Source organism: Scardinius erythrophthalmus (assembly GCF_964197995.2).
Source record: "Scardinius erythrophthalmus genome assembly, chromosome: 19".
Taxonomy (NCBI): domain Eukaryota; kingdom Metazoa; phylum Chordata; class Actinopteri; order Cypriniformes; family Leuciscidae; genus Scardinius; species Scardinius erythrophthalmus.
The window spans coordinates 30,362,068-30,434,156 of record NC_138239.1 but is presented as its reverse complement, the minus strand read 5'-3'; the positions used below and the strand labels follow the sequence as shown (position 1 = coordinate 30,434,156).

General features: G+C 41.0%; 1 protein-coding gene across 1 annotated transcript; it reads right to left on the bottom strand.

Moving 5' to 3' along the window:
• Positions 1 to 16,539: 16,539 nt before the first annotated feature.
• On the bottom strand, positions 16,540 to 42,968 carry kcnk5a (potassium channel, subfamily K, member 5a). The gene is made up of 5 exons (XM_081347257.1): positions 42,504 to 42,968; positions 28,157 to 28,268; positions 27,793 to 27,959; positions 27,469 to 27,637; positions 16,540 to 19,432 (listed from the first exon to the last, which is right to left on the bottom strand). Exons 1-5 carry the CDS (start codon positions 42,687 to 42,689, stop codon positions 18,510 to 18,512), a joined length of 1,557 nt encoding a protein of 518 aa, XP_081203383.1. The 5' UTR covers positions 42,690 to 42,968; the 3' UTR covers positions 16,540 to 18,509.
• Positions 42,969 to 72,089: the final 29,121 nt, after the last annotated feature.

Here is a 72,089-nt window from a genome sequence, read left to right as displayed (position 1 = left end):
CCCTTAGTAGGTTGGGCAGTGGTTCCAAGGGGCCTAAATGTCGAGCCAAGAGGGGAGGACCCCGCCTCGCCGCCAAGACGTTCCCAACGGGACAACAGAGGACGACCCCCTGCAAGGTATGGAGACTGGGTCTCTGACCCTCGTTCTAGGGACTAGAACGGATTGGTGGGGGAGGATGTCACGGGGTGACGATTAAGTGGAACTGCCCTGCTCTATACTTGTTTCCAGAGGGAGCAAGTTCGATGTAACACCGGAACGGTTCCGGGTCTTCCTGTGTAAACAGTCTGACGGAGCGCGTGATTAGGAAAACGAGTGACAGCTGGGCGATGAGCAGAGATTGAGCCACGAGGGGGATTATAAAAGGATCCGGTTGATGGGCAGGAAGGGTAGTCCTTTTGAAAAGTTCTTTTGTGCAGTTTGGCAGCGACGTCTAAGTTTTGTGCTGGAGTTTTGGGGTAAGAAGTCTTTTGGGCGGACGCAGACTGGAGGAAATCTGTTGTTGTCGATTCACTGATCACATCGGGCAGTACACGAGAGGGCAGAACGATAAAGAACGGAGAGGATTGTGAGTAAAGAAGGAAGAGCTGGAACGCAGCGATATGATTGAACTGTGTGAATTCAACGAACAGACAAGTGTTATCTGCCAGTCCTAATAGGAAGTTATGCCTGTAGCGCTCGCCACCTGCTAGTATGTGGTGAAATTGCCCCGGCGTCCGGTGAGTTCTATTCTGAAACTTTTCAATGCCAGTTGTGTTTCCATAGTCAACCGTCTACACAGCTTGGATGTACAGTTTGCCAGTGGAGCGGAGAGAGTCGGCTGGGACCACGACAAGAGACCCTATTCACTGTGAGTTGATGTGAGTTGCAGTGCCTAATGTGAAGTGAACACGTGTGATCATTTGAAGTGACTGAATTGTGCACTGGTGTGGAAACTGAAGTTTATGTCTGCCTGTTCTCCAGTCGTCTACTCGTGGGTTCTGAAGGCCAAACTGAAATTAACTAACTGCTGTGTGTTGAGCATATGATGTGCAGGAATGCAGCTCGAACTCGTCTGAGTGGAAGAGGATTTATGAGAGATCTATGAATGCTGTTGACGATTGAAACCTGTATTCACTTCTGTGGTTCTGTGAACATAGAGAAACTGCCCTCTATCATCGAATACTGCCATCACTGCTCTGTGGTAAGGAGATTCAGTTGCTGAATGTCAAGTCTTCTATTCATCACGATTGTTCTGTGAACATAGAGAAACTGCCCTCAGCTATTGAATGCTGTTGTCGCTGTCCTGTGGAGAGAAGGCTCAGCTGTGGATGATTGAAATCTGCATTCACTTCTGTGGTTCTGTGAACATAGAGAGACTGCCCTCTGTCATCGAATATTGCCATCGCTGCTCTGTGGTAAGAAGATTCAGTTGCTAAATGTCAAGTCTTCTATCCACCATGATTGTTCTGTGAACATAGAGAAATTGTTCCTCTGCTATTGAATGCTGTTGCTGCTGTGCTGTGGAGAGAAGGCACAGCTGTTGCCGATTGAAACCTGTATTCACCTCTGTGGTTCTGTGAACATAAAGAAACTGCCCTCTGCTATTGAATACTGCCATCGCTGCTCTGGGGTAAGAAGATTCTGTTGTTGAATGCCAAGCTTTCTATTTACCATGATTGTTGTGTGAACACAGAGAAACCGCCCCCCCCCCTCCTGCTATCGAATATTGCCATCGCTGCTCTGTGGTAAGAAGATTCAGTTGCTGAATGCCAAGTCTTCTATCCACCATGATTGTTCTGTGAACATAGAGAAATTGTTCCTCTGCTATTGAATGCTGTTGCTGCTGTCCTGTGGAGAGAAGGCACAGCTGTTGCCGATTGAAACCTGTATTCACCTCTGTGGTTCTGTGAACATAAAGAAACTGCCCTCTGCTATTGAATACTGCCATCGCTGCTCTGGGGTAAGAGGATTCTGTTGTTGAATGCCAAGCTTTCTATTTGCCATGATTGTTCTGTGAACACAGAGAAACCGCCCCCCTGCTATCGAATACTGCCATCGCTGCTCTGAGGATTGCCCTGTTAGTGGAAGTGGCCAACACCGTTCTGTGGGGAAGAGAGCGACTGTTGTTGCGACTCGACGGTTGTGGAGGGGGAGCTAACCCCAGCTAGTGAGTGTGTCCCGTGGAGGGAACGAGAGAGTTCCTCGGTGGTTATCTGCGACGAAGTGCTGGAGCGTGGCTGACGCTTCCCCTGCCCGATCCTCCCCTCTATCCCAAAGAGAGGCGACACCCAAATAATTGATGCTGTCCTGTGAGACGAGTAATCCCCTTCCTTTGCTGTCAATTTCCCACTAGCACGTGCTCCAGTACTTACCTCCAGCCGAAGAGGAGTCGCGGTGTAAACCCCTGCCCGTGCCTGAGCCATTACTTACCTCCAGCCGAAGAGGAGTTGCTGTACAAACCCCTGCCAGTGCCTGAGCCATTACTTACCTGCAGCCGAAGAGGAGTTGCTGTGCAAATCCCTGCCAGTGCCTGAGCCATTACTTACCTCCAGCCGAAGAGGAGTTGCTGTGCAAATCCCTGCCAGTGCCTGAGCCATTACTTATCTCCAGCCGAAGAGGAGTTGCTGTGCAAATCCCTGCCAGTGCCTGAGCCATTACTTACCTCCAGCCGAAGAGGAGTTGCTGTGCAAATCCCTGCCAGTGCCTGAGCCATTACTTACCTCCAGCCGAAGAGGAGTTGCTGTGCAAATCCCTGCCAGTGCCTGAGCCATTACTTACCTCCAGCCGAAGAGGAGTTGCTGTGCAAATCCCTGCCAGTGTCTGAGCCATTACTTGCCTCCAGCCGAAAAGGAGTTGCTGTGTAAACCCTTGCCAGTGCCTGAGCCATTACTTACCTCCAGCCGAAGAGGAGTTGCTGTGCGAAACCTCTACCAGTACCCGCCCCATTACTTACGTCCGGCTGAAGAGGAACCACTGTGCGAAACCCCATCAGTGCTTGCTCCATCGTTTACCTCTGGTCGAGAGGAACTGTTGGGTGAACTACCCACGCGACCTGCTGGATTTAAGTGGAGATTGGACTTGTTTTTAACTAAATAAAATATACGTTTTTGATCAATATCTTGTCTGGTCTGTCGTGTCTCTGGGTAACTCCTCGAGGTGGTACGCTGTGAAGGGGAGGGAAGTCCACCCCGACCTGTGACAATAGCTTAAGGATCAAAGCCTGAGTTGACAGAGAAATTTGATGAGCTGCATCATGGTACCAACAAAGCCTGATTGCATCGGTTTGGTTTTGTCAACTCAAAACTAATCCTGTAACTCCGAGTTTGTTCAGCTACCTTCATGGTACAGGCCCCTGAGGGCTGTTCGATAAACCAAGATTAGAGTATAAGCCAGGCTTATTTCGGTTAGTCAGGCTTATTTTTGGTAGATTCGGTTTCATAAAGCAAACTTAAAATAGTTCAAACTCAGTTACCCTGGCAACTTATGCTGGGAAACTAGCCTGGTCCAGGGCAGGCTAACTGTCAAGCTAAGCCTCAGTTGTTACACAGATCCTCTAACACTGACCGACCCGAACAAAATGATAGTACCACTGACACTCTCTTATACCATTATTGGACTTTATTAACCACTATTAGTCCAAAAATAAATACACAGTATACAGAAAATCAACTTAAAGGTCCCGTATTATGCCCCTTTTCACAAGATGTAAAATAAGTCTCTGATGTCCCCCAGAGTGTGTATGTGAAGTTTCAGCTCAAAATACCCAACAGATTATTTTTTACAGCATGTTTAAATTGTCATTTTTTGGGGCACAGAAAAACGAGCTGTTTTAGTGTGTGCCCTTTAAATGCAAATGAGCTGCTGCTGGACGACACAGGGGGTGGAACTTCATGAGCTCGCGCTCAGTCTGTCAGGACAATTTCATGTCACGGAATGTTGATAATATCAGAAACTCTCAGTAACAGCGTTCATTTCGAGTCGGACAATAATGCCTACAGAGTCAGAGTGCTGTATAGAGATGAAACAGGTATAGTTTAGTAGTTTAATTACGGTTATTATAACGTATTTGTCATCTGCTTGTAGGCTATGTATCCAAGTCTGCTGAATGATGATCAAACATATACTGATGAGTTTAATAAAATTTATTGTACATCACACAAAAGATGAAGCGTCAGTTTTACTTCAGAAAATCACCGTAAGAGCTGAGTAAACAGTAAGTTATAAGAAGTGCGCAAGTAGCCAGTAGAGTTGAGGGAGCATTCCTGTGGGCGGAGGTTAGTCAAAAAACGGTTCTAGTGACATCATTAAAGAAGGAAGTAGAGGGATGTAGTCCAAACGAGTCGTTCACTGTAGTCGACTTCTGTTAAATAAAATATCTTGCTTGGCATTGAACTTTGAGCTCTATAATTTTACAGATATTCTTTATGCTCTAACAGCAACATTACACACTAACTAAAGTTTGAAACATGGGATCACGAAGAACGGGACCTTTAAATAAGGCTACAATGATAAATTAGACATATATATATATATATATATATATATATATATATATATATATATATATATATATATATATATATATATATATATATATATATATATATATGACTGAATGTTTTGTGCCCAAGATTTAATTAGATTGTTTTAAAGATTTATGAATACATTTCTCTCTGGTTTTGTTTGGCAGCTGTAGTACATGTTTATGATTATTAAAAGAACATTAGAACACAATCTAAAAAAAGCTTTTTAAAGCAGAAGTTAAAATCACAAAATTAAAAATAAATAATTACAAAAGCACAGTATAAATTTTAACTGGTAAGATGAATCTGAGCTTAGTAATTGACAGTATATTAGCCTACATTTGATTTACCCCATTACAATAGTCCCTTTACAGTTATTGCTATCATAAAAATACACTTGTAGGTTTAAAATTCTAAATAAGGCACATCTAATGTCCAAATAACAAATATTTTAGCATATATATATATATATGAAGACTTCAGATGCAAAAGCCTCTAAGTGTCATTTGAAATTTTCTTCTAAAATGAGTATTCTTATCAAGCTGAACGTATATTTAAGTTCAGTAATTTCACTTTAATTACAATTAATAGGTAATTTTCATTGCCATTAAAGTGCAATAAGTGAACATAAACATACAAGCTTGATAAAAATGATCATTCTAGAAGGAAATTTCAGATGGCACTTAGAGGCTTTTGCATCTGAAGTCTTCATATATATATATATATATATATATATATATATATATATATATATATATATATATATATATATATATATATATATATATATATATATATATATATATATAATGTACTTTATTGTGTTTTTCAATTCAAACACATTTAACACAATTATACAAATGGACAGTTCCTTTAAAGACATCATATTTTCCCCCAATAAATATTCCTTATTTTTCCTTCTACTTTTTTTCTTTTGTGATAATACCCACCAACACATAGCCTAAAAATAATTAGATACAATAATTACACATAATTAGAACAATAACCAAAAAGTACATAGTTAGACACTTTTACATATGATTTAAGGGGAAAAAGACAAAAAACAATAAATAAATATTAATAAACATTTAACATTCACATATTTATATAAAACTCTTATAATGACACATAATTCCTAATAGTTATTCAAGTAATATTATTTAAATATCAAATATTCAATTTTAAATAAGTCAATAAATAAAATAACAAATAACTAGAAATAAAAGGGAGGGAGGGTTATATAAAAATGTAGTTAACGTAGGCTAATATATATTCCTTTATTTTATGGAATATTCTTTGATTTTAGAGTTGCACATATCTTTTCAAAATGTATACATTTGCTCTTAATTTCATGTTATCCTCTCCATAGTGTAGTTTAGAAACTAAATCTAACCACTCATTTAAAACTGGGGATTCTTGCTTTCTCCAAAAAATTATTGCATTAAAAGCTGTAATTCTCAGCATTCTAAATAAATAGGCCTGTATGCCATCTTTATTAAATAGCATAGGTCCTATACCCAAAACTATATTTTGTATCTTTATATATTTAGCTTCTTAAAAAAAATCTTCCTTGAATTAGGCTATACTTCTGTTATTTTTTATTTTATTTTATTAGAAGTATAAAATATATGAGTGTAATGAGCTAGAAGTTCACTGCAACTTATCCAACATCCTAAAGATAAATTATTATAATTAGAAGATATTTCTGGTGTTATGAAATATCGCATATTAATTTTCCAAGCAAAATTTATATTTTAGTCAGAATTATTGCGCTCCTATATGGCGCGCATGCGCGCAGCAGCGCTCGTTCAATATGAAGATTAGCAGCAAAATGGATATATTTGCATGACTTTCTAACATTTACAGATGGAGAATATAACTGTAAAAATGTAAGTTTTGCACTGAGAAAAAAAAAAACATGTCACAAACACATAAAACAGCACAAAATATACGCTGTTTGATGGTGGATCGATTTGATCTATGATCGACCTCTAGGGCTGCTTCAGAAACGCGTGCACACGCAATTATCTATCTAGACTAGATAAACCAGAATCAAATTAGTGAGATTGCGTGAACTTCGATTACCTTTTATGGAACCACTTTAGCCCCAACTTATTTGTTAGGCTCATTCAAGTCAGGTTTTGGAGTTTAATCCCCGCTTTTCTAAGCGTCTTTTATGGAACAGCCCCCTGGTGGTTGTATAATTACAGATAAAAGAGCAATAAGAAAGTATAAATAAATATCTGTGTAAAGAATTACAAATGTTGTTGTTTGGGAGAAACACTTTAGCCCATAGACCATCACAAAATAGACCATCTTCACAAATTAAAGACAAAGCAAGCCTACATACCCACAGTTGTATTGGGAAATTACAATATAGGCTATATCATTTAAAACATTACATATGGACTATAAATTATGCAAACTAGAATAAATAACTTACAATAGGCCCAAATAAAGTGACATTTTGATTATTTTGCTATTTTGATTATACAATTGGTGAAAGTGTTGTTGAAACTATATTTATATTAATTCATCAGTATATAACAAAATAGATCTAATTTCTAAAATTAGATGGATGTTTTATGTGGGATTAGAAGTTTAGTGGAGTTTTGAATAACCCAGGATCTCTAAAAAAATATCTAGAAATTGAAATAGTTAAGGCCCGTTTACACAGAGGACGATAACTATAACGATACACAGATATAGTTCTAAAAATAGTTCTAAATATAAAAGAATAGCAGAGCCTTCACCACAACAATAAAAATTGAATCACTTTCAGAATGATTTTTTTTTTCAGCTGACGAAAAAAAAACATTGACAGCCAATCAGAATCCATCATTTACTTGTACTGTTACATTTCTCCCAGGTATACTTTTTATCATTCCATGTGAAGTAACCTTTTTTTATCACCCTGTTTGTGAACCTTTATGACTTCTGAGGAGTGTCTTTATGAAGCAAGACTGTTTTACAATTCAGAAGAAACTTTTTATGGCGGCATGGTTAGTAGCAAACTTTACTCTTCTCAGCTGAGAGCAAAGAAACATATAGGTGACGTAACTTATTCCCAGTGTATGTTACAATGACTTCACCTTTTCTTCCAAATCCGGTGGACATCTCAGCGCAAATTGTTTGACGAGCACTTTCGAAGAGAAAGAGTTTTTAGCCAGACAAAATCCCCTTGCCTTTCCTGATAGTTACCTGTATGAAAGATACAGATTTTCCACGGAAGGAATGTCTTATCTTTGCGAACTTCTTGAGCCACACATAAAGAATTTAACACGTCGAATTCATGCACTTACTGTACCGCAAATGGTATTGCGTTGCGTTTTTTTGCAAGTGGTACATAGGCCTACTTGCACGGTGGGTGACACACAGAAGCTAGGGGAAAACACGGTTTGTCGAACCATTCGCAAGGTGGTCTTCGCTCTGCAGGAGTGCATTAATAGTTTCATTAATAGTGTTCCCCGGACATTTATCGACCATGTCCATAAAAGAGGGCTTTTATAAAATTGCCGGTAAGATATATTGATAGGATGACATCACATGAACACTTTTTTTTTTAAAAGCAAATTTCACAAATGTACTATGCAATATAATACATGTTAAGAATTATTTTAAATTTGTATTATTCTGTTAATCTTATGATTCCCTAGAGTCATTGCAACAGGAGAGCACCGAGAGCTCCAGGAAGTACAGAATAGCCTAGGATAAAGAGACCGAATCTTCGGGCCCTTAGATATCCAAACAGATAAAAACTGGGCCAAGGGCCAGTCTTAAGAGTCCCACAACTCAAGATGACAACCAGTGTCTGAGTCAAAAACTAGTCTGGGTCCACATATAGACAACTCATGCCTGCAAGGCAGGTACCATAAGTTATAGAGGTTTAAAGATGCGGACGGAACGGACCAGCCGGCCGCCGCATAAATATCCTACATAGGTATTTCCGTAACTAGTCTGGGTCCATAGAGCCAGGGCCTAGATAGAGAGAATTCGTACCTGCGGAGCAGGGACTTCCGGGTTGTAATGTTTCACAGATGTGGACGAAACGGACTAGCCGGTCATCGCACGAATGTGCCAGAAGGAATGTCAAAACTAGCCTGGGTCCGCAGAGCCAGAGCTTAGATAGAGAGAACTCGTGCCTGCAGAGCAGGAACTTCTAGGTTGTTAAATCTCACAAATGTGGACGGGACGGACCATCCGGCCGCCGCACAAATGTCCTCGATAGGAACGCCACTCGACCAGGCCCACGAGGAGGCGACGCCTCTCGTGGAGTGAGCTCTAACACCTATGGGACATGTAAGGCCCAGTGAGGTGTAGGCCAGAGCAATGGCATCCACTATCCATCTAGACAGCGTGAGCTTCGTGACGGGAAGACCTTTGGTTCGGCCCCCGAAACAAACAAAAAGCTGTTCAGACTGTCTGAAAGAGGCTGAACGCTCTAAATAAATTCTCAAAGCTCTGACAGGGCAGAGTGTGAGAGCATCACTGAACTCTTCTGAAGCGGGAAGAGCTGACAGAGAAATAACCTGGGCTCTGAACGGAGTTGAGAGCACCTTAGGAATATATCCATGTCTTGGCCTAAGGATGACCTTAGAGTCATTGGGGCCGAATTCCAGACAGGAAGCGCTAGTAGAGAGCGCCTGTAAGTCACTTACTCTCTTGACTGACGCCAGTGCCAAAAGCAGGGCGGTTTTCAGGGAGAGAGGTTTTAGGTCGGCTGACTGAAGTGGTTCAAAGGGAGGTCCCTTAAGAGCCCGTAGAACCAAAGAAAGGTCCCAGGCTGGGACAGATGGCGGCCGAGGCGGGTTAAGCCTTCTGGCGCCCTTAAGGAAGCGAACTATAAGGTCGCATTTTCCTAAGGAGGCTCCGGCTTCCAATACATGCTGTGCAGCAATGGCTGCTACATATACCTTGAGAGTGGAGGGGGAACGACCGCATCCAGCATCTCTTGGAGAAAGGATAACACTCTTGGTACTTCACAAGTGTGTGGGTCGAGGTTTCGAGCTAAACACCAGCTGGAAAACACTGACCATTTATGGTGGTAGAGGCGTCTGATAGACGGAGCTCTAGCCTCCTTGATCGTATTCAGGATGCCCTCTGGGAGGTCCTGGGGTACCCGTTGAGTGGCCAAGCGTGTAGGGCCCACAAATCGGGACGGGGATGCCAGATGGTCCTGTTGGCCTGAGCCAGGAGGTCGCGCCTCACTGGGATTGGCCAAGGGTCTGTCACAGACATTTCGTGTCTCTGATCCGTTCGATGACCTGAGGGAGCATCGAGACCGGAGGAAAAGCATAGAGGGGGAGGTTGGGCCAGTCGTGGGCCAACGCATCCTTGTTCTTTGAAAAGAAGATTGGGCAGTGACAATTGTCTTCTGAGGCGAAGAGATCTACTTCTGCCTTCCCGAAGACCTCCCAAAGTAGGAGAACCGTCTGAGGGTGGAGAGACCATTCCTCTGGGGGAACCTTGCCCCGAGAGCATGTCTGCTCCCCTGTTCAACGTGCACGTGAGCTGCCCTGAGCGAGCGCAGATTGGTGTGAGCCCATAACAGTAGCTGGGTGGCTATGGCAAGCAGGATGCGGGACCTGAGGCCGCCCTGGCGATTTATGTAAGATACCACTGACATGTTGTCCGTCCGGACCAATACGTGGTGTCCAGCCAGGTATGGGAGGAAGGTTTTCAGGGCCAGAAAAACTGCCCTCATTTCGAGGCAGTTGATGTGTAGGCGTCTCTCCGAGCTCGACCAGACGGGAGGCAGGCCTGCCCTCGTACAGGGCTCCCCAACCTGAGTTGGAAGCGTCTGTTGAAATCACCCTCCTCTTGGAGACCACCCCCATACTCACGCCCTGCTGAAACCAGCTGGCGTTCGTCCAAGGGGCCAGGGCTTGAACACAGCGCTGATCCACCTTGATAATCAATCGGCCTGAGTGCCAGGTGTGGGGTGGCACCTGAGGTGCTAGCCATAGCTGAAGAGGACGCATGCGCAGTAGGCCTAGTTGGAGTACTGATGATGCTGAAGCCATAAGGCCAAGGATCCACTGAAACGTTCTGAGGGGTGCATGAGAGCCCTCTGTGAACGATGCGGCGAGCCGCTGAATCGATAGAGCACGGGCCGGGGAGGGCCATGCTCTCATAAGAACGGAGTCGAATACTGTCCCCAGGAACATGATACGTTGGCTGGGTGACAGAATACTCTTCGAAAAATTCACCTTGAGCCCTAGACATTCTAGATGGCTGAGGAGCCAGGCTTTGTGAGTATGTTACTCCGCCTCTGACTGAGTCAGAATGAGCCAGTCGTCGAGGTAGTTTAGAATGCGCATTCCCCGCTGTCTCAGGGGGGAGAGAGCTGCATCCATGCACTTCGTGAATGTACGAGGTGCCAGTGCCAGTCCAAACGGTAGAACCGTGTACTGGTATGTCTGCCCCTCGAAGGCGAATCTCAAGAATGGCCTGTGGTGGGGATTCACTTGAATGTGAAAGTAAGCGTCTTTCAGATCTACTGAGAAAAACCAGTCGCCTGGGCGAATTTGCGCCAGTATATGTCTGGTCGTGAGCATCCTGAACGGCTGTGACATGAGAGCCTTGTTCAGATGTCTGAGATCTAAAATGGGCCTCAGGCCGCCGTCTTTCTTCGTAACGATAAAGTAACGGCTGTAAAAGCCTGACTCGCTTAGAGAAGGAGGAACCTTCTCGATAGCCCCTTTTGCTAGCAGACTTAACACTTCGGTGCGGAGGACATGACACAGTGTGCTGCTGACCGAGGTTTGAACCACAGCGCGAAAGCGCGGGGGTCTGCGTGCAAACTGAAGCGAGTAGCCGTGCTTTATGATGTTTATCACCCATTCTGAAACTCCTGGGATAGCCTGCCAGGCTAGAGCCCGAAGAGCCAGAGGCCTCATCATATCTGGAACGCCCAGAGACGGGGGCTCGAACTGATATGAGGTCAGGGGAGAAATTTTGCTCGTTTTGTGCTCTGTGTGGGTCGCTGTTAAAACAGCGTTTGGGTGCAGGGGTGCGTAACATGTGACGGGCCCATTTTCTGCATACACAACTGTTCCAGCCGCCTGAACTGAAGAGGGAGCTGTGAGTAGCACTCGAGCGATCTTCGGGGCTGGTCCGGCCGCGGCGGGACATAGACCCCTTTTTCCGCCAGTTAGGACGGCTTCTTGGGCTCATGGTCGAGCGTGAGCTTCGGTCGAGGGCCCTGGCGCTTGGGAAACGGGAATCGTTTTGCAGGCTTCAGGCGTCGGGTGGTTTCAGCCGCTGGGAGGGGCTGGGGAACCTGAGACGCGGGCTTTTCCGGTCGCGGTGTCCTCTTGGGGCGCCGTTGGACCGAGCTAGAGCGCTTGGGCAGGAAGTGCCTCATAGCACTTGAAGCTTTCTGGGCCTCCGTGAAGCGATCAGCGAAGCCATTGACAGAAGGGCCGAAGAGACCGGATGGAGAGACTGGGGAGTCGAGGAAGGCGGTTTTGTCAGCGTCCCTGATCTCCGTTAAGTTAAGCCACAGGTGGCGCTCTAAGACAACCAGGCTAGACATGTTGCGGCCCAGTGCTTGAGCAGTGGTCTTCGTGGCCCTCAGCGCCAAATCTGTAGCACTCCTGAGGTCTTTGAAGGTGTCTGGGTCCGGGCCAGACTCGTCCATAGTGCGGAGGAGCTTAGCTTGAAACACCTGCAGGGTCGCCATAGCGTGGAGTGCAGAGGCGGCTTGACCGGCGGCAGCATAAGCGCGGCTGGCGAGAGCCGAAGTAGTCCTGCACGGCTTAGAGGGGTGCACGGTTTTAGCCCTCCAACTCCCAGCAGTGGGAGGGCATAAGTGTGCAGCGACCGCTTCCTCTAATGGAGGGAGAGAAACATACCCCTTCTCTTCAGCGCCGTCGACAGTGGAGAGCGTTGAAGAAGCTGAAGAGTGCGTTCGCGCTGAAAAGGGCGCGCGCCAGCTCTTAATGAGCTCATCATGGACCTCGGGCATAAAGGGGGCGGCACGCTGACGAGGGGCCTGTTGGCGCCCCGGCAGGTACCATTCGTCGAGGCGGCTTTTGGTAGGCTCAGCTGGGGAAAGCCAGTCGAGTCCCAGTTCTCCGACAGCGCGAGACATGACACGGAAGAGTTCGGCGTCAATGCTCGCTCGAGTGTCAGTGGGATCCAGCTGAGAGAGAGGGGCGGGGTCCGCGGAGCCCGACCATTCCTCACTTTCAGATGCCGCCATAGAAACAGCGTCGTCCAGTTCTTCTGCTGATAAACCGAAAGAGACGAGACCTGCCGCTTCAGAAGAGGGGCGTTGGTCGCTCTGGGAGAACAGGACTGGAGATGAAGGCGCGGGCGAAGCGTGCGGGGAGAGACCCGGCGTGCATTCGTCAAGATGAGCGCGTTCAGGAGGCCTCTGGTCGCGCCGCTTCTTCCTACGGGGCTCACGGGGCGCCGAAGATGGAAGGTGGGCGGGAACACTCAGCGAGGCGGCGGAAGATCTGGCACGGAGCGTGGCAACAGGCATTCCGTCGCAGTGAAAGCAGCCGCCTTTAGTGAGCGCTGCCTCGGCGTGCTCAGGACCGAGGCAGGCTACACACCGTGAGTGTGTGTCAGAGGCGTGCAGGGAGACCCCGCATGAATCACACACGGTGAGCGGCATTTGCAACAACGCCGCGCGCTGTGAAAACAGCGATTTGCTCTCTTAGAATGCTCTTTTTGAGTTAGAAAAAGGATACTCGTCGGATGCCACAGGGAAACGCTCAGCTGGCAGACGCCGAGATGCAAAGCAGTTCCGCTGGAAGGCTGTTCGACGACGAGCGGCTTCACTCTGGAGAGAATCAGCGACGAGGTGAGTCGAAAGCTGAAGGAGATAAAATCTGTCAAATGGCGGATTCTCTGTATATTTATACTCTTCTGTCACGTGCGGTTTCGCGCGCTTGACTCTGGCAGAGTGCCAAGCGCCCTGATTGGTCCGCGCTCCTCTGCTGATCCGCCATTGGTACGTTTAAAATAAAGGCTTCAATATTCTCGAGAAAAGGAGTTTTCCCACAGCGTTTGCAACGCAGTACGAGAGAACGTTCTCGTAAGGGAACTTTAAATTAATAGTAACATTAACATATATAACAGTGATCTACTAAACATTTCATCTGCAGACGACTTGTGGTCATGAACGTATGATCACAAGTTTGGATGCCAAATGGCCTGGCTCCAGTGCTTGTCTCACAAATTTTCAGTGAGTCTGTGTTGTGTCAGCACAAAACACTGTTAATTTGAACTAAGATAGAAAAACCTACACAATAACCCCCTATCATGACCCTCAGACAGGGCCACAGCACCGCTTCAATGTGACCCTCAGTAAAACCAGAGTGAAGATAGAGATGACCTTTGGCATCCTAAAGGCACATTTCAACTGTGTTGGTCCTTAAGAGTCACCAGAGCGGGCATCACAGATAGTGTCTGTATGTGCCATTCTGCACAATAGCCACCAGTAGAAAGGAGCTAGAAACACCACAAAACCAGCTTCTCCCCGATGAAACTGACCCGATCACACTTGACCACCCAGCTGGTGCAGATGTAGATGCAGTCACCATACAATATTACACTTAAAAGCACATTGAAACTGCAGATAGGTCTCAAACTGTTTTATTGGTTTTGTGGGATGGGAGGGAGAAAGAGAGCAAAAGGAAGTTGCATTAATAAATATTCATACTTAAGTGTTACTTGGTTAAAAAAGTTCACATACTGAGATCAGTTTTATCCAGCTGTTTGATCTCCAATTTTTTTTTTTTTTTTTTTTTTTGAGCCTCCTCAGCTCACAGTCCAGCTAGTGAACAGTCTAGTTCAAGTCTCCTTTAGTGTGCAGTCTAGTTCAAGACTCCTTTTGTACAGGGCCCTGACTGAGTCTGTTTTCACCTGAAACATAATTCCACCACAAACATGATCATTACAAGTTTTCTGGAGGCTCTGGAGGGTTTTAAATCCTTACCGTGTTCACATTTCTTCTGAAGCCCATTGAGGTAGAGGCCTCAGTTTCTGGGGCAGGTTGTGAAAAATCCTACAATAAAAGAGATGTGTAAGGGCCAGTCCCTTTTTTATGCCACACATTCAAATGTTTGCCATAATAAAAAGCCCAGTGCATTCACATCAGCAACTGTCTGAGAACACACAGACAGTGTCTTCATTTCCTCCACCCTAATAAATAAAAATAGGCCAATGTAAAGCATAACTGTTGTAAAGCAGGTTATGTTTGGTGTTCTGTCTGCTGCATACTGACCTCTGTGTGGGAGACTGTGTATGTGTGCTGGCTTCAACAGGGACACTGTATTTCCCTCTACTGCAGAACATACAGTCAGCCATATTTAAAACTTAAAAAAAATAGTAATGTATTGCACACATACCCAGTGTTACTTGCTTAGAGGAGCCAGCACCAGGGTCAGATTGTACAGCACCTGTAATCCCATCCATAATCGGCCATCCCTTATTGCTACTCAGAGCCAACTCCTCCACCAGTGTATTCTGGTTTTCTGAATTTAACTCTTTATTTCTGTTTGCTGAAAACAAGTGTTTGTGATAAAATGTTCACAAAAGTAATAAAAGGTTGTGGTAAATAGGCCTACTCACCACTTTGAATTATATTTTTATATTTTGTCTTTATCTGCTGCCAAGAACATTTGGAGTTGGGGTTGCATCTAAAAATCAATGAATATTAATCTTTCTTAGTACATTCATGCACATTTTTTATATATTATAAAAATAGGATATAGGCTATATTACACATATAGGCTACACATACATACATAATTTTACATAAATAGCCTATAGAACGTATTTGTTTAACTTACACATTAACAATCAGCAATCTTTCTCCAACAGTCTTCTCTTGCTTTGGCAGCAGAGACCGTATTGTTTCGATCTTGAAATACATATTTAAATTAATCGTAATTCTGAATGATTATCTCTTGCTCCTCCGCAGAAAAATATATCGCTCTCATTCTAGCCGCGATTGGTTGTTCAGTATCGACGTCACTCTTTTATGTGCACTCGCGCGTGGAGTAATCATAGCTTAAGGATCAAAGCCTGAGTTGACAGAGAAAGTTGTTGAGCTGCATCATGGTACCAATAAAGCCTGATTGCATCGGTTTGGTTTTGTTAACTCAAAACTAATCCTGTAACCCCGAGTTTGTTCAGCTACCTTCATGGTACAGGCCCCAGGTTCCTAACTGTCACAGTTGTGTTCAGTTTGAGTTTGTTACTATGGTTACTGATTTAATTCGTCATTCTGTTCAGCTGTGTATTATTAATTAACTTGGTCTGTCTTTTGTATTCAGGTTCCTGTTCTTAGTTGTACGGTCTGGTTATTGTTTAACAGTTGTTGCTTTGCCTTCCTTCATCTTTCTCTATGTGGATTATTAATTAAAGACTTATGTCCGGGATCATCGCTGCAGCTACGTTGCAGCCTCTGAAGCCTTTGGAGTCGCCGATTCCATCAGCTCTCTGTCTGCGCCTGTCAGTCAGAGCACAGTTTGGTGCTTGTAGCATTAAAGCTCTAGGGGTAGCAGTCAAAAACATAGTCTTAGGAGAAGAGGGAATACAATTAATCATTTTAAATAGTATGTTGACTTCTTGAACAAACATAACTCTTAATTCGCTCTGTCTATGGGGGTACACTAAATAATTATTTAGTATATCTTGAGTTTACCTCGCAATTCTGACTTTTTTTTTCTCAGAATTGTGAGATATAAATATTTTTTTCCTCAAAATTTTACTTTATAATTCACAAGTGTGAGTTTATATCACGCAATTCTGGGATAAAAAAAAAAAGAAATTTAGAGATAAAAAGTCACAATTACCTTTTTTATTTTGTGGCGGAAATTGGCTTTCATAGTTTTAACAGGGATGTGTAGATGTTTTATGTCCACTGAACAATGTCAGCAAAACAAACAAATGTATTTTTCAATTTAGGCTGGCGTATAATTCATGAAAATACACACAAAATGTTATGCGTTTTTCCACATTTCCTTTCAAAGAAATTTTGCTTCAAATAAGTCCAAGTGTCTTCCTGAAACCACTACTCAAAGATGAGAGAGGGAAAAAGAACAAGGCAGAAATCTATTTATTTATTTCAAATGGAAAATTCTCATTCAGTCCAACATTCAAATCCATACAGAGATAATCTAAACAGAGTAAAGTAGCACCGCCAGGGAAAAATTAAAGTATGGAAATACAGCATTACAAAGTACAGGAAATTCAAAACATAACATAAAAAAAAAAAAAAAAATCTAAAGCACTTTATACTCTCCAAGTTATGTAAATGTTAATGTTTGTACCTTTTCTGTGAAAGAATGGGGCGAACATTTGCATGAACAAAAACCAATACCATGACTTGACAGGTTAATCTGATGTAAATTCTGGTCATCTATTCATGCCATTTAGCTCATAGCCAATTAAACCGAGACTACAGGAGACCAACAGTGATGGTTACTGACAGACCATTTTCCAATGTTTACATAGCAAACACACTGTTCTCTCAAATGAGAGACTGCACATTGAGAATGAAAGATCTCTAGTTAAAGTGTAGCTGGGAAAACAGGGGTGGGCCTATAACACAAGTTTGATAGCAACACCATAAAAGACAACATTAAAGGGCCTCATTAGAAGAAACGCAAATTGGTGCAAAATGTACTTACATGACATACATAGCACTGAATATTAGAAGACATACAGTAGAATGCATATTTCAATGCAAACGGGAAGTAAAAAAAAGAAAAGAAAAGGAGATTAAGAGAGATTGCTCCTATAACACACTTAAAATACAAACAACAATTCCATCTACAAACAGGAAACGGACTCAGGATGCAGCTCAACACACCAGGGGCACTCAGTAGCATGACGCAAGAGGACAGTGTGAGAACACACACATGGCTAGAGCTCAGCAGAGGGAACCACAACCAGGATCTTTCTTTCTTTCTTTTTTGCTTAGTGTATTGTAATGGTTATTTTGTCAGTATGCTGGTTTCATATCAGTACAGAACTAGCATGTCAATAAATGAGTAAGACACCAAAACGGTGGTTATGTCTGTAAAACTAACACTGTAATAACAATTGGTTTCTCAATTCTAATGTTGACGGATTCAACTATCATCTACTTGACAGTGACACATTGAGGGAGGCCGATAGAGTATTTTAGTGCGGATCATCTCGTATTGACAGTATTAACAGTTCAGAAAACCATAAATATTGAGATTATCTTTGAATAGGAGTTCAATAGGAATAGGAATCCACATTTCAGGAACATTAAAACAATGTCTGCATAATCAAAAGACTTGGAATAAAAACACAATGTAAAAAAAAAAAAAAAATCAATTTATGACATACCATTTTAAATAAATCCCAAGTTAAAACAACAGGCCAATATGGTTACCCAAAAACAATATTTCAGGCTAAAATGGAAGACAATAAAAGATTCGGTTTAACATCCAATAAGGATTAAGCTTTTTTTTCCTTTCCATCTTAAAAATAAATCACCAATATGGTGAAAAATGCAAACATCTTAATCTATATCTTACAATCTATCATCTATATTGTCAGTGAACTGGTTCACAATGAATTTGAGACCCCTGCAGTTCAGACAATTTAGGTAGAAACCTAAATGATTTTATGTATTTGCTATCTAATAAATAAAAACCTAATCAAGTCTAGAGCCAATGCAAAAGTCAGCTATTGATATACATCTCTATAAGTCTCTATGCCAACAGCTGCTCATGTTTGTTCATTTATATAATTGGTTTTTTAATTTTAATGCTGTTCCACTTGCAAAATCCTTAAAAAAACAACAGAAATTATAATTTGTAAAATCACATTAAGCTTGTATAAGTCTGCTCACATTGGAAGACAGATGAAAATGGGTTGTGAGAAATAACTTCCATTTTTATAGTTTACACCAATTCAAGTTCATGAAAAAAAAACAAAAAAAACAAAAACAAAAAAAAAAACACCAACTAAGGTTTAAGACAGAAGCCCAAATAATATTATGAGACAGTATCAAATGTCAGTATTGTCCTCTTTGGAATACTCTTCCGCTAGCTGCTCATAGGAGTGATCATAGTCCGACCCATCTGTGGTGAATACAGAGGTCTCAGATTCTGAGCCCTGTTCCTCTCTGCAATCTGTCTCATCTGAAGCTGAGAATTTAGGCATAAAGTCATTATCATCATCCTCCAGGTTGTTGTTTAGCAAATTCTCCTCATCAATGAAGGTGATGTTAGCACTGGGAAACATGAGGATCTGGTTAACTTTGGAGTCCCACGTGATCCGGCCATTACTGCAGCCTGCAGGTTCAAGACCTTCCTGGTTCTCTCCTGCCTCCTTGTCCAACTGATTCTCATACATTCTCATACAGTCTAGGTCAGTGTCTGTCCCTCCTCCCCCATGTATTTCATTCATGAGAAGACATTCCTCTTTGTTAAGAAGGTAACCCTTGGATTTTGAGAGGGCTACAGCAACTCTGTCACTGAAGCTATAGCGGCGCTTCTGTCGAGGGGAGCGGTCTAGACTGAGGATGGAATTTCCTTTTACTGAAAGAGAATCACTGCAGCTCTTCGAGCGGTTTGGTGCTTTATTTTTGCTACCAGTGATGAAGCTGACACGTTGATCTTCTCCCTTCTCGACACCTATCTGCTTGATTGAGTCATTGTAATCTTCTTTTTTCTTGGACAGGAAGCTGAAGATGTTGACTTCATTAGGGGTTGGTGGCAGGTGTAGAGTCTTGTGACTTTTTTTGATGCACTGTAACTCATCCAGAGAAAGTTTGCGCCTTTTACGGCGCTTCTTTAGAGCTTTGTGTGCCTCCACAACCATGCGCACCTTCCAGTTGAAGAAAAGAGAGAGCCATGCCAGACCAAGATATATCCACACCTCCACAAAGTAGCGATATAGTGTAGGGTAGTCAGCATTGGGATCAACACCTAAAAATACAGATAAAGAGAAAAAAGTTTGCAAAATGATATCACAATCACAAAAAAACATTGAAGTGATTTCCTTAATGTTGGAATTTTGATATGTGACCCGTGCTGGCAAAACGAAAAGGAATGCACACGGGCAAATTAAAAGCTACAGGACCAATTTTGGTCCTAAAAATTAGTTCATTAAGCCGTCCTCTAGCGATCCCAATGCTCTAAAAAGCTATTAAACATCTAAAAGTATCTTTTTTGAACGTTTTCTGAGAGGAATACCTTTCCTTTGTCCATGAAAAATTCATTTTTTCTCTGCTCGCTTCTTGACGACTGGCACTCTCAGCACAAGTTTGGCATCGTTTTAAAGTGCAGCATGCCAACTTTGTGAATATTCATAACAAATTCTCAATGGCATGAGTCTGAACTAATGAAATGTGATTTTCAAACTCATGCTGATGTAAACAAAGCGATCTTACTTGCGCGCCGACTGACACATTAGAAGTGTGCACACAAAGGGATACTCGGACAGCGCATGATCCTGATATGATACACATATACACAATTACAGTTTTTCAAAATATCTGCCTTGGCGAGTATTCACGCAAACTATATCTGTTATGTCTTAAGTGAAAGTTTGGTTAGCTGTTGGGGAAAAACATATGTGTATCATGTGATTTTAAGGTATGATTGCTAGGTGATTTTGTTTTGGAACCTTCAGTAAACTTTAACTCGATTTTTCTCAAAACTTTTCTCAACACTTTGCTGACTCTATCGACTTCAAACAGGTGTAACTCAGTCATTTTTATGATTCCAACAAATCATACATCATTTTGAAGTTTTTTTAATGAATACAACAATACATATATTTTTTTTTTTTGTTGAAAATGTGCTCATTCCGACTCATTTTGCCAACAGGGATCATATTTTTTTTTTTACCAATTCCAAACCACAACGATCTTATCTTAATAACTACAACTCATTTAGTATTTAACCATTTATAAGTGCCAAATAATTGTAAAGGAAGGCTAGAAGTGAAAAATGCCTTATATTCAGGTGTACATAATCAAGCAGGTTTTCTTTTACAGGTAAAATGGGCCATATATAGAGAGAGAGAGAGAGAGAGAGAGAGAGAGAGAGAGAGAGAGAGAGAGAGAGAGAGAGAGAGAGAGAGAGAGAGAGAGAGAGAGAGAGAGAGAGAGAGAGAGAGAGAGAGAGAGAGAGAGAGAGAGAGAGAGAGAGAGAGAGAGAGAGAGAGAGAGAGAGAGAGAGAGAGAGAGAGAGAGAGAGAGAGAGAGAGAGAGAGAGAGAGAGAGAGAGAGAGAGAGAGAGAGAGAGAGAGAGAGAGAGAGAGAGAGAGAGAGAGAGAGAGAGAGAGAGAGAGAGAGAGAGAGAGAGAGAGAGAGAGAGAGAGAGAGAGAGAGAGAGAGAGAGAGAGAGAGAGAGAGAGAGAGAGAGAAAATAATATGGCTATTTGTGCATATCTCAAGAACTATAGAATTAAAGTTTCTCAGGACAAACTTTGATGTTGGCTTGACAAACGCTTTTCTGAAAGTTTACATTTACATTTATTCATTAAGCAGACGCTTTTATCCAAAGCGACTTACAAATGAGAACAACAGAAGCAGTTAAACATGCTGCTAACGTGTTTTAACAGATTGCTAACATGTTTCTAGCATTACTTAACATGTTGCTACATATATAGTAAATTAGTTTTTCTAACATTTCTAATTTATGTTGAAACTTGATTGAAGATATTGGACTCTTCTTCACAGGCACATCATCTGAATCGTAACGGTCAGCTGTTACTGTACGCTGAGGTAAACATTTTTTATTTTGTTTGATTACTTATATCTTTAAATTGTAATTTTTACACATTTAATGTAAAATGTAATTTTAGAGTTGAAACGTTTTATATTTTAAAGCATTTAAGAATTTTCTGATTCATAAGTTTGTAACATTGTCATGTTTGCGCACCAGTCCATGCCGCAGCAGGTAAACGATGAGGTATATGTTCGAACTGTTTTAGTTAAGTAAATTGTCAACTTCAACAAACTTATTACTTTATAACTTTCATATTTTTTAAACTGTATGACAATAAGGTAATTTTCGGCTGGAAATGAGTCTAAAAGCAGTTATACATGCCTTTCTCATATGCTCTTGCTCACGTGCAAGGCTGTGAGATTGCTTAATATTAGTATTTGCTTATATGCAAAGTTATTATGGAGATCTTTTAAAAAAAGTAATATCATGACTTTATCATGAATGACCCATGATTTTCTTTTTAGATTTAGGGAAGAACTCCGCAACAGAGACACATCACAGAGCATTGAATGGTAGGGGATTTTCCTGTATGTAACAGTGATTCAAGTTTTCTACCTTTGTATCTAAACAGATGGGGTTTGTAAATACATGGATGTTTTAGGTTTTACATCATAAACATTTTATGAATTACATGTAAAATCAAAACATGACAAAGTCATTGGACTTCTTACAAAATGCCATGATAAGTCAGAAAATTGTGTGCCAATATTATGCCACAAATGTAGTGGATTGAGCTTAACTTTAATTGAACCTGGAATGACACTGTTATACCAGATGTGATACTTTGAAATGGGTCCGACTGTTATTGAACTGTACTATTTTTATTGCAGGTTTTCTGGAAGCTCCAGTTGAAGGCATCAAGAACAGCTGTTGGCCTAAAAGTGTCAGCCTGGACAGACGTCTATTCCAGTCCTACAACACACCAACCTCTCTGCTTTTGCTGACTACTACCATGTTCTTTTAAGGTATTACTGGAACAAAACAACTGAGCACCTGAGACAGTGGAATTTATGGTTGTAGAGAATACCACATGTATTAGTAGATTTGAAGTCACAGAGAATTTTTTTAGGAGTTGCAAAGATCCACAAAAATAGTATCTTTCTCTCTCCCACAAATACAACACAACAGTTACTCGAATTAAATTCTTAATGGCAGACGCAAAAAATCTATTTTATGAATCACAAATTATCTAACCCATAGACTTTTTTTTTTGCTACAGTTGCTGCAGTGAATATGGTGCAAAACATTCACACACCCGTTTCAAAAATGTTAAGCAATGGAAAAATTTTGCGCATCCCCAAATCAGTATGTAACTTTATGCAATGAAAGTTGTGCACATCATCTCAACTCAGCTCAAATTTTATTTATAAAACACTTTCAAAACTATAAGAATGGACCAAACTAAGTGATGTACATAAATTGCGTTGAACTCTAAAATTATTACAAACATAAAAGAACAAATCATAATCAAGTCATCCATCATATAGCAAATCACTCACATTTATCAGACCTAATCAAGCGCCAAAAGCGAAATAAGTCAGTCAGTTAGATCACTTTTGAAAGTGTCCATACTTGAGGATTTTATAGAGAAGGGCAGTTCATTCCAAAGTGCAGGAGCTGCAACAGTAAAGGTGTGATCTCAAATACGCCTCAAATGCGATCATGGGACAGTTAAACATATACACTGAGAGGAACAGAAAAGTATGCTCAGCTTAAATTTTATTTATAAAACACTTTCAAAACTATATATCTTTTATAGACTTTGGAGCCTGATCATGCAGTGCTTTGTAAACAAACATTAACACCTTGCATTTTGTATTATACAGGTAACCAACGAAGAAATATCACCAGGTGTTATATACCTTTTCCTGGTATTAGTTAAACTCAGTCTTATCCTCGTTTAGTTGTAGGATGTAATCACTTGCAAACCACCCCTTCACCCCAGTCAAACACTTATGAAAATTACCAAAGGTTATACAGTCATCAAACTCTAAAAGGAAAGTACAATTGCGTATAAATAATTTTATATTTTCTAAAAATTGACCCCCAGGGGCAGCATATATAAAGAGAACAGTTGGGAGCCCCCAAGAGATAGTTACTGATGCAGAAACATCGTTTCCAATCTTAACTGAGCATGTCCTGTCCTGCAGATAAGAGGAGAACCATTTAAGCGCCACACCCTTGATACCTACATAATCTCTAAGGCTTTCTATTAAAAAAAATTATCTATGGAATCACAGGCTGCGTTCAAATCTAACAACATTAAAGCAACACCTTTCCCGGACAAATACAAAATATCATTAACAACCTTCAATAAAGCTGACTCTGTGGTGTTTAGTCCTTAATCCAGACTGAAAAAATATCCATAGCATTATTTACAGTAAAAAACAAAAAAAACAAAACTTGAACATTGTTTATTAACGTCTTTAAGATTTTATTCATAAAAGGAAGTTTTGAAATAGGCCTGAAGTTTTTAAAATCCTGTGGATCCAGGATCGTCTTCTGTAAACTGGTTCAACAATGGCATTCTTCCCATATGATGGCACAGTGCCATAAAATAAAAGGTTATTAATAATCGATAAAATACTAGGACTAATAATGTCAACGACCCCCTTAAGTAGTCACGAAGAAAGAACTTCATAAAGTGAGGTAGTCGGCTTTAAAAGCAATATATCTTTCAACTGAGCTAAGGAAATGAATTCAAATTTACTCAAGCAATGTGAAGGATTCATTGCTTCAACTACAACATTCCCTACTGGCGAAATATTCAACCTTATAAGATCAACTGTGTTAATGAAAAACTTTTAAAAACCTCAAAGTCCTTGGACAGGGAAGAGAAAATGTTACTACTGTAGATGGACTAATTACCTTATATGGTTGCAATTTGCAAACAATGCCTTTGGGTTATTTACATTTTGTGGTATAATTTGCAAAAAAATATGAAAATCTAGCAGCTTTAACATAATTTTACAAATTTTGAATTCATACGCTTTGTCTAAACCCTAGTGATGGGTAAGTTTAGGGGCAGGGTCAGGGGTAGGTAATTTATGCAGATTCATACGAATTGGGCAACTCGTAAAATATGTACGATTTAGCAAAAATCATATGAATTTGTACGAGTGAGGTCGAAAATTTGTGTTGTATCTGGGAGGCCTAGGGCAGGTCAATCTTCATTAATCTTCATTGAAACTTTCAACATGCAACAACTTGCACTTAATCATATTAAAAATTGCAGCCAGACCTCCACCTCGACGAGTAGTCGTCAAGGTACTTAAAACATTACACCTAGGGGGTAAGAGTTCAGCAAGAGAGCTCAAATCAGCACCAAGTCTCAGTAGTAGAAAGAAAAGTCCAATCCATGTGTTACATAAAAGCCATTTAAAATAAATGTTTTGTTAACAACTGAACTTGCATTTATCAAGGCCATATGCACTGTAGTTGACTCAAGCTGATAAGATGAAATGACACTTAGCTCTATTGACCCAATTCGTCTCACAGAACAGAGATTTGAGTGAACCACTCCATGTTTGGTCCCTCTCAACATTGTCCGAGACAATGGTGACAGGTAAAATGGGTATCGGATAGGAAAGCCATGACTCCGTCGCTGATCTTACTCCACTGGACAGGTTCCTCAGTTTCTTAAGTTTCACCCAGCACATCTGCCTCGTATCCTATGTTGTCTTCTCTTCCAGCACACGCACCCAGATATACGTGACAAACTTTCATCAGCACGGTACAAACATGCACGTCTTTTCTGCAAACAACTTCATATTCAAATCGCGGCTCCATACTGTATGTCCATTGCTGGGGGTCGAATACTAATAACAAGAAAATTTTCTGTGTTACTTCATATTTACGGATACACGTGTGGCTGTTCTCTACGATTACAAATTGACCAGTCACAGGTGCTCAGTTGTTTTGCTCCAATAACACCTTCATATTTTGCATATCCGAATTGGATGTATACAAATATAACAAAGGGACATAACTGAATATTGCAAGAGCAAAGATCTTTACTTCATAAAGAAAAGCTATTTATCTGCTATATTTCTCTGTCCTTTATGTTAAAAGGTAAGAAGAAGGTAAGTGTCTACTGTGAGAGGTATAGTTAAAAAACACACTTTTCTTTTGTTGTGGGACACAAAAGGAGAGAGAGCATTCAATCTCAATCATCAATTTGTTTAATATAAAAAGATGCAATGATAGTTAATGGTGACCAAAACTATCAGTCTCTTAATGTTCTACCGTGCATTTCCTTTTGTGTTCCACTGAAAATAAAGTCATATATTTTTGGTACAAAATATCAGTGTGTATACTTGGGTTATATTCTTGAGTCAACTATTTCTTTTAATTTGTAACTTAGAGACTAGTTATATTAGCGTTTAAATTATTTTGTACATCTACTGAATGCATGAATGTGAATGCCTTAATATTTAGCCATTTAATCTTAAGATTTATATAAAGATTTATTATATAAGATGACCATTTTTTTCAGATGTATTTTCCAACAAACAAACATTGTCTTATATTCAGAACAATATGGTAATTTATCTTAACACTGTTCTTTGTCATTCTAAATTCAAAATAACCAATTCATTTCTTAATATCAATTTCTGATAATCTCAGGTTGCCATGGTCACTGGTTGACACAGGAGGCCATGACTTCACATTGCATGGCCACGACATAAGGATGTTGTTACCACAACAAAATCATCTTGTGGCCATGACTTAACACGTTCTCAAGAGTTACTACTGTATGCCGTGGCCACGACAAATCTAGGTGAACCGAACATGTCCCTTCCTGGTCACCGTATTCATTTTTTTACCTCTGTAGGGGCAATTTTTATAACTACCTTGTATCTGTGTTGTTTTTGTCAAATATTTAATCAGTTAATCCAATCAATCAGAATACTAGTCTTTTACCAATTAAATTTTGATAAACCTCAACAATGTATGCATGCATGTATATACACACATATACAAATATATACACACACTACAGGGCCGTTGAATGCTTGAATCTGATTGGTTGACGAACGTTCTAAGGCGTGCATTATTTTCAGGGAAACGCACGGCTAAAGTAGTTCCAGGCAGGTCTTGACCGCATTACAGTTCCATATCACTTCACGTAGTTAACGGTAATAACGGAAAATAGGATACAATTCATAACAAGAAAAAACATTTAGCCCCATGCGCTTGATCTGCAATTTTCAATGTCTAGCTTCACAATCAATGGAAACATGCATTTTAATAAATAAAGTATATAGTCCTATATAATCAATAGAAAATTAAACTGAATATAGGCTAAATAAATGGATAGTCCTGCAGCATGGATTTTTATTGCAGATAATTTAACAAATAAATAATTATTGATAGGCCAACTTGATAAAAGGGCTTTGTGTTTCATTTATTTGGCTAGTCTACTGTCATCTGTCAATAATAGAAAAAAAGAATATACAAATTAATTAAAACGAATTGATTTTATAAATAAAAAATAATATTGACGCACATGCTTTTCTGTCTCATTATTGCAACATCTCTCTCTAATAACTGCAATAAGCCGGGGACACACTTTAAGGCCGGTTATGAATGTAATTTGATACTTATGACTGATCATGCCCGCGTGTTCAGCGCGTTCAGTCTGTGTTCAAAGTCGGTGTTTAAAATCTGCTGCAGTCGATAAAAACAGTCAGAGAATGTGTCAGCTAGTCGTGTGTCCACAGCATTAGTCTGCTATCAGTGGCTCAAACCTCCGTTACGAACTCTAAAATGACGTTTTGGAATTAGCAACGGAGGCATGGTATTATAGGCCTATGCGTAAGAAATTAGTCCTACATACAAGAGCGTTTTAATGACAACAACTTTACAAATGTCTTGAAATACATAATGAACAATGTTTCGAGGTGTGGTCACTGTAGTATAAGCAGAATAATTGACTTCAGGCCATTGAATTATTAGAAAAATAATGCACACCCGAGGTGGTAATGCGGTCACGACGCGAAGTGGAGTCGTCAGTTATTCCTTACATATATGTGTGCATGGATGCATGCATGCATACATACATACATACATAACAACTGGATCTCACTACAGCAAGGGGTTCTTAACCCTTGCTAGCATGTTTCTAGATAGATAGATAGAGCCAACTTAACTATTAACTAGAGCCACCTATTAATTTTCTCAAGTGATCTATGATAACAAGCAGTTTTAACAACAAAGACACCCACCTGCTACAAGATCACCGAAACCAATAGTTGTCAAAGTGACAAAAGAAAAATACAAGCCCTCGATATAGGTCCAGCCTTCTTGAGACATGAATACAAATGGAGGAATCAGCAAATGGACCAGCACACCCCATAACAGAAAGACAGCTGTGCAGGTGAACTGTGTTTTCCGCTTTGAGAAGCCAAAAACAAAACAAAACAAAAAAACACAAAAATAGATTTTCAGTTAGAAGTTAGAAGTTCTCATAGCTATTTTTGTTATAGTTTATATTTATTATAGTGATAATCATTTTTACAATACAATGCCTGTGTGTGTTTGCTCCTTACCAATGTTACTCCTTTCTTAGTAAGATATTGCCCAAGGTGTTTAGCTCTTCCACCAAAAAACTTTCCAAGTTCACTGATCCAGGTGAAACACAGCGGCACTCCAAAAAGACCATAAAATATACAGAAAACCCTCCCTGGAGGTGTTTTTGGCGCAATATTTCCATAACCTGCAGAAATAAAAAAAAATTTGGGTGAAAATGGATAGCAGTTTATAGTAAATGCCATTCATCTAATTTTTTGATGTTCAATTTACACAGTCTGAAAACGTTTTATTTTTGAGTATTAAGCAAAAAAACAACATTTTTGTCTAAAAATAAAAATCAATGTTTCCTTAAATGCTTGCTTAAATGGTCCAAATCCTTACCTATAGTTGTGATAACTGTAGCTGCAAAGATGACGGCATTGGGCCAGTTCCAGTTGTTGAAGGCTTTGTCCCCTGTGATGGTGACGCCTTGTCCTGCAGCTTCAGACACCACCTATTTAAAAATGAAACAAACTGATGAAAACAGCCACACATTCAATCTGAACACAGTATGACATCAGGAGAGGTTATTTTCTAGAGAAGCATGTGGATATGTTTTGTCTGAGACCAGAGCTTACATCCTCTCATGCAAATGATATTATCAGCAGCCCCCTGAGAATGCTGATGAGCCTGCCATCTCTAGGACATGAGTGGGCCATACCTCAAATATATGTTTCTCGACGATGGATCTGAGCCCAGATCAGGCAAAGAAATCAAAGAGGTATAGTGAACAAGGCTTAATACATCCCTTAATCACAGATAAAATAATCTGTTGAGTGCAATTATTATACAGAAAAATGCTCACTTAAACAAGAGTTCTCTCTCTCTCCTCTGAGACCTCTCATGTAAAATTAGAGAATAAACATTTATACAGCTTTGATCTGACAACTTAGTAGGTTTGCTTGTTGCATGTCCTTGTTTGTTCTTAGCAATAACAAGACATGCTTCTGCTGCCACACAGATAGATAAGATCCTCTAAAGCAATGTGTCAGAAAAATTCTTATTCACAATATTTCAAACAAGCCTGCTCTGTTTTTAAATGTGGGCGACATTTCTGGCAGTACCTCAGTCCTCATTTGGATATCTCTGTAGAATGTGCTATATCTTACACCGGATGTAAGCGGTGCGACATGATGCATCAAAAGCCAATAGAGCCCATTATAACTATCGATTTTGTCTACACTGGATGAATTGTAGACAATAAACTGATGCCCCGTTTGCTACTGAACAAATGCTTTTTTAAAAGTTAGCTTTTTTTCCAGTGCAGACAGCCTCAAGCTGCCATGCTCGAAGCTTTTAAATATATAAAAACTGTATGCAGTCGAGGGGGGCACATTAACTTGATTCACAAATGTGTCTAGAAAAGCATTAATCTCTTCCAACATTTACAGTGAGGGATCATTTTGTGAGAGCTCTTGAGTTCATAATATCAACACTATAGACAGAGAATCTCCCTGTAAACACGAATCAATGTCATGTAGAGTGTCATGTAGAGATGCGGTCTCATCTGACAATGCTACATCCATGCCACTCTTTTCATTACATAATTTGCAGATCAAATATTTTCATGGCCCATCACCTCCCCTGTCAAACAAGCACATTCTCCACTGTTATCAGCAGGTACACAGCTAAAGCCACTGCGCAAGGACAATGTCTCTGCCTCCACACCCAACTCGCCTCACCAGCCAACAGAAACCAAAAGTCAACACTTAAATCATGCAGGGTAAAGATGAAATGGAAAACAAAAGTATACTTTGTTTCTACTGAAAAATGTCATTGAGCTTTTCAGTTGAAAAAGTATTTTATTAATCAAGTCGCAGGCCGGCACTGACAAGTTCCTGTTCGCAATAACGTTTCTGTGTGTGTGTCTGTGTTGTATGTGTGTGCATTTGTACGGGAGAGTGGGAGAAAGAGAGTGTGCTTTCAATAGAATTATAAAAGGTAATATAGTTGGAAAAACTTAGAATTAGTTTGGATGAAGTGGATGAAAGTGAGGTGGGAGCTGTCTCCTTTTTTCCCCTTTAGGATTAGTCCTGAACATAATGCGAAGCTGTTGGTGGTTGGACCAGAGAAGAGAGGGAGCTCTCTGCCTCTTTGATTGCACTTGACTGACGGTTGTTGTGCTGTGTGTTAGATGGTGATTTTGGTGATCTCTGGAAGCCACTTTTGATACAGTTTGCTCTATGTGAAAACATCAGAGTCCCATGGATCCTATCTGTATACATTCATAATTATTTGAGAAGCCGTAGGGGGTGAGTGCCTTTTTTTGTAGGCCAAAAGGCCATCACTTTTTCTCATTAGATTAGATAAGGAGTTAGATAAGGAGATAATAACTTGGTTAGATAAGGAGATAGGGTATGTCATTGTACGTTTTGTTTCTTTTATTTGATTGGTAGGGAAGTATTTTTTTGTGGGAAAGTCATTTTCTGTTTGTTTATTGTTTTGGCATTAACTCACCCCAGAAGATTTTGCTTCCAAACTTTTTCTGTTGCTGTGTCTTTTTTTTTTTTTTTACAAGAAATTGTTTTGTTAAAATAAAAAAAAAATAATCACAATAAAAATGAAATTTTTGTAATTATTGTTTTGTCATTTATGTTACACCCTGACCTAAACCAGGGACCATAACAGTTTTCAAAGGTGAAGCATGCTCAGTGACACTGTAAATCCCATGGCCAGAATTTTGTGTTCATGTGGGACATTAGAGAATCGCTAACTGGTCCAGAAAATGTCACTTTGTAAATAAATCATGCAATCAGTAGGCGTACACTGAATTCAAGCCTACAGAATTCCACAGAAAAGCACAGCAGACTTTGTGACCTTTCCGACCCAACGAGTTGTACCCGTTGCATATATTTCATTCAATTCAGCAGATTTTCTTCCAAAACCAGCACAAAACAATGCATAGATTCCATGTGGGCCTATCACATGTTGTGCTGTCCTTCATTTTGAACAGATGACTTAAGATGTTACGAGCTAGCCTGAGTATAAAGCATGAAATGCTATTCTAATGTGCTGAACAATTTATTTAAATTAGGAAAGGAGTTCACACAAGCCCCTAGCTAAACATTCAGGTCATTTGAAAGTAAACGATAATCCATGGTTAAATCTGCATTAAAAAACATGAAGGAAAATAATATTTGGATCTTTGCCTTTTACATCATACAAGGTGTTAAAAGTATTTATGCTCTAACACAGTGGTTCCCAAACTTTTTTTCCAGGAGACCCCCATTTTCACATTCAAAATCCTTAACGACCCTCAAAGACACAAAAATCTGTTAAGTTTTTATTAAAAATTCAACAACAGCAGAAACACTAAAATAATATTATTAACAACTACGGCCGGATTTGACTTACAACAATTATCTACAAACATGTATTACATGTTTAAATAAAGTACTGACCAAAATGTTTTATAAAAATGATAAACCTAATATTCCAGCCTGGGACACCCATTGAATTCAGGTGTTCCAATCACTTCCATGGCCACAGTTGTATAAAATCAAGCACCTAGGCATGCAGACTGCTTCTACAAACATTTGTGAAAAAATGGGTGGCTCTGAGGAGCTCAGTGAATTAGGGATGTTAACCGATGACCGTTTAACCGATGGTTGACCGTATCAACGTTAACCGATCAAAGTTTTCGGTAGTCGGTAAAAAAAAAAAAAAGTGATCTCTAAATTAGGCTATTATAGACAGTGGACTAAACTAGAGCCCGACCGATAAAGGATTTTTAAGGCTGATACCGATACAAATATTTGGTGATTTAAAAATCCGATATTCCGATATATATATATTTTAAAAAAATTCAGAAACGCCGCGTAACAAAACATGAACAGTTCTGATAAATATAATATATAAAAATACAAACTTAAGATATGAAAACAACCTTTGAACAAAAAAAAAAATCAACTATTATTATTAATATTGACAGTAATAATTAAAAAAAATCAATGATGATGATATTATTATCATCATCATTTGTATTATTATTAAACAAGACAAAGGTCATTCCGTGTGTGTGTGTGTGTGTGTGTGTGTTCATGGGTTCAAAGCAAGAACTGATAAGATTGTAAATGTGTACCTTGAAATGCAATGTAAGTCGCTTTTGATAAAAGCGTCTGTCAAATGTCCGTTTGCATTTTGATTATTTCAAGAACCGTTCATCCAATCGACTTCACAAGGGAGTGTAGTGTCGCATTTGGTGCAATAGCACGTTCAGAATTAATGAACTTTTAGTAAACTACAGAACAGCGCGAGCAGGAAGCGGCGCACCTCACGCCGGCAGGGCTTAAGCTCCGAGAACGGACACTGCAGTGATATAAAACGCACACGTCTGTTAAATTAAGCAATACTTTTAAGGTAGTCTAATATTTTTCTGACTAACAAATTACTGACACAGTAAAGGGTAGATTTAAATAAAGAGAAACGAAATTTAAATAAAGAAAAACGAAATTTAAATAAAGGAAAACGAAATTTAAATAAAGAAAAACGAAATTTAAATAAAGAAAAAACGAAATTTAAATAAAGAAAAACGAAATTTAAAAACGAGATTAATTTAGATTGATAATAAGGGGTAAAAAGGCTAATACATTTTGTTTCTACTATTATTCTATTTTCCACAATGTCAAAGCAACGCAGCTTAACCCAAAACACAAGCTCAGGCATGCACTTCGGTCCATACAAACTCCGCTGTTCTGCGCTCTAGCCAGAGAACAGTCCAGTTGCTGGAACACAGCGTCGGTTCTATTTCTAGCATGCACGCGTTTTCCGCGTGGCTCGAGCCGCATCTGAGACGCGTGTCTCACACAGGCAGTGTGCAAACTCCAACCTGTTAACATGGGAGCCGAAATAAAAACGGACACGCCACGCAGCTGAGACGCTCACGCCAGCAGCCAGTGTGTCGCCGGCCTTATTCAAGCGCGAATGAGAACCATTTCGTGGGAGATCCCAGGTGTGCAAAAAAAAAAACGAATATTCCAATGTCAAATTTTCAAATCGAATACCAACCCACCGAACGAATATTCGGGTCCAGCCCTAGCTGCTTTTATTTTATTTTTTAAATATTCATTTATCGGCCATTATAAATGCCGATACCGATAGTTTGGAAAATGCCTAATATCGGCCGATAATATCGGCCCGCCGATATATCGGTCGGGCTCTAGACTAAACGCTACTACAGTTAGCCATCTCATTCCAAGATCTTTTTGTGTGAAGTGAACAAATCCCTCACACTCAATTTTTCATAACTCGCCTGTTTGTACTTAATAAACCAATAAAAACATTTGGCGCGAGGTCACAGCGTTTGGGTTCGCGCGCTCACAAGGTTTGTGAAAAGTAAAGGCTACAGGCTTAAACACTCGAGGTTAGAGCCAGGGCAGACGACAGGATGAAGCGTGCAAAGAAAAGTAGTGTGTGGGACCATTTCACCAAAAAGAATGACAACTTGTGTGATACAGTGCTTGAATAAAGTAGTAGCACATCATTTATGATGTAAGGTGATGATGATCATCATCTTTCTTTATTATTGTTAGCACTACCTCAAACTAAAGCGGCGTCTCTTCGGAGCTCTCATTTTCTTAAATGTGCCGCGGCAATGTTTCAAATGAGCTTCTAACGCTAGACAAACACCTTTATTTTCAACGTGATCACCTTGTACCCAAACCATTTCGAAACTAAGGAGCCATTTGTCCTCCGATTACATACAAGCTCCTCAGTGCCGCGTTTGCGGGACTCATGTTTCGCGCTGTAGGGGATTTTAAAAAAAGTGACGTGAGCAGGAGGCAGAGCGGCAGAGAGATGCGACAGAGTTGCGAAATTGCAGGCGCGGCTCTAAATAGCTGTTATTTCAAATAGCGTAGCATATTAATTTAAACTAATCGGTTAACCTGTTTCAACTGGCTAATGAGGCTCGGTGGTCGGTCAAGAAAATTCAGTTTTCGCCATCCCTACAGTGAATTCAAGTGTGGTACCGTGATATTTGAAGTCCATTCGTGAAATTTACTCACTACTAAATATTCCATGGTCAAATGTTAGTGGTATAATAACAAAGTGGAAGCAATTAGGAACAGCAGCAACTTGGCCACCAAGTGGTAAGCCACGTAAAACCACAGAGTGGGGTCAGTGCATGCTGAGTCAAGTCAAGTCAAGTCAAGTTTATTTATATAGCGCTTTTCACAACACAGGTTGTATCAAAGCAGCTTCACAGTAATAAATTAGAACAATACATCAATGTTTGTTTCTAGTGGAACGTCTACGTTTGGTAATGCTGATCAATAGTATCGTTGATTGATTAATTAAATTAAATATCCCCAAATATCCCCAACTGAGCAAGCCAAAGGCAACAGTGGCAAGGAACCGAAAAACTCCATCAGGTGACCTAATGGAGAAAAAAAAACCTTGGGAGAACCCGGGCTCAGTCGGGGGCCAGTTCTCCTCTGGCGTTTATATGCTAGAGGTCGGATTTAACTGTAAGATTAAAAGTATTATATGAATGCCTGGCTGAAGAGATGCGTCTTTAATCTAGTTTTAAACTGGGAGAGCGAGTCTGAGCAACGAACAGTATCCGGAAGACTATTCCAGAGTTTTGGTGCTAAATGTGAAAATGCTCTCCCTCCTTTGGTGGACCTAGATATCCTAGGTATGACCAAAAGCCTCGAATTTAGTGACCTTAAAGAGCGCGATGGATTATAGGGCGATAGAAGATCCGTTAAATAGACTGGAGCTAAGCCGTTTAGGGCTTTATAAGTCAGTAGCAATACCTTGTAATTAATACGGGACTTTATAGGTAACCAATGTAGGGATGATAAAATCGGTGTTATATGATCATATTTTCTTGATCTAGTTAGAACTCTAGCGGCGGCATTTTGGACTAACTGTAGCTTGTTTATTGAGGATGCAGGACAACCGGCTAATAACGCATTACAGTAATCTAGTCTCGAGGTCATGAATGCATGAACTAACTTTTCTGCATCAGAAACAGATAGCATATTACGTAGCTTAGCAATGTTTCTAAGGTGGAAAAAGGCTGTTCTTGTAACATATGAAATATGATTTTCAAAAGACAGGTTGCAGTCTAATATAACACCCAGGTCTTTTACTGTAGAGGATGAAGTAACAGGACATCCTACTATGTTAAAGTTGTATTGTGAGAGGTTTTGTGGGTGGTTTTTTGAACCGATAAGTAGTACCTCTGCCTGAGGCGCAAGTTGCCAACTTTCTGCAGAGTCAATAGCTACAGACCTCCAAACTTCGTGTGGCCTTCAGATTAGCTCAAGAACAGTACATAGAGAGCTTCATGGAATGAGTTTCCATGGCCAAGCAGCTGCATCCAAGCCTTAAATCACCAAGTGCAATGCAAAGCGTGGGATGCAGTGGTGTAAAGGTGGTTTCTAGGTGGTTTCTAATGGACTCCAGAGCAGTGGAGACGAGTTCTCTTGAGTGACGAATCACGCTTCTCTGTCTGACAATCCGATGTACAGGTCTGGGTTTGGCGTTTGCCAGGAGAACGGTACTTGCCTGATTGCATTGTGCCAAGTGTAAAGTTTGGTGGAGGGGGTATTATGGTGTGGAGTTGTTTTTCAGGGGTTGGGCTTGGCCCCTTAGTTCCAGTGAAAGGAACTCTTAATGCTTCAGCATACCAAGACATTTTGGACAATTTCATGCTCCCAACTTTGTGGGAACAGTTTGGGGATGGCCCCCTCCTGTTCCAACATGACTGCGCACCAGTGCACAAAGCAAGGTCAATAAAGACATGGATGAGCGAGTTTGGTGAGGAGAAACTTGACTGGCCTGCACAGAGTCCTGACCTCAACCCGATAGAACACCTTTGGGATGAATTAGAGCGGACACTGCAAGCCAGGCCTTCTCGTCCAATATCAGTGCCTGACCTCACAAATGCGCTTCTGGTCAAAAATTCCCATAAACACACTCCTAAACCTTGTGGAAAGCCTTCCCAGAGGAGTTAAAGCTGTTATAGCTGCAAAGGATGGGCCAACTCCATATTAAACCCTACGGATTAAGAATGGGATGTCATTAAAGTTCATGTGCATGTAAAAGACGTCCCAAAACTTTGCAATATAGTATATCACCTAGAAAGTGCACAAAGACTGCTCGCTTTATAATTCACTAAAAAGCTGTCACCTCAATTCATCGCAATCTCATAATGTTCCGCTATAATCAATGCTTCATGCTGACTGCACAATGAATCTTACATAGTACATACCCTACATAATTTCTACACTTTGTTTGTTAGAAGTTAACATAAGAGGACAAAAACCCTGGCGTTCTGAGCTGTGAGTGGATTCTAATTTAAACCTGTCTTATTGGCCATTGCGTTCAAGAAATCAACTGATATTTTTGTGATGTTTAATGTGTATTATATGGTTCTAAATTGTTGGATTGTGGAAAATATTCCAATTTCTAATTTCCTTTGTCTCTTGAAGGTGACATAAAACTTGCTATGTAAAAAATATTGCCTTGACTCTTAACCCATGTATTGTTAATTTCCTCTTAAGTGACCTCAACGTCCGGGTTAGCAGTAGCATGAGCCATCAGGCAAGTGTTATTTAAATAAACTCCTGATGTACTTATAAACTTTCCAATGCCTCTTTTTATGAGTACAGAACCTATTTGTACTACTGTAGTAGTTTGGTACTATTCTGGGCATTATTAGTGGGGTAAATTACGAGATAGATCCTTGGATCCATTAGCGCCTGCACTAAGCCATTCGGCTGATATCTTGAAATAAGCTCTAGCTTTAATATTGTTCGACCAAGGGAAAAAAGGCTTCTGGGGGGTGTTTGGCCCGGGGTCATGGTGCAAAGGACCCTAGGTTGATTTTACTCTGAACCATCCCTTTAATGTTTTGAATGTGAAAAGATTCTTGTGGGGAAAAGGAGGGCAACCTCTTCTTTTTGATTATTGTTTCAGATATAAGCATCAAGATATTTGTCTGAAATGTGTAATCTCCTGGAAAAAGACGATCTGGTCGTTTGAAGGACGAGAATGAAGTAGAACCAGTGGAGCCAGGGTATTTTCTCAAGAAAAAGAACAGAATACAGAGATTTCCAGACCTGCAAGATCCAGAACTCCAGCCCTAAAAGACCTAGAAACCCTGAGACCCACCATGGGATGGATGGAACTTATGAAGAGGCACAGACTCGGACAACACCAGTGACTGCTTCTTCTAGAAGGACTTGGTCCAAGTGGAAAAGAATGGACAATGAGAAGAGAAACAAGAGGAGATTTCAGAAACCATTTCAGAGGCTACGGACAGCAGTCTTTCCACATAGAGGGAAAACAAGTGGATAAAGGATGTCCACATGACAAAATGAAAAACCACACACGCACATTATATTGTCTATTGATTGTTGATTGTTTGAGTTATCAAAACCAAACAATATGCTAACATCACTGATACACATTGTGAGAGCCCAACAAGGCCTTGAAGACAGACAAGATTTTTTGCAAACCAAATTCATGACGGAGACTTAGATATAGCCTGTTCTGGTTTAATTTGTAATGTAACCTTTAAAACGGCTGTATGTGTATGTATCTTTCTTATTATTTGCCAATGCATTATGTTATGTGTTCTGTTTAAACGTCGAATTGCAGATAACTTAATGATCACTTTAGGACACTCCTACTGGCTGTGATGGTTCTTGAATGTCTTCTCACCCACACCCAAGAAAATGTTTGTATATCATATTGCCAAATTTTAGAAGAGTCTCTTTGACAATTCTATCCAATTGGATGGAGCTGTAAGCAGTGTGCATGAGGTGTCGACCCAAAGACGGGTAAGATTCTCCAGTGGCCAGAGGGGACAACCTAAGCCAGGGCTGTACCACCACTGGGCACCTGCCCGATAGAGAAGGGAGGTGTAATCTGTGAGAAGGGAGTGAATGTGATGCTTCTTTTGGGCTAAGAGCATCAGAGAGGGGGCTGTAAGAAATTGTAGTCTGCCTCAACCCAAATTCCACTCCAAAATATATTTTAGAATGAGCTCATCCCCAAAATGGCTTAGTTATCATAGAGATGAAAGACAGTCAAGTTATATTGTTTCTTCACCATTTGGGTTGATCACATCCTATAGAAGTCAATTGTAGAATGGGACTGGGTGTGGGACACAGAGAACCTTCTCAGACAATGGGGTGTCACAACTTTAACATACAGACCACAGCTGTTGCGACAAGAGCAACTTCATTTACATTAAGAACAGGATAAAAGGTTTAAGATTTGACACCGGTGAACCTAAGATGCTTTGTGTACCTTGCCACTGCTATGCTGTAATAAACTTCATCTTCATCAAGATCTACATAATTTTTTCTTACACCTCCAACAATTTAACAGGTCATGAACTTGCCAAAGTGGCACTGCGGTGCCTCGTGCTACAATGGATGCTTCAATACCATAAAGCATCATCACGAATTATAAACAATATGGATGTACTGACTACTTATAAAACCTAAGCATTTTTATGTATTTACAGCTATAGAACTAAAATATTTTCGAATCCTTTATATTGGTAGTTCCCAACCTGGGGTCTGCAACACATTTAGGGAGGCATCAGATTTTGCAAGGGGTGGGAACTTTGTTGTGTTCTTAACATGTTTTGTTCTTAAAAATGGATGCAAAAAAAAAAAAACCCTTTACATTAAAAGTTTCTAGGAATGCTCCAAATGATCGATCAGAGGTATAATACTAGGTAGACTGGGTAAACCCAGCTCGATTTGATTTCGCCCTGCAGCTCAGGCTGGAAACCTGTACAATTCTTCTATCCTGCTTCCGTAACAAATTTGCTGGGACCAATCACAAACTGGCTTATCCACCTGGTGTGCTATTGGCGGGTTTAATCCAATTCCTTTTAACCTCTCGATGATGCTAAATGGCTTCTGTTTTTTTTTTTTGCACAACCTGCAAAAATTGCTCGATGCCATTGCTGCTTCTGCAAACCGCTGATCAAAGCTCCAAACCAACACGTTTGTTGACACGTTTCCTGCCTGGAGTTTTCGCTGCAAAGTACATCACCTGGATTGTTGGTCTGATTGGTTGAAGGACTATCCAATTGCGTACAAGTCATTTGATCTATACAGAGAAGACTCCCCAGACTAGTTTAATGTTCAATATTAAAAGATTGAGATTGGTCTGGTGATAGCCAGACTACCTACTAGGCTTTTTATTTACAAAATAAAATTTTACATTTTTACATTTTAACTACAACATGCCCTAAATATTGAACGGCAATGTTCAGATTTTTATTATTGTTTGGAAACACTTTACTCTAAGGCTCCATTAGTTAACATTAACTAACAATAAAAATACTTCAAATGCATTTATTATTATTATTTATTAATGTTTCAACATTTAATAACATATTATTAAAATCAAAATCTGAGCTAACACAAACTAATAATGATCAGTTGTATTTTTTAACCAACGTTAACAAACAATAATAACGTCTGTAACAAATGTAGATATTGCTCTTTGTTAATGTTGATGCATTAACTAACAATAACTAATGAGACTTTATTGTAAAGTGATAACTATTATTCTTAAAGTGAAACCTTTTTTTACTTTATACATTTTTAGTGTATTACTTTATTGTATTTAAATGTTCAGTTCTTTTTGTTATGAGAAAACAGTTATTAATCCTGTTGTAGTATCACAACACTTTTTTGCAACTTATTTTAATATCGTAATACTGTATACAGTGATAAAAGCTTCAGCAATTATCGCAACATGAAATTTGATACCATCACGTCTATCTACAGCCGTCTAGTGGCTGTAGTTGAAATTTCATGTTATTTTAATTTTAAAATAGTTTTCCAGTAGATGGCAGCAATTTCCCACTAAACCATGGCATACTGTCCATGTTTTCTCCACGAATGAAAGTTAGAAATGTGGATCTTTTGTGAAGTGAATTTTGCACAAGTTGTTTTATAAAAACCTATTAGAAAATATTTTTAAATTATATAATTTCAAAAAATAGATATATAATAAATCCCCGCAAAAACTGCACAAACATAGAGTAAAAACATTATAAAGTGAGTGATATTGCACTTGTTTAAAACATTTTTTTTACTGGCACCAGAAGTCATACGGAACAGAATGATGTTATAATATCAAATAAACTAAATTACCCAACTGCTTAAAATAAATGTAAATGAAAACAACCTCATTGATCATAATAGAAGAATCAATTGATTAATTTGACGTATTAAATATTCATAGCTTCATATTTGTAAACATTTTGTATGTTGGTAAAGTGTAAATAATTTATGTTTTAGATGCTGTCAATACATTTGAGTGCTTATAGAAACTTAAGTAAATATATGTGGGATTGAACCACATTATAAGCAAAGTACATACTCAAAGTACATATAAGTACATACTTATGTAATCACAACACAGCCCTCTTCAATTACTACTAAATTACTAACTATTACTACCTAAAAAGAGTAGCACAGACTCCAACACTCAATTAAACTTCTACTGCTTGTTTACAGATTGTTCTGTAGCGTTTATCATTTTCAAAATAAATTCCACACCATCAATTTCAAAACTTAATTCTGCTTTGGAAAATTGTTTTTGTGTGTCAGGAAATGATAACGAAAACAATAAATAGTTTTTGCTTACTCATCAGCTTGTGAAAGTACTTATCAGTTTATGCTGTAAATGATACACTCCTAGTCGTATTGAGCTTCGGTAAAATGGTCAAATATAGAACACTCAAGCATGCGACATTAATAAACGACTTTAAGACAAGATCAATTCCCCCTCTTGAACTTTTACTTAAGCAAATTAGCAAAAGCAGCACAGTTATGTTGCTCTAAATGTCCTTAAACAGGTTATCAAGCTAATCTTTAACCAATTACTTTATTTTCTTTCCAATTAAATGTCTATGAAAAAACAACAGGCGAATTCACACCTACACAGCAATGTGAATTACATCTACAAAATGAATATACATGCATTCATCATGCCAACCTCTTTATCAACCTGAACATCCTGTAATGATTGAGGAGGGAAAGTTCACAGCTTCAAATGGATGGATCTTTCCGCATATATGAACAGGCTTTTCCAGAGGTGATCTTAATCAAATATAACATTCTCACTTCTGCAACGCTGCATTTTCATTGCACACTTGGCTTACAGATTCATAAAAGGATGACAGTACAGTCAAGAATGCTGTTAACCCCGAGGGCAGATGAAACATAATTATTTAGCAAACAGGTATTTTACAGATGGACAATTTCAGTGTTATGAATTATTACACAGTTCTAAGGTAATGGCTGAGACTATACACTTTATAGAAAATGTGAATTTAAAAGCACAACTCATTAACAACAAAACCTATAAAGAATAAAAATATTAAAAGAAAAGCCAAAACCTGAGTTTGACATTTGCATGGGATTGCCAAGATTTCATATTAGTGGCAGTTATAACTCCCTCATTTTCTTCCCTGGATTTATTTGGACTTTGATCTTCATTTAACAAATCATAAAACCAGAGAAAGTTTCCATTATGGTTCTTTATTTTAAAAAATGTCAAATGCTTTAAACCAGTGCGACTCAGCATACACCACAAATTATACTCATCCTTCTCAAATGCAGCAATATGTCCCCCAATTGTCTACTTTTAATAAATGGTTCAAACATGAGGCTTGTTGCTTCTAAAATTTTAAAACCACAAACAACTACTATGAAAAACGAAATATAAAACAGGCTAATGTAGGAATCCAGTAAGCCTATAATCATGTCTGGAACTTCGTAAAAACTATGTGGCTTATTTAATATTCATTGTTGTGAGTTATACATTTAGAATGTGCTGCTGCTGTAAACACACTGGTTGTGTTTTAAAGTAATTTGGCAGACAGCTACCTCAGCTGACAGACAGCCCAAAATGTCCTACAAGACACAGTGAATGCTCCTCTCACTGAAAGTCTTTCACCCTACTCTGTCCCTCATGATTTGAAAGAAAAGAGGACAAAGAGAACTGAAAGTGAATGTGACCACAGCTTGGATAGGGTCATTCCCACTGGGGGCAACATATACCCAATCCACTCAAATGTCAGTTCCTTTGGGGGATGGGGCAGGAAAACATACAACTTGTTTCTACATGTCTTTTTTTTTTCAGTCCTAAAATATTTTAATTCAGGTTGACATTTAAAATCAGTTCTTATTGCCACTAGTCGAATGATTTTATTACCATAATCATCAAACATTAACATCACAAAAATGGTAAGGATGGCTCTGTTCCCTAAACAGTAGCCTATGCATGTACATTGATGTTTCTCAAAAGCCCATGAGAGCTTCCTCAGTTATATTAAATGCAAAATATTTTGTTTTCACATTACTAAAAGGTAAGTGGATAAAATATTTGTTGAAGACACATTTTTTGATAGATTATATAAATCTAATTGGTTAAAAGAGCAGGTGCAATAAACAGTTGAGCATAGAACTATACCAATGCACACACTACCCATATGTGTACACTTTACTCATAAATTTCTTCCTCCATACTATACCTCATGCTTTACAGATTTCTCACAGAAGGCTACAACCAGAGTTAAATTTATTAATACAATTGGAATGCATTTAGCTTTCTGTTTCCTACGTTCCAATGTGACGAGTTACAACAAGTAATTTTGCACATTTGTTAAAATTAACGTAACTCAAACTGGTACACCTACCTCTAGAATGTAGTCCAGATTAGCCTTTGTCAGACATGGGAACTGTTTCAATATTTTCTCCTTTTCGGCTTTATACGCTTTCACTGCAATCTCCCAGTTCGGTTCTTCGATGACTTGGAATATTGCTGCCCCAATGGACAAATAGAAAATGATAGCTGAAGTCAAAAGGGGACCCTTATCCACCATAATGAATGAACTCAAGTTAGGCGAAGTGACTTTAAATTTTTTTTACATAAACAGCGCCCACATTCTTCAAATTATTTAATTCACTGCGAGCTCAAACTTGTCCTTGCAGATTCCTTAATGAAGAGAAAAGGTGCGTTTCGGAGTGAAGTCGCCGGGAGAGTTTGCAGTCCACGTGCGCCGCTCGCACAGCTAATGTAGAGCTCTGATGAAACTCTTAGTTCAACACACCATGACAAAAGGAAGTTGGCCAAGATCCACCCACTATACGCTAGTCCTCCCTCTCTTTCATCACATTTACAACATTTAACTTTGTTGCAATTTCACATTTTCTTATTAATGTATTATACATTTCTAGAATACAAATTTCTATCATATGTAAATAATAAATGAATGGTAAATAAATAAATTAATGAATTAATGGTAAATCTTAAGGATTTAATAAAAATGAATGGATGACTCTATAGCCTACTTTTATTAAACAAACAAGTATGTAAATGAAGATACATATTTATGAAGATGGTAATACATTAAACTTACCGTAATTTGCACCTTGATAGCCGCAAATATTTCTGCGTGTTATCGCTCTTGTCAGCCTCTTATTTTCCGCTATATAGACTTAAAGCTGCAGTGCAGCCCGTAACTTTTTTGTGTTAAAAAATATCCAAAATAATAATAATAAAAAAATATAACCAGCCAATGTTCAAAACTATCTGCTTGCCTTAGCTCGATTCAAATCGATTAGCTTTTAATAATGATTTTAATTCCAGTGGTACTGGTGGATTTCCACGGGGAATTCGAATCGAGCATGTCTTTGCGTCATTACATCACATCTGTACACATAAAGAAGGAGTCCCGGCTAGTAGGCTATATTGCGTGTGAGGATGTTTGAGGTGTAGATTTATAACCTTTTCTCACAGCACTTGAAATAATTAAACTTATAGCAGATCCAGAATGTTTCAAACGACAATCACCAGTGCAGGCGCGTAGCCAGTAATGGGCCAGGGCGGCACTGGCCCACCCACATAACTCACTGGCCCGCCCAGGCAAGTTTGATCAAAATACATTTTTAGTTTATTTTTATTATTCAAATGTATTTAAGAAAATATATTAATATAAACATGATTTATTGTTGACTGGTGTGTGTGTTTAATTCTGTTTCCGAATAAAATGCGTGAAAGCCTCCCTCCGGAACGTAATTGGTTGCTATGGTTGCTAGGGGTTCCGAGTCCGACAGGCAGACTCTCTAGGCGGCGGGCTCTGGCGGCCTTTAGTTCTTTGAAAAATAACTCTGTGACTCTTTGGACTATGATGAGATCATTTCTGTTTTTAATACTAAACCCAGGCACTTGCATCTTGTTTTGTAGAATGAAAACAACAAAGGTAGGCCAGTTGTTTAACTAATTTCCTTAATTTTTGCCCGTGAAGTGATTTAAGGCGAGACACGGCAAAAACATCGGGGTTTTTTTTCACTGGTCAATTTTAAGATTTTGGGCTATTTGTCTTCTTCAATGCATTATTTCAGACTTGTGGTGAAAAAAAAAATCCAAAATACACATTTAGGTCTTTATTTTACTACATTTTGTCTATTTGCGTCTGTATATTTCTCCTAAATTCAACAAAAGTTGGCGTTGTTAATCAATATGCTGCACCGCGATCGGTTTCTGCACCTGTCATAACAAACACCGTTGAAAAGCTCTCTACTTTCTCCTGTACACAATGCTGTCGGAACCAAATATGGTAAATTCCTTTAATCAGCAACCAATCGTGAAAGTACAATGGGGCATTTAACTCTAAAAGCGAAATCTCATTGGCTGATATCAATTTCTGACAATGTGATTCGTTCAGATGCATCACGTGACGTGCTCTGACATTTTGATGTGTGTTTTTGACTGTTTTTGACTGGGGTTCTGTTCAGTTGTTGGCCATAAATGCTGTGTTATAAGTTTTGATGTGTTTTAGGTGGTTTGTATTGTTGTTGCTGATGATTTGATAAGATATTGTGTCTGTAAATAGTTGTTTCTGCTAAAAAGTATGATTTTTTACATTACAAATCTTTAAATGCTGTTTTCTCAAAATTAGTTGTTTGTCATTCTCCAGAATAACTGAGGAAGTTTTATGGTAATATCTATTATTTTAAAATGTTACCCTATTCACCTGTCTCGCCTTAAGTTACTGGTGTGTTGTGTACTGTATAGCTGAATGCCTTATAGGCTATCCTACTGTACATTGTTTAGTTTAAATTAGTTGCAATTTTTTTGGCACAAAAGCTTAATTTCCACCAGGCTGCATTGTATATGGTTGATTTAACAGAAATTGGGGAGTGTGTTGTTATTCATTTCAAACCATGCTTATTAATATATTATTATTATTTACTTATTAATTATTATTTAAGTAATTTTTTTTCTAGGAAAAACTATTGGCCCACTCACTTTTTCACTGGCCCGCCCAAAATACAATTTCTGCCTACGCCACTGCACCAGTGACAACTGGAGATTCACCAGTTGTAAAACCCAAAAGAAAGACTTCGGACTTCGGAGTGGCTAGAGAAAAAAAGAGACTGCAACCAGCCCATGCGAAAACAAGGATAAACATCGGCAGGGCTTTTGAAAGATGGCGTGAACTCCGTGTTTTAAAAGGTTTCAAAACGGAAACAGAACGTTTTTTGCTAGACAGGTAAGACATTTCAATAGTTTAATTACGTAACCGTAGCGCACTTGTTCGCTTAATTTACAGTTACGGAGTTTCCTTTGTTGTGCCTTTCTCGTTTTGCTTTTATGTTAAATATGAATTTTGTGCTAGCTATGAGAGGGAGCAATTCACCTCTACTCCAAGGAAATCAAACCCGCCTCCTCCGATGTCAAGTACTGGACCTGAATCAGATCGGTAAAGTGAAAATTTTCCTGACGTAAGATGTTTATATTATGTTATATTATAACACGTTTATGCATAACAGGGATTCCGTTCATACACCGTTTATTTCATAGCACTAGCTATGATTGTTATTTGTTTGTACAAAATAACTGCTCTTCTATGATTTGCAAGGTTTGACATGATATGATAAGCAATCGATTTAATCAGCGCGATTTACTGCAATGCTTTTCCCCCCCTTAGTTGATCAGAACAAAAGTGGATGTTACTTATTTGTTCAGACGTCATTTTCCGTTGAAAATTCTAATATTGGTCATACTTCCAAAAAGTATATTCTGTGATTCTGAATGCCAGTATCCACACCAGGGGCGATTCTAGGATTTTAATTTTAGGGGGGCTCAGCCCCCAATGAGGGTGTGATGTAAAAAAAAAAAAAAAAGTTAGTTTATGGTCTAATGCTCATTATTAAGTAGTTTCATTCATTCATCCAGTAACATGCATATGGCACGGTTTTATAATCACTGAGGTACCGAATGTGAGGTAGTTAGGGGGGTTCGGGGGCATGCTCCCCCGAGAAAATTTTGATTTCTCTGATCTACATATGTGCATTTTAAGATGTTTTGAAGGCCAAAAAAATTGGATGACAATAGCTTTAAAACCATGTGCGGGCAGCTGTTTTTTTTCTCACCTCATCAGCATCACACTCTTTTTCTCTTTGTTTTTATCTTGCTCTGTCTTTTCCCCTCCTAAAGCTGAGCTTTGACTGATACAGGCTTTTCATTTTTGTCTGTCAGTGAAGAAAGTAAACATAGGGTCAACTGATAGGTTGATTTATGAATCATTTTCTCAGACAAAGCTACCAGGAAAGCTAGGTAACTAAGTCCATCTACAATGAAATATAAATTATTTATTTTATTTTTTAAGCTTTGTAATCAACAATACGGTTGGTTATTCATCAAGTCACCCCGTGAAAATCTATTTAATTTCAAATCATTTAACTAACCAGCTAAACGTGTATTAATGTAACTGTCTATTGGCAATATGATTAATCTGTTCTATATTTATTTCTATTTATTAAAAATAACAACATGAATTATCAATTTGCCACTTCTATAAATCAAGTGCTTAAAAGAAAACCACAAATCCCTTTACTCTACTCTTACTCTAATATATGTATACACTTCTACTGATTCATTATTATATTTAGATTTTATTATATTATTATTATATTATTATATATTATATTAATTATTATACATTATTATATTATATATATATATATATCTATATATATATATATATATATATATATATATACATTATTATATTGTATATATATACAAAACTATATTTATTAATACAAAACAAAATAACTCCACATGATGTTTCTCTCTCAAGGCCATCTAGTGCTTTCAGACAATGATGTGTGTCTTTAATCATTTCTGTGCATGGCAGCATAATGTAATAACGAAATACAAAATAATATGTTTTAAAGTTTAAAAAGTAAATTAAAATAAATCATGATCGTTTTCTAAAGTATGTTTTCATGGGTGTTAATCGCTTCATTTTTGTTTTGTAGAAAAAAACAACTATCACACTGATAAGGGCTGAAGGTGAACGCAGCGAAACGTATTGGTATTGGATGAGAAACCGAACCGTCCCGTGTTGCTCCCAATGCTCCAGTAACATTACATTATGTAAACTGCAATGCATAAATGACAAAGAACTGCACCGATGCAGATGTAATATCATAGCAATCTATCAATAAATGCACTCACGACACACCTCGCTCTGCTCGGCGCACCTGCAGATTGAAAAATGCGCTAAATCCAAGCAGACTCAGATAAGGGGAGGAGCCGAAACTTGACGCAGCTTGCCGCCGTTTCAAATGAGTTTTTTTAAAGGGGACTGAAGCGATAAAAAATATATTAATCAAATATTTTTTAGGGGGGCTGGGCAGAAGTTTAGGGGGGCTGAAGCCCCCCTAAAAAGGGCCTAGTGACGCCCCTGATCCACACCGGCGCGGTGATTGACAGCCGCACACTCACCTCAAAACATTGGATTCATCCACGCTGTTTCATGCCGATCGTACAACCCACGTAAAGTTGATAATTCCGCAAATAACTGCAATTGCAGATTTCGAACAGAGAAGGCGACAAAGAGGAAAAGCTACGGACTGCAGCTTTAAAGGGACACTCCACCTTTGTGTGGCCGGATAAGTGATTTGGCCTTCTGATTGGTCCTTGTTGAGTGGGGCTTTGATACTCCAATAAGGGGGAAGCGGCCGTAATATTTAAGGACCCTTATTTTGACGGGTTTAAGAGTCCTCGTAGGTCTGGGTTTCTCACTTCCTGGCATTTTGTTTCGGTTCTCGGCCCCCTTAAGGTATGTTTGCACTCTTCTTCGGCAGTGTAAATACACAGATTACTTTAGTAATGTGCTTCATTTGTAGTTTATTTATAGCAGGGCTGGTGGCGATGGCATTGTAACCGGTTTCTGGCGGAGTTGCTTTCAGGTACGTTGATATATACATCTTAAGCTCTATCGCTGTGTTTGGGGTAATTATTATGTCACATGTAGTAGTAAGAGCGCATTGGCAGATGCGGGTGAACGCTGGTCAGTAAACAGAGCTGCAGCACCGGTTGTGAGTAGCCATACAACGCTGCGTTCGATTGTGATTCTACCTAAACTGTAAGTAACCTCTCCCTTGTTCACATTCGGGGTCCGGGACATTTAGGTTGACTTGTCTCGTTGTTGAAGGTGAATGGAGAATGGATCATTACGGTCTCTAATCCATGGTGGAGAACGCTGCACGTGACGCCGCTGCTGTTTTGCTTCCCGGCAACGTTTTCTCAGTTTAATTTGTTATTGTATGTGCTGCTGGACTAACGCCTGGTGATTACCTGGCAGATATGGTGGAAGGCTAGTTCTCTAACTTTGTGTCTGCCCGGCTGCCTACCAGGGTTATTTAGTTTTGTTTAGTTTATTTTTTTGTGTGTGTTTTGTTTTGCCAGGTTGTTTTTTTATATTGTTTATTTTGAATTTTGGTTTTGTCTAACAGTGGGTTTACTTTGTGATTAAATTCTGTTTTGTGTGATTTACTTGTGGGTATTTCCCCTGTGTATTATTATAATATAAGTTTGTGTTTGTCTCTCTTTCATCCCCTGTCCTGTTATTTTTGGGCCACTATAGTCGCTGATTGTCAGCTTGAGCGGCGGAAGGCACCGTTAGTGGGCTGGAGTATTATAGCTGCCATATATGGTGGCTTTACTCTAGTTTCTTTTCATTATTTTGTGTAATTTATTTTGTTTGTTACTACGAGTCCCTTTTCTTTTTCTCTCTCCAGGAGCCAGGGAGGATTTGGCGTGGAACGGGGGAGGCTAGCTGCTTCATTCGAGTGGTGTGTTACACCGTGTGCTACCCCGTGTGCTGTGTGTGCTGACAAAACGTCCCTATGGTGTGGGTGTGCTGGTTTGATTTGCGGTGACTTGAGGTGGGTTTGGACAACCTCTTGGCTTGCAGCCGGCCTGCCCTGTTCCCGCCAAGCTTGGCTCGGAGGAAGTATTGGTTATGTGTAAGAGTCAGGAGAGCGAGTTTTTTTTTATTGGTGCTGATCATTTTATAATAAAGTATTTTTGTATTGTCCCTCACGTCTCCTGTCATCTGCCTGTCCAAATGGTAACACTTACCTGTGTGTCTTTTTTGGGAGTTATTTCCCTGGTGCCCCCCAGGGTGGCGTAGTCGGATTAAAATTAGAGATTAACTGTTCCCTAAACGTGAGTTAACGTCACATTTTGGCGTAGTCGGCAGGATTTACCGGGTCAGGCAGAGATTTAAGTGAGACGAGGGGGTAATTTGGTGTTTAATGTGATATTGGTTGTTGTTTTTTTTTTTTTTTTTTTTCTCTTTTCAGAAGCAAAGCAGCAGCGTGTGTCCCGACCCTTTGGGCAAGCGGTATTTCTTTATCGGTGGCCCTTTTTCTATCTTTGGGGTGAGTGTAGCTATGACCAGTATGGAGGATGAGATGCAGGAGTTGCGAGAAATAGTGGCGCAGTTGAGAGCAGATAATGACCGTTTGCGTCGTGAAAGGGAGCAGGGGCTAGGTGAGTTACCTGGTCCTAGCACCGTTCCCGGGGTTGCCCCTGCAGTAGGGCCTGATCCTCCTCTGCCAGTCGAAACTAATTTTGTCGTGCCGGAGCGGTTTGTTTGTGTGCCCAGGGACAGACGATGCCCGAAATTTAGTGTCAAATCCGGCACCGGCGTTGACGAGTGGGTGGAGGAGGCTGAGGCATGCATGCGGATTCGTTATTTGTCTAAAACAGATAAAGCGTTTTTTCTCTTTGACCACTTGGAAGGTGAAGCACGGGAGGAGATTAGGCATCGTCCCAGTGAAGAACGGGGAGACCCGGATAGGATTATTACGATTTTGCGTGAGTTGTATGGTTGCACCCAATCCTATGTAGCACTTCAAGAAGCCTTTTTCTCCAGGAGGCAGCAAGACGGGGAATCTCTGTTAGAGTTCTCCCTGGGTTTGATGACTCTCCTGGAGAGGGTTAAACAACAATCACCCAATGCCATCCCTAACGCTGAAATTGTGTTGCGCGATCAGTTTGTAGAGTACGTTGCTGATAGTGCCCTCCGCCGGGAACTGAAGCAGTTCGTTCGCCGCCAGCCCGACTCTAGCCTTTTGGTAGTGCGTGGGGAAGCAATTAGGTGGGAGCGGGAGGGAATGCCAGGAGGTGCAAGGGGTAGGAGTCAGTCTGTTCCAATGGCCTACGGTATCCAGTATGGAGTACAAGGGCATTCTCAGTCAGAGTTGAGTGAGCTGCGGGAGATGTTAAAATCACAGCAGAAACAGCTAGATCAACTCACTCAGAGTGTTGCAGGCATGCGGTTTCCCCCGAGTGTTCGTCGACCTTCCCGGACCGAGGCGTTGCTCTGTCGTCGGTGTCAACAACCAGGCCATTTTGCCCGTGAATGTGATGGAGAACGTGTTCCCCCTCCTCCTTTAGTTCAGCGAGAGTCGCCTCCTAGGACGAGGGCTGGTCAGACCTTTTCCAGACCGACGGAAAACTAGGTCCCGCCGAACTGCAGAGTCACAGTTCGGTAGGGAAAGATCAAGACTCCATGACCTCGGGCCCCCTACCTCGTTTAATGGCGTCGTGTCCGCACCTTGTTGTTTGTATAGGGGGGGTGCGGGTGCCCTGTTTGATTGATACTGGCTCCATGGTGTCTACTATCACGGAAAGTTGTTTTCTAGAGCAGTTTGCACCATGTGGCCAGGATCATCTCCGGGCATGTCAGTGGTTGCAGCTCCAAGCGGCCAATGGGTCGTTGATACCGTATGTGGGTTATCTTGAGTTGGGGTGGAGCTGTGTGGTCAGGTAATTCCAGGGTGTGGCGTGCTGGTTGTCAGAGATCCTCCTGGTGGCACTGGGGCCCAAGTCCCTGGTATTTTGGGGATGAATGTGTTGAGCCGGTGCTATCAGGAACTCTTCGGGCAGCACGGCCCGGCCCTTTTTGATGCACCATCAGTGTCCGAGGCCTCCAGGCCAGTGTTTCAAGCATTGCAATACTGTCGCCAGGTGAGGGCTACCCCGCAAGATGGCCAGATAGGCAAGGTCCGGTTGCGGGGTCGTAGGGCATGTCGTATTCCGGGCGGCACCATGAAAGTCGTGGCCGCCACTTGTTCCGGACACTTTTTTGGGGACTCAGTGCTTTTTGAACCTCCAGAAATGGGTTTGCCTGCGGGTCTTTTGGCGTCATCTGCATTAATGCGGGTAACCCGAGGCACTGTGTATGTACCAGTCGTCAATGTAGGTAAAACCGATATAATGCTTTTTCGTAACTCCGTTTTGGGCACGTTGCACCGGGTATTTATTGTGAGCCTGCCCCAGGGTGTCTCGGAAGTTAAATCTGTTTCGGCGTCAGTGAATCTTCAGATTCCCATAGTTCTCCCTTCAGTGCAGGAACAAATCAAGCATTTTGATTTGTCTGTGTTGACAGCTACTGAACAAGAACAGGTGAGGTCTCTGCTGTTAAAGTTTCATACGGTTTTCTCGGCGTACGACGGCGAGTTGGGATGTACCCAACTCCTCTCTCATGACATCCCCTTGACAGATTCGGTTCCAGTCCGACAACGGTACCGGCGGATACCTCCGTCGGAGTACGATGTGGTAAAAACGCATATAAACCAGTTGCTGGATACAAACATTATTAGAGAGAGTTGCAGTCCTTACGCCTCCCCGATTGTGTTGGCCAAAAAGAAGGATGGTACGTTACGTATGTGCGTAGACTATCGCCAGCTGAACACAAAAACCCGAAAAGATGCTTTTCCTCTGCCGCGAATAGAGGAAACCTTGGACTCACTGACGGGGGCCCGGTGGTTTTCCACCATGGACCTCACCAGTGGGTATAACCAGGTTCCGGTCACGGAGGGTGATAAACACAAGACCGCCTTTTGTACACCTTTCGGTCTTTTCGAATGGAACCGTATGCCATTCGGGCTCTGCAACGCCCCAAGCACCTTCCAGAGGTTGATGGAAAGGTTGTTTGGGGACCAGCAGTGTCAGTCCCTTCTTTTGTACTTGGACGATATAGTGGTGTTCTCATCCTCGGTGGAACAACATCTAGAGCGGTTAGAGTTGGTTTTGAGTCGGTTAGAGCGAGAGGGGTTGAAGGCTAAATTATCTAAATGTACGTTTTTCCAACAGGAGGTAAGTTATCTGGGACACGTAATTTTGGCAAAAGGAGTATCGACAGACCCAAACAAGATAGAGGCAGTGAAGCAATGGCCGTGCCCTAAAGGTGTGTCCGAGCTCCGTTCGTTCCTGGGTTTCGCCAGTTATTATAGGCGGTTTGTAGAAGGTTTTGCCAAGTTGGCGGCTCCTCTGCACCGGCTGGTAGCGGAGTTTGCTGGTCATAAGCCCAGGGCCCGAGCGGAATTAAGTTTTGGTGCGGCATGGATAGAGCAGTGTCAGGTGAGCTTTGAGGAATTGAAGAGTAGGCTCACCTCTGCCCCGGTATTGGCCTATGCTGACTTCTCCCTTCCCTTTATTTTGGAAGTAGATGCTAGCCATGGAGGTTTGGGAGCGGTGCTGTCCCAGGAACAGGGAGGGAAGGTGCGGCCCATAGCTTATGCTAACCGCAGTCTTAGGCCCACAGAGAGAAATATGTCAAACTACAGCTCCATGAAGTTGGAGTTTTTGGCGCTTAAGTGGGCCATGACTGAGAAGTTCAGAGAATACCTGCTGGGGCAGAGGTGTGTCGTATTCACTGATAACAACTAGGGCTGTCACTTTACGTTCGAAAATCGATTGCACAATCGATCGGACCAACTAACACAAGTTTCGAAAACGAAAATAGGGAATCGATTTTAACGGCCTTCTCTCGGAACGCGTCCAGCTCGTCACGATACGCCCGCAGCGAACGCGCATCACACAGCAACTCTGACGCCTCATTCCCGCAGCAATTTTTTACGCGCATAACGCGTCTTTGCATTGACTTAACATTGAAATCACTCGCGCCTGACGCGCTATTCGCGTCCGTTGTGAACACACCATGACAAACACACATTATACTTCTGCATAATGTTTCTATTTTTACTACAAAAATGTGAATTCTGCCGGTATTCAGACAGTCTCATGCATACAGATACAGATTCGGGCTACGGTCAACAATCGCCTACGTAGGCGAAATTTGTTTGACTTTTCTAACCGTAAACACAGGCATGTTGAAGACTGCAGTAATGTTTTTCATTGATGTTATGGCAGTCCACTCTGCTTATTGCTTTTCGAGAATGTTGTACTCCTGTTTGTCATTGTGCACGAAACTTCACGCCAATAAATCAACAGGAATATTGCTGACTTGTGCGCGTCTCAAGCGCCCTCTTTACTTTCGTCCTAATGCCTGTTAGTTGTCCGTGGATTTGCCCATATTTGGCGTTTAAAATGGAAACGTCTTTAGACATGAAAAATCGATTTTTACAATCGATTCAATGAACACATATGTCTCAAAAATCGAACAGGATTTTTTCACAAAAGTGACAGCCCTAATAACAACCCCCTCAGCCACCTTACTACCGCCAAGCTCGGGGCCACGGAGCAGCGGTGGGCTGCGCAATTGGCGGCATTTGATTTCGAACTAAGGTATCGCTCTGGAAGGAGCAACCGGAACGCGGATGCTCTCTCCCGGCAGGGTCCCTCCATTCAGAGTGAATTGGAGGGGTTACTTCCCGGTACAGCTCTCCCTGCCATTGTAAGGCAGGCGGAGAAGACCGAGGTGGGTTCTCAAGCAGCCGTTACGGCCCTCCCCGGTCTGGCCGTGGACATGCAGTCATTGCAAGAGGAGGACCCCGTTATAGGTGAGGTAGTGAGGTTTTGGAGGCGTGGGGTTCCTCCGAGTGCGGAGGAGCGTCAACAGCTGCCTAAAGCTGTGGTGAACCTGTTGCGCCAGTGGAGTCGGTTGTGTGAGCAGGATGGAGTACTGCATCGCCGAATTTTCCACTCGGATGGGGGAGAAGAGTCCCTGCAGGTGGTGTTACCAGCACTATTGCATCACGAAGTGCTGATGCTGTTACATCAGGAGCATGGGCACCAGGGGATGGAACGCACCACAGAGCTAGTGCGGCAGCGCTGTTATTGGCCGGGCCTGGCAGCTGATGTAGCACAATGATGTCAAGAGTGTGAACGGTGCCAGGCCGCTAAAGACAACCAACCCCATCCTAGTAGCTTCATGGGCCATCTTTTGGCTTTTAGACCTAATGAAATAGTGGCCATAGACTTCACCGTGTTAGAGCCGTCTCGGTCAGGGCTGGAGAACGTGTTGGTTATGACAGACGTCTTCACGAAGTACACCTGGGCTGTCCCTACACGAGATCAACGGGCGGAAACAGTGGCCCAAGTCCTGGTGGCGGAATGGTTTTATAGATTCGGTGTCCCCAGTCAAATACACTCGGACCAGGGCCGAAATTTTGAGTCCTCCCTAGTACAGCAGCTTTGCGTATTGTATGGGGTGGAAAAGTCTCGTGCTACCCCTTATCACCCGGCTGGGAATGGGCAGTGCGAGCGCTTTAATAGGACCTTCTCCGTGCTCTACCTTTGTCCAGGAAAACCGACTGGGCTTTATGCCTCCCGCAAGTGCTGTTCTGTTACAACACTACCCCTCATCAGACGACGGGTGAATCCCCATACCTTTTAATGTTTGGGCAAGAACCAAGGCTCCCCGTGGACTTCCTCTTGGGTAGAGTACAGGAGGTTGGGGTGGGTAGCGTGCACGAGTGGATGAGGGAACATCAGGTTAGGCTTCAGGTGGCTTTTGAGGGGGCACAGGGAAGGCTGGAAGCTGCAGCTGGTCGCCGCAAGGCGCAACATGATGCCCATGTCCGTGATGCACCACTGGGGGAGGGCCAGTTAGTATACCTGCGGGAGTATGGCGCTAGAGGTCGTCATAAAATTCAGGACCTGTGGAGCCCGGTGGTGTATCAGGTCGTGAGGGCACCTACGAAGGGTGGGGCGGTATATACTATTGCACCAGTGGGAGACTTGGGTAAGGTTAAATGCGTTCATCGCTCAGCCTTGAAGGCCCGTATCCGGAGGGATGGGCCGGTCCCAGCTTCCCTAGATCACCCGGTGGTGGAGGAAGAGGAGCTTCCCCTAGAGGTGTCCTCTGAAGATGTTGATCTGGTGATGTTGGTGTCAGAGACCCCTCCGGTAAGTCAGGGCCTGGTGCCTCAGGTTCTGGTGTCTCTGGCGCCCTCTACATCACAGGGTAGACCAGTAGATGCTGAGGAAGGGGCACCGGCATTGGGGGGCTCTGGGGCTCCTAATTTGGCGTTCGGGGTAATACCAGTGCCTGATAGTCTGCCGGAGAGTCTTCCGTGCACAGAGAATGTCCCATTGCGGAGAACTGGTCGTACTACTGCAGGTCACCACTCAAATCCGCACCGTTTACCACGTGCCATCGAGGAGGGGGGCTTGAGTGCTGCTGCAATACCAGCTCCTACGTCTAATAGGATCTCTATTTTGTTTAGGCCGTGGGACATGGGCCAAGAATAGGGTATTAGTATGCCACGGCAGAGGTGAGGGTCTTTGGGTCATCGTCGGGGCGCCGAAAAAAGAAAATGGGGCTAGAATGTGGCCGGATAAGTGATTTGGCCTTCTGATTGGTCCTTGTTGAGTGGGGCTTTGATACTCCAATAAGGGGGAAGCGGCCGTAATATTTAAGGACCCTTATTTTGACGGGTTTAAGAGTCCTCGTAGGTCTGGGTTTCTCACTTCCTGGCATTTTGTTTCGGTTCTCGGCCCCCTTAAGGTATGTTTGCACTCTTCTTCGGCAGTGTAAATACACGGATTACTTTAGTAATGTGCTTCATTTATAGTTTATTTATAGCGGGGCTGGTGGCGATGGCATTGTAACCGGTTTCTGGCGGAGTTGCTTTCAGGTACGTTGATATATACATCTTAAGCTCTATCGCTGTGTTTGGGGTAATTATTATGTCACATGTAGTAGTAAGAACGCATTGGCAGATGCGGGTGAACGCTGGTCAGCAAACAGAGCTGCAGCAACGGTTGTGAGTAGCCATACAACGCTGCGTTCGATTGTGATTCTACCTAAACTGTAAGTAACCTCTCCCTTGTTCACATTCGGGGTCCGGGACATTTAGGTTGACTTGTCTCGTTGTTGAAGGTGAATGGAGAATGGATCATTACGGTCTCTAATCCATGGTGGAGAACGCTGCACGTGACGCCGCTGCTGTTTTGCTTCCCGGCAACGTTTTCTCAGTTTAATTTGTTATTGTATGTGCTGCTGGACTAACGCCTGGTGATTGCCTGGCAGATATGGTGGAAGGCTAGTTCTCTAACTTTGTGTCTGCCCGGCTGCCTACCAGGGTTATTTAGTTTTGTTTAGTTTATTTTTTTTTGTGTGTTTTGTTTTGCCAGGTTGTTTTTTTATATTGTTTATTTTGAATTTTGGTTTTGTCTAACAGTGGGTTTACTTTGTGATTAAATTCTGTTTTGTGTGATTTACTTGTGGGTATTTCCCCTGTGTATTATTATAATATAAGTTTGTGTTTGTCTCTCTTTCATCCTCTGTCCTGTTATTTTTGGGCCACTATAGTCGCTGATTGTCAGCTTGAGCGGCGGAAGGCACCGTTAGTGGGCTGGAGTATTATAGCTGCCATATATGGTGGCTTTACTCTAGTTTCTTTTCATTATTTTGTGTATTTTATTTTGTTTGTTACTACGAGTCCCTTTTCTTTTTCTCTCTCCAGGAGCCAGGGAGGATTTGGCGTGGAACGGGGGAGGCTAGCTGCTTCATTCGAGTGGTGTGTTACACCGTGTGCTACCCCGTGTGCTGTGTGTGCTGACAAAACGTCCCTATGGTGTGGGTGTGCTGGTTTGATTTGCGGTGACTTGAGGTGGGTTTGGACAACCTCTTGGCTTGCAGCCGGCCTGCCCTGTTCCCGCCAAGCTTGGCTCGGAGGAAGTATTGGTTATGTGTAAGAGTCAGGAGAGTGAGTTTTTTTTTATTGGTGCTGATCATTTTATAATAAAGTATTTTTGTATTGTCCCTCACGTCTCCTGTCATCTGCCTGTCCAAATGGTAACACTTACCTGTGTGTCTTTTTTGGGAGTTATTTCCCTGGTGCCCCCCAGGGTGGCGTAGTCGGATTAAAATTAGAGATTAACTGTTCCCTAAACGTGAGTTAACGTCACATTTGGAAAGATGAATGTGTATTTAAAGGGATAGTTCACTTTGAAATTAAATTTTGGTATGTTTTAGCTTACCTGAAGGGCATCCAAGATGTAGGTGTCTTTTTTTCCGCAGTAGTTTCAATTTGGATATTTTTAGGTCAAACAACTCTTGTCTGTCAGTCATATAATGCAGGTATATGGATACTGTCTCAAAGAGCATGCTCAGAGTCGAAATTAAAACAATTCCCCATCGTCCAAATTGAACAATTCCCCATCGTAAGTACACATTGATGGCCTAAGACACGAAACGAGCGGTTTGTGTGAGAAAACGAACAGTATTTATATAGTTTTTACCTCTTATAACACAGCCGCGTCCAAATGATCTGAGGGCGCAGGCGGGTATAGATATATACACTAGATGTCGCTTGGCTGCGGTTTCGTTCCAATGAACTGCAGTAGCCAAGGCGACGTCTAGTGTATATATCTATACCCGCCTGCGCCCTCAGATCATTTGGACGCGGCTGTGTTATAAGAGGTAAAAACGATATAAATACTGTTCGTTTTCTCACACAAACCGCTCGTTTCGTGTCTTAGGCCATCAATGTGTACTTACGATGGGGAATTGTTTAATTTGGACGATGGGGAATTGTTTTAATTTCGACTCTGTGCATGCTCTTTGAGATAGTATCCATATACCTGCATTATATGACTGACAGACAAGAAGGGTTTGACCTAAAAATATCAAAATTGAAACTACTGCGGAAAAAAAGACACCTACATCTTGGATGCCCTTCAGGTAAGCTAAAACATACCAAAATTTAATTTCAAAGTGAACTATCCCTTTTGGGTAATTTATGTAGAAGAAATGTGAAATTATTTTTGAATTTGGAGCTTTCTAGACTGAGAAAAGCCAGTAAATGTATTTTTGGTTCATGTGGATGAAAGACAACAACTCCCAGAATGCACTTGCTTCACTGCTCTACGAGGCCACTCCCAAGCCACGCCTACCGGTTAGAGAGCAGTTGTAAACAATAAAGCTAAGTTACTAATCTCCGTGAGTCTGCCCGGGTTTTTGAGATCGCATATCGCACAAAATGTGCGGGATTCGGCTTTTGTGTTCTACAGTCGCCATTCATTGTGTTTACTGTGGCGAGCAGGACGAGGCTAGGGCCGCGGGAGAACGACGCGAGGCCGGTGGCGTGATTATTGATGACCGACACCTGTGAGGCACTGGTCTCGTATCTCTCACGGAGGAGCGGGTATTTTCTTAGCAGTGGTAAAACGCACATCAACCGATCACGCCACCGGCCTCGCGTCTTTCTCCCGCGGCCCTAGCCTCGTCCTGCTCGCTACAGTAAACATGATGAATGGCGACTGTAGAACGCAAAAGCCGGTGGCGTGATTACTGATGACCGACACCTGTGAGGCACTGGTCTCGTATCTCTCACGGAGGAGTGGGTATTTTCTTAGCAATGGTAAAACGCACATCAACCGATCACTTGTTTAGCGTTCATGTAAACACTACATTCAGATTCACCAATCAGAATGAATTCAGTTAAATTGAAACAAAAGGTGTGCATGTAAACAGTGAATGGCGACCGTAGAAAGCAAAGCCGAATCCCGGACATTTTGGACGGTCTCGACGGCCGGACATGCAGGTTTCTGCCGGTGAAATCAAACACACTGGCACTGATCTGTGATAGGTCTGTAAGCGCATTAGGTCCAACCCCCTATGGGTGGGTTTGAAAGGTTGGGAACTAGTGCTTGTAGTCTCAACAGAAATCCCCCCCTCTTACACTTCCTCCGACAATGATGCAAAATGACGATTTTTGCGTCATTGTGGGAGGAAGTGTAAAGAGGTAAATACAGATTTCTCTCGTCTCACGGGAAAATGAGAAAATGTTGCACGACCATTCAATAGTATGACTGGGTTTCTAACATTGCAAAGCTTAATGCAAATGGGTGGAGTGTTTCTTTAAAGGGGCATTCCACCCATTTGAACATTGTTTTTTATTTAAAGTGGGTCATATATGTAGTCGAAATGTAAAATAAATTTTGAATTTGGTGCCTTCGTGACCGAGGAAAGACAAAAAATAACTTCAGGACGCATTTGTATGAAAGACAACAACTCCCACAATGCACCACATTGCACAGCTCCGCAAGCCACTCCCACTAATCCAGAAAGCGCATATCTGCCTATAAGAGAAATCACTCTAACGTCTACAATGCTAGCTACCACCAGAGCTTGAAATTCATTTCACATTCACACAAAATGTCTAGTTAGTTGGCGAACTCATTAGTGCATTACTCCTCGTTTGTATTTCTTTCGAAAAGGTGAATTATTGCATGGTACCTGGATGTTCAGTCAGAACATATTGGTGGTACAAAACTAGGATAGTTCTCAACACAAACGTCCGTGTCCTCGTCTGATTCTGAGATTTCGTCCAGGAGAAATTGTCATCGTTGAAATTCTTTGCCGCAGACGGACTCTATCTCTGTGTTCGTAGTTGCATCTTACAGTCTATGAGTTGCATAGTGAGATCACCGGCGCCACCAGTCTGCCCTAACTCGAGCCAGTCTGGGCTCCTCGTCCGCGGCAGGCAGGTCTTGTGCCTCGGCTGCTCTTCGCTATAATGCGGCTTGTAAAGGTAGCCACAAACACCTGATTCAAGCATCAGACTTCCGAAATCCTCTTCTTCTATATCATATTGAGCACTCTCCTCCAGGGCCGTGCACAGACATTTTGAGGGGCAGTGGCCTAAACCAAAAAAAGGGGCACTAAGGGGGTGGTTGCTTGACAAATTACACAAATTATCCAGTTATTACAAAATATACAATTAAAAGAGAAGACAGCACACGCTCAAATACATTTTAGACTTCATTGTAGATGTTTTGATAGAACATCACAATTACACATTGCTGATAATAACAGAAACTATTTGCTGTTTTACATTTTTATATTTACCTGTTCCAGTTACAGCAACACTTTTTTATTTGGTACCATGTCCTGAAAGATCTTGATAACCTATTTTTTTATGATTCACAATTACACATTGGTGATGATAATAACAGAAACTATTTACCTTTCTTGTTGGTACCATGTCCTAAAAGATCTTAATAACCTCATTTTTTATGATTGGGATGTCTTTTTCAATGGCCAGATTTGATTAGACAAGCAGCTTATTCTAAGAACATGGATATGTTGTACAAGTTGTTAGCACTAGTAGAAGACCAAGAGCAAAACATTACCGACATAAATAAATAAATAAAAATACCAAATGACTAATTTTGCAGATTCAACCACTGTCTTGCATAGCCTACCTGTTAATGCGACAGCTTTCGTGAACTGTCGTGTTCACTCTCAGTTTCAAGAGAGCGCCACAGACACATAGGGCCCTATTTTGCACCCAGCGCAATTGACTTTGTACAGCGACGCATGTGTCATTCCTATTTTGCACCCGCGCACAGCGGACTTTTCCCTCCACAGACGCACGTCGGTAAACTAGGAAATACACTTGCGCTCCCTGGGGCGGTTCAGCGCAAAGAGGAGGCGTGTTCCGGCGCAAACGTTCCCTGGTGCTATTTTGCAGTTTTAGAAAACAATTCCGCCACTGACCAGGAGAAACCTAGTCTAAAGTCAGTGGCACATTATTCAGATGCTATTTTAAGGGCGCATGCTTGGCCATAATGTAGCGTGTGCACAACGCAAACACACTATCCCTTTTCAAACAGTGTGATTATTATGCTAAAAAAAATGTTTTTAATTGTTTGAAATAAAGATTTCATTCATTCATTCATTCATTCATATTAACAAACGAGGGAAATCATTGTTGTGTCCATGAAGATGTGAAAAAATAGGCATAAATCTAGCTTACACATTTACCCAAATTATCATACGGCTGTTTAACCGAAGCTAATTTGGGTGGGTTTCTCCATCCCCAATGTCACTTCTCTGTGTTTTACGGCCCTGACGAGAACGTCGGTCTCCTCGGCTGTGAACCGCTCCTGGTGTGCGCCTGGCAAATCCGCCGTTATAATATCAATCCGCCATGGAACAAGCGCGCCTGCTCTTAAAGGGAATGTGAGATGATGCTCTGATTGGTTTATTTCACGTTACTCCCAAACCACACCTATGAGTAATGAAGCTACTCCAACACATTTTAGATTTGCGTCGGGCCCCGAGATCCGCCCAAAAAATTACTTGCGTTTCGCGATTGATACTTGCATTTCCAGCCTGATCTCACGGCAATTCGTACGAATTCTACGAGGTGGCTAATTCGTACGAATTCATACGACCTCACTCGTATGAATTAGTATGATTTTTGCTAAATCGTACATATTTTACGAATTGCCCAATTCGTATGAATTCATACGAATGACCTACTCCTGACCCCGCCCCTAAACCTACCCATCACGTGGGTTTAGACAAATCGTACAAATTCGTACGTGTGAGGTCGTACGAATTCGTACGAATTAGCCACCTTTTTATCACTCGTTCGAATTCGTACGAATTGGTCCCCAGCCAACATTTGTATGTGGGGCCCATATGGGTATGAAATAGGCTGAAAAATGGGCTCTGTATGGGATTGTCTGCGGGTTCCATAATGGCCACATGTTAATTGCCCAGATAGATTTCATGTAGGATTGCACTTGGTACTAGGTGGGGCCCAAGTGGGCAGCATGCACAAGACCCATCTCGGTCCCAGCTTAACCCCGCCGACATTTGTATATGGGGCCCATGTGGGTTTCGAAATAACCCACAAAAAATGGGCTCTGTATGGGATTGTCCGCGGGTTCCATAATGGCCCCATACCAACTGCCCAGATAGATTTCATGTAGGATTGCACTTGGTACTAGGTGGGGCCCAAGTGGGCAGCATGCACAAGACCCATCTCGGTCCCAGCTTGAGATAGTGTTGGCATTTCAGATCGTTAAAAATAGGGCCCATACTGTGAGTGATGCTGCGGAGCGAGCGGGAAAACCTGGAGCGGATTGCTTTTTCACAGTGGTGGGGGTGGGGAAGAGGGGCACCTCAGTCGATGAGGGCAGAGGGGCAGTGGCTCTAGCCACCGGGCCACCCCCCTGTGCACGGCCCTGCTCTCCTCCGCTATTGTCATAACTTTACATCTGTCTCCACAGCGCCTGTTTGCTTAGCTTCAAACAAGATGGAGGATATTGCTTTCAGTTTCAGAGAGTAAAGTCCCACCCACTGATCTGTAATAGGTCTGTAGCGTGAGCGGTTCCCGCCCCCTGGGAAAGATGAGGAACTAATGCTTGTAGTCTCAACAGAAATCCCCCCCTCTTACACTTCCTCCTACAATGACGCAAAATGACGATTTTTGCGTCATTGTAGGAGGAAGTGTAAGAGGTAAATAACGGATTTCTCCCATCTCAGGGGAAAATGAGAGAGTGTTGCACGACCATTCAATAGTATGACTGGGTTTCTAACAATGCAAAGCTTAATGCAAATGGGTGGAGTGTCCCTTTAAGCTTTCAGCTAATAAAAGAAAAGAATACTGCAATTTACTGTTGTTTCCTGAGAAGAAAGCTGAGAGCTGAGAAGAAAATACATTTGTAGGCCTATTTTTTTATTTTGTTGTTGTTGTTTTGTTTATAAAGAGGTTTGCACATTGTTTTTCACCTTTGTATAACATTCCATGCATGCCATTTTGACATCTTGCATGTTTTTAAGAGTCTCATGTATGCTGATTAGCCTATTGCATTTCCTTCCAAAAGGATTTTGATACCTTTAAGGGCTGACATTTTAAAACTGGTTCTGTGGCCACTAAAATGTTTGGATATTGGGAGTTTCATGGTTAGTATTATCTATGAATGACATGTTCTTTTAAAAAACATACGTCACAATACATGGGTTTCATAATTATTGTATAATTTCTTAGGCTACTCTAAGTATTTTCTTTAGTGTTTTGTTTTAAGGAAATTAAAACAAAGATTGAAATTTAATCTTCTGTCTTAAATGTAGGTCCAATGTGCCACAGAAAAGCCTCTTAAGACAGCAGATATTTGTTCTATATGAAATGCACTTATTTGTGTTATACAGTAGCTGATCTCTTGAAGTAAGTATGAATATAATATGATGCCATAAAGATTCGCGTGCGCAGGGTTAGATTTGTGAAAGTGTACATAAGATTGCAAGCGTAAATAAAATTTCTGTGTACAAGAGAAGATTTGTAAAGGTGTAAATCACCTTTCAAGTGTAAGAAAAAAATATTTACTGCATTTTACTGTTATTCGTAGGTGTAAAGCATGTATTGTGAAACTGCAGCTTCATGCTTACGCAAAATAAATAGGATCTGCATTCTTCTGACTTCCATTTTTCCGTGCTTACACTTTTGGCACGTTTTTTTTCCGCACAAATACGGCCAAAAGCACTGCAAGCCTGTGAACAGCAATTTGCAACCGAAAACAACAGAGTCAGGAACTGCTAAACAGATTGATAGCGTAAAATCAACCTTTGTGTAAAAAAAATTAACTGTTGCAAATGTCTAAATGACTTGTGTACACCTTTACAAATCTTGTCTTGCACACGCACATTTTGTTTACGCTTGCAATCTTATGTACACTTTGACAAATCTTACCCTGCACATGCGATTCTTTATGGCATCATATTACCTTCATACGTTAGGCTTATAGTCACGCACATACAAGTTATGTTGTTTCATTTTTCAAAATTCAACAAAACCTGTTTCAGATTATGTTTACAAAAGGTGTGTGGGCGAGTCATTGTTCTTAAAAAAATACTTATTCTTGTACATGCATGGAGTCAGACAGATTTCTCAAGAACCAGTTGACTAAAGCCCTATGCAAACAGGACTAGTTGTCTAAACGATGTTTGGGTTACATTTCTTTTCACCTCAGTGTGATACCAGTTCAGAGTGCATCATGTATAGTATATATGTTTTTTAATGAATTATTATTGATAGACCTTTAATTTCTTATTAAAACCCTATGTAAATAAACTTTAAATGAGTTTATAGAACTGTCTGTTAATAAACTCACATAAGTGAGCAGAGACATTTAGACATGTATCTGACACTTATTAAAATGGACAGTCTTTGCAGTTTTTTTTTTAAAGCATGTGAAAGATTGGTGTGCAAACTGTAGCTCAGGTCAAAAAACACATGAGGAAAAGTGTTAGTATAATAGAGGAGGGGCAATCACAGACATTTATATTCGGATAGGATTAGATTTCTCAGATGACTGTTTAGATTGCTGAAAAACAGTATAATTTGCCCTGAAATTTTTTATGAGGTTGTGTGAGAAAAGCACAGACATGGCAGATTCAGATTTCAGATTAAAATCACAAAGTACACCTGTGAAACACAAATTTCTTTAATATCCTAAAACTAGGCCCATCCGAATAGGATTTAGGTATTTTTAGCGCAATTTTCCACTTTTAAGTCAGTATTACTGTTAACCTAAAATCAACATTTCATGTCCATTTATTTATATATTTTGTAAGTAGCCTTGTAATAAATGGGTAAAAGTACTGTCAAGTCTTTATACAATGCAGATTGTTTATAACAGGAAAATAAGAAAGAAAGAATAAAGAAAAAACCTTGAGAGAAACCAGGCTCAGTCGGGGCAGTTCTCCTCTAGCCAACAAACGAACATAGTGTCATTATGATTCAAATTGATCATTACCTCAGTTAAGTATATACTTTTTGTGAAATGGCACATTTTTAAGATATAATTTTTTATGTAAAATTATGTCTGCAATATTATGGATGACCCTCTGAAAAGTGTTACGGTTTCTTCAGACTTGAAAACAAGTAATAAAAACTCAGTGAGTGTTTTAGCGCAATTTTCTCACGTCATGGGATCACAACACTAAGAGATAGTAAATCTTTCCTTGATTTTTTTTGTGCGTTGCCGCAAAATCTCCATCTCAGGCTGACTCTAACGGTTCAAAATGAGGATCCGTTAAAGCCTCCAACACCATGGATAGATCCAGTGAAGGAACACACACAGGGTGGAAAGGTTTCACTGTCTTGCCTCACGCATAAAATTAGAGATCAGAAAATGTCTTCCCAACGATAATATATTAATCTCCATTTCTATTTCATTTCCCATTGTAACAGAGCCCAGTAGCAATTGCACACAACTCTAAGGGCCCTATCTTGCACCCAGCGCAATTGACATTGTACACCGACGCATGTATCATTCCTATTTTGCACCCGCGCAAAGCGGACTTTTCCCTCCACAGATGCACGTCGGTAAGTTAGGAAATACACTTGCGGTTCACAATGAGTACACCAGGGCGATTCAGCGCAAAGAGGAGGCGTGTTCCGGCGCAAACATTCCTTCATGCTATTTTGCAGGTTTAGAAACCAATTGTGCCATTAACCAGGAAAAAATTGTTTAAAGTCAGTGGCGTGTTGCGCATGTTATTCATATGCTATTTTAAGGGCGCATGCTTGGCCATAATCAATGTAGCGTGTGCACAACGCGCACTTTGATTCTCTCATCTACACAGAAGCAGCAGTTTTCATTTTTGCAAATCATACATTATTACAATAGATAGATAGATAGATAGACAGACAATTTATTATAAAAGCATACATCTAGCTTACACATTTACCCAAATTATCATACGCCTGTTTAACCGAAGTTAATTTGGGTGGGTTTCTCCATTTCAGTGTAACTTCTCTCTCTTTTACGGCCGTGACGAGAGCGTTGCTCTCCTTGGCTGTGAACCGCTCCTAGCGCGCCTGGCAAATCTGCCGTTACAATAGCAATCCGCTATGGAAAAAGCGCGTCTGCTCTTAAAGGGAATGTGAGATGACTCTGATTGGTTTATTTCACGTTACGCCCCAAACCACACCTATGAATAATGAAGCTACTTCAGACCAACCCCTTTTAGATTTGCGCCGGGCTCAAGAGTCATTTATCCTACCGGGAAAATAGCAACAGTGCCCAAGACCCGCCCACAAAGTTACTAGCGCTTTGCGCTTGACACTTGCGTTTCAGATCGTTAAAATAGGGCCCTAAGTGTGTGGTGAGGACTACAAGAGGGACAAACCCGAATTCTCAATTGGGAAAGGAATGGAACATAAATAACGCATTCTACGGAGCCCCTAAAGGGACAACGTTAGGCTTGCTGCTGTAGCCGGTTACATTACAGTACATCAGATTTCACTTATCACATTTCACAAGTTCACATTTACAAATAAGTCATAGAATAAATATGCGTATTTAGCAAGCTGTCCGAGGAGAGGGCTTCGAGCTCAGTATTTGGCCCAAACCCACAGTACTCCCCCCGTATTCCTGGCTGTAGTAGGAGCAAGCCAAGAGTGAGGAGTGGTGGTGGCGGAGGGATGCTGAAAACTGTCGAGGAATGTAGGTGAGTCAGTTGTGTAAATATATAGGCATCCTCTCATGTTGATAGGTGCAGACGTGACAATTCTGATGACGAGTTGATTGGATAGATCATTTGAACGTGCTCATTCCGAACTTTGTTAATGAAACATAATTTCATGAGTTCACACTTACAAATAAGTCGGATAGAAGAAATGGTATTTGTATTTGCCGTGCTGTCCGAGGAGAAGGCTCCGAGCTTGGTATTTGGCCCGAACCCAGAGTACTCCCCCCAAAAATTTGAAAACTAATGAGGGACAGCAGCCAGAAAATGTTGATAACCCCCCCAAAACTTGCAGAGCACGAAGCTGAAGATGTGCTTCTTGCGCCCTCGGATGAGAGTTTGATGATCATGGCATCAGAAAGGTGAGCCTCGCTGGTAGTTCGCTGTGGAAGGTCGCACATAGGTGAAGTCGGGTGATACAGAGAAATGGAGCTCTTGCGGAAGTGGAAGAGATAACACTGCTGTGGCAGTAGAGCAAGTTTGGATGGAGTGAATGATCTCCTGCGGGAGCAGAGTAAATTACACTGCTGCGACAGTGGAGACATTTTTTCAGAGAAACTGAGCTCCTGCGGGAACAGAGGGGACATCACTGCTGCGACAGTGGAGAATTTTTTTCAGAGAAACTGAGCTCCTGCGGGAGCATGAGGGAACATCTCTGCTGCGGCAGTGGATAACATTTCCCCAAAGAAACTGAGCTCTTGAGTTCTTGATGCTGTTGAAATGAGATATGAATGAGGTGATGGTGAGCACAGAAAAATCATGAAAAGCAGGTTGTATGTGGAGTGGAAAGTCTTAAAACACATCTATGCAGTTAGGTAAGATTGGAGTGTTCCAGGGGAAATGGCTTGAAGAATGGAACTGAAAGAGGCGTCGGGGAGGGGTTTTAGTGAGTGATTTATGGGAAGATCAGCTCTGAATATTGAGGAGCTGGGGTTGGGGTTGGGACCGCCTTTCGAGCCAGTAGCCTGAATTTCTTAGAAAATCTGTGCTTTGATGTTGCCGGGGACAGGGGGCAGCTCCAACAAAGCAATTGCATGGTATGAGCATCCGTGTTGCAGAGAAGAGGGAAAATTACGATCTAGCCTGGGGAAGAGAGTTAGGAGGGGAAGGCTCCGGGGCCAAAGTGTTTGCGGAGGCAGCTTCCTGCTTGCTTCTGACCTTGGGGCTTGGGTTGTAACATGGAAGGTAAAGGAAGAGGAAAGCTGGGGTGGAAAATAGGCCATCTTAGGCTCACCCTAGGGTCCGTGTTTGGAGCTGTAGGCCAAGGACAAAAAAAGAAAAATTGAGACTGATGATTGGGTCTACACCGCTAGTGGAAGCATCCTCATGCTAGGGTCTGCTGAAGGAGCTGTAGGCCACTGGTAAGGGAAGAGGTTAGAGGCAGTATTATTGTATGGGGTGTGGCGCCAGAAAAAGTGGAGGTGAGAGATTTTAAACATTTTTGTAAATACTAGTCTGTGTAGTAGCGTCTCTTAACCAATAGTGAAGCTCTGGGTTTAAATTAGTTCAAAACAGAAATATATACGCTATTTAACTTTCAGTTTCTAATCGATTTTGTTGATAAATTGCAGGACAGCGTTGAAAATAAGTTCTTAATGATTCTCTGTGCAACTGAGAGTGCAATCTGACTGCACTTAAGGTGTGATATGCTGTTTGTATGGGTGTGTTTAAGCTACAAGGAAGCAGTGCATTACTTAAGAATGGCAAATCATTTGTACAGAAACAGTTTAAAACGTGTATTCCCCTGATCGAAATTGAGTATCCAGATAGCATAAACTGTGCTTGTGATTTAGCGACTGAAAGCAATGCAGTTGTCAGGGTTCTGTCACCTCTGTCTAATTTATTTCTTGGTTTAGTGACAGAGCCCTGACACTCCTGTATAGTCATGTCTTTGTGTGAGCGCACAGGTCACGAGTGTCGTCTTGTTTTGTTCGGAGCACAGTGTTCAGATTTCGGCACTCATGTCTAGTTCGGTTTCGGTCCGGTGTCGGGGTTCGAACATTCGCGCTCCATGTCTTGTTTCTCTTGTGAGCGTCCAGTACTCCCTCTTGGGGTAGTTTATGTTTGTGTTTTGTTTTATCATTAAAAACAAATAGCCCATAACTTCTGTATTATTGAGTCCTTGTCTCATCCCTTTACCCTAACCTGACAGAGGTAGGACTCATTTACGGAATTACCATAGTATTTAATAGTAATATTGAGTGATATTGTATATTGTCTAAAGAAAGTAAAAAATACCAATGTTTTCTTTCTTTGGTTTTCAGGTTTTACCAGTTATAAGACTTGAATTGTAATGACTATTATAACTGCATGTATGCATATGATGATGATATTATGCATTTTAATGAATAAAGTGAAAATTAATATTTCAATTATACATTTTGTCAAGTCACCTTAATTTATATAGCGCTATTAACAATATAGATTACTTCAAAGCAGCTTTACAATGATAATAGGAAATTAAAGTAACAGAGATTGTTTTGGCTTTACAGTAACTCTAGAATAAAGTTATTGTCTAGCTAAATTTAGTTTTGATTGATTCACTTCCGTTGCAAAGATCATTAGTTATTAACTTAGGGGGGCGCTTACACGACACTGTTCTAACAGAAAACCCTTATTGCGCTCCAGCCTGCCCATTTGCACAACAACAGTGCATGGTGGCTAAAAAACGCAAACCTTGAAATAGGTTCCAAGTGCAAGCGTTGAAAATTTTTCACAAACTTTATCATCTCCGCGTAAACTTCAAAAACGCAAATCTGTGAAAACGCTTACGGCGTGCACATGTGTATTATGTGTTTAGTCTATACGTATGTGCATTTGAGTACGTATGTGCGCAGGCGTGTAGTCATTCTTTACAAATTGACCTCACCAAATGACTTGTCTGGCCTTAAAATTTTGGCTCCCTATTAAACATCGCATACATTTTAAAATATTGCTGATTACTTACAAAGCACTAAATGGTTTAGCTCCGCAGTACTTAAGCGAGCTCTTAACGCATTATAGTCCTTCACGTCTATTGCGATCTTAAAATTCGGCCAGTTAATAATACCTAGAATATCAGAATCGACTGCTGGCGGTAGATCCTTTTCCTATTTAGTCAAGTCAAGTCATCTTCATTTATATAGCGCTTTTAACAATGTAGATTGTCTCAAAGCAGCTTTACAGAGATAAGCGTATAATTTAAGGTAACAGAGATTGTTTCGGCTTTACAGCAGAGTTAAGTTATTTCCATCTAAAGTTAGTTTTAATTGATTTGGTTCCGTCGCAATGATCATTTGTTATTAGATTAGGGGCCGCTAAGACGACACCATTCTCTCTACACAGACTTTAAACGCGAACCTGTGAGAAACGCTGATGGCGTTCACATGAGCATTTAGAATGGGTTCTATAGTTATGTGCGTTAGAATATACGCAGGTTTGGAATTCCCTACAAGCCAAGCCTAAACAAAATACTTGTCTTTCCTTATAAATTTTGATAAGGAATTTTATTTTATTTGTTGCTTTGGGGTAGACCGCGAGACGAATTTTCCCGACAACGCCTTATCTGTAGAGTGGTAGTGGGATCCTCCATAGGGAGAGACTAGTTGGCACTTCAGCACTGCGTTGTCATCGGTCCAGGTGAAGGTCCTTCGTCAGATCTGGATACGGCCTGGATCCGGCAGGCTGCAGGAAAAACCTTGGGATAAACACAGACACTAAAATTAGCCTAGATGCCATTCTTCTCATGATGTAACGAGTACATCAGGATTTTTGGGAAGTGTTCCCGGTTCCGGCTGACCTAATCTATGCAGCATAACATTAAATTATAGAAGTCTATAATGTATTATGTGAAAGCTAGGTCAAAGAGATGTGTCTTTAATCTGGCTTTGAACTGACAGAGTGTGTCTGCTTCCCGGACAATGGTAGGAAGACTGTTCCAGAGTTTTGGTGCTAAATAGGAAAAGGATCTACCGCCAGCAGTGGATTTTGATATTCTAGGTATAATCAACTGGCCGGAATTTTGAGATCGTAATAGACGTGACGGACTATAATGCGTTAAGAGCTCGCTCAAGTACTACGGAGCTAAACCATTCAGTGCTTTGTAAGTAATCAGCAATATTTTAAAATTTATGCGATGTTTAATAGGGAGCCAATGCAGTTTTGACAAAACTGGGCTAATATGGTCATACTTCCTGGTTCTGGTAAGAACTCGAGCTGCTGCGTTTTGAACCAGCTGTAGTTTGTTTATTAAGCGTGCAGGGCAACCACCTAGTAGAGCATTACAATAATCTAGCCTTGAGGTCATGAACGCATGAACTAATTGTTCCGCATTTGTCAATGAGAGCATATGACGTAATTTAGATATATTTTTAAGATGGAAAAATGCAGTTTTACAGATACTAGACACGTGACTTTCAAATGAAAGATTGGTATCAAAGAGCACACCCAGGTTCCTAACCGACGACGAAGACTTAACAGAGCAGCCATCAAGTGTTAGACAGTATTCTAGGTTATTACGTGAGGAAGTTTTTTGTCCAATAATTAGAAACTCTGTTTTTTCAGAATTTAGACGTAGGAAATTACAAGTCATCCAATTTTTTATATCCGCTATGCATTCCGTTAATTTTGTGAATTGATAAGTTTCGTTAGGTTTTGAAGAAATATAGAGCTGAGTATCATCGGCATAACAGTGAAAGCTAATGCCATGTTTCCTAATGATATCTCCTAAGGGTAGCATGTAGAGAGTGAACAGCAGCGGTCCTAGTACTGAGCCTTGTGGTACGCCATACTGAACTTGTGATCGATGAGACATCTCATCATTTACTGCTACAAACTGATAACGGTCAGATAAGTATGATTTAAACCATGCTAGTGCATTTCCCGTAATGCCAACATAATGTTCTAATCTATTTAAAAGAACGTTGTGGTCGATGGTGTCAAATGCAGCACTAAGATCGAGTAACACTAATAGAGAGATACAACCACGATCGGATGATAAGAGCAAATCATTTGTGACTCTAACGAGAGCTGTTTCGGTACTATGGTACGGTCTAAATCCGGACTGGAAATCCTCGCAGATATCATTTCTTTCAAGAAAGGAACACAGTTGTGAGGATACTGCCTTTTCTAATATCTTTGACAGAAAGGGTAGATTCGAGATCGGCCTGTAATTGACTAATTCTGAAGGATCAAGTTGCGTTTTTTTAACAAGCGGTTTAATCAAAGCCAGCTTAAAGTTTTTTGGTACGTATCCTAGAGACAAAGACGAATTAATGATATTAAGAAGAGGATCTATGACCTCTGGAAGTATTTCTTTCAGTAGCTTAGTCGGTATAGGGTCTAACATACATGTTGTAGATTTAGATGATTTAATGAGTTTAGTAAATTCTTCCTCTCCTATAGCAACGAATGAATCAAATTTTTCCTCAGGGAGACTACAATGCACTGCCTGATGCGATACTGTAGTAGACGGTT

Excerpts from the sequence above, each read along its gene's own strand:
- kcnk5a (XM_081347257.1), bottom strand. The coding sequence starts at position 42,689 with ATGGTGGATAAGGGTCCCCTTTTGACTTCAGCTATCATTTTCTATTTG. Across the intron at positions 27,638-27,792 it reads CTAAGAAAGGAGTAACATTG|CGGAAAACACAGTTCACCTG; the intron begins GTAAGGAGCAAA and ends GGCTTCTCAAAG. Across the intron at positions 19,433-27,468 it reads TTTCGGTGATCTTGTAGCAG|GTGTTGATCCCAATGCTGAC; the intron begins GTGGGTGTCTTT and ends CTGTATTTTTAG.